The 60,948-nt window shown below is 46.9% G+C and overlaps 1 protein-coding gene across 3 annotated transcripts; it reads left to right on the forward strand.

The window, feature by feature from the left end:
* The first annotated feature begins 12,770 nt into the window (after window positions 1-12,770).
* On the forward strand, window positions 12,771-55,380 carry NOX5 (NADPH oxidase 5). Of its 3 annotated transcripts, XM_055536832.1 has the most exons (17): window positions 12,771-12,900; window positions 17,852-17,975; window positions 19,661-19,811; window positions 24,316-24,526; window positions 28,043-28,277; window positions 29,604-29,757; window positions 29,935-30,113; window positions 31,288-31,470; window positions 33,089-33,221; window positions 36,760-36,902; window positions 39,774-39,971; window positions 41,850-41,894; window positions 42,307-42,431; window positions 42,720-42,804; window positions 43,599-43,698; window positions 51,578-51,744; window positions 52,708-55,380. In XM_055536832.1, exons 1-17 carry the CDS (start codon window positions 12,851-12,853, stop codon window positions 52,837-52,839), a joined length of 2,415 nt encoding a protein of 804 aa, XP_055392807.1. In that variant the 5' UTR covers window positions 12,771-12,850; the 3' UTR covers window positions 52,840-55,380. The 3 variants fall into 3 exon arrangements, with proteins under 3 accessions (XP_055392807.1, XP_055392805.1, XP_055392806.1); XM_055536830.1 differs by lacking the exons at window positions 51,578-51,744; window positions 52,708-55,380 and adding an exon at window positions 49,570-50,421; XM_055536831.1 differs by lacking the exons at window positions 51,578-51,744; window positions 52,708-55,380 and adding an exon at window positions 49,570-50,421 and having other exon boundaries at window positions 39,777-39,971.
* Window positions 55,381-60,948: the final 5,568 nt, after the last annotated feature.

Below are 60,948 nucleotides of genomic sequence, written 5' to 3' on the forward strand. Positions count from 1 at the left end.
GGGTCCCAGATGTTTAAAGGATGTCGCCATCAACACTAGCGTGGGAATGAGTCAGCTGTGTCATTTCAGGCAGACATTGTGAGATCTGTGCTGTGTGGTGTACTCTTTCTAAAGACAAATGCTCTTCACCTAAAAACACATTTACCTCTGTCTTAGAGCACCAGACCCGTTCTCCTCCCCTCCAGGGTAATCTGGTTTAACCGCCTCCAGCTAAACTTAAGAGTCCTGTCTAGACGTTGTAGAAGGGCAGCCCATTCTCACACCAGGGTTCCCTCCAAGCACACTCAACTTCCTCTCAGAGCCAGAAACAGGAAGAATTGTTTATTGCTTCTTAAGGGACTGGAGAATGCTTACTGACCATAGGAAGAAAACTGAGTTGACTTCCAGTGGGTGGGCTGCTTCAAGATAGTTATTGTTCTTTCCCAGTAAGTCAGTAAGAGCAATAGATGACGTAAGTTAATTTGTTAATAAATTATTGTGGTATATTAAATTCCCATGAAATTCTTCTCCTTCAATAACAGAAAGGTCTCGCTTTTCATAGGTGATACCGTTAGTGGTATTTGTTTGTGTATGTACACATGACATCTGATTACAGAGCTCTCTCTCTCACACACACACACACCAGAATGTACCATTCAACATTGTGTGTTGACAGAACAAAAGTAAAGTTCAATGAGAACTGGAGGAGAGAACTAAGTAAGCTCTTCTCTTGGGGAGGAGTGGGCTGGGGAGGGAACATTTGTGGTGGCCCTTGAGGTGGGCTAGGAATTCACCAGGTGGAGATACAAGGAGGAGAGCTATCACATCCATGTTGCTAAAACCAGGGTCCTGAGTCTGTCCAGAGATTTTCCCAACTATGTCATGCTGCCATGGCCCTGAGCCCTCTTCAAGTCAAGGATCAAAGGCGTAGGTTCGGGTGAACACAAAGCCTGGAGAGAGGCAATGCCTTCTTGTCAACTGACCAGGATATGTTCTGTCCAGATGGAGCCTTCACTACGCCGATGTGTCCTGAATTGCCAGAGACTCCACGTCTTCTCTAGTGGAACCAGTGTCCTGGGGACAGGCTGGGGCTGCTGCCCTAAAGTAAGGCCTTGTCATTCATGCTGTGATTTCTGTGGGTGCAAACTAGATAAGGTTAAAGGAAGGAGAGGGAGGGAAGAAAAGAAAGGCAAGGCAAGGTGGAGAAAGCAGGGAAGGCCAGGCAAGTCTACTCTGTGGAAGGTCTCAAGCCACGACTCACAGTGGGAACCAGAGACAGACATCCTTCAAGGCCTGATGTTTGAGGCCCACATTTCCTCCCTCTGGGATTCCCAAAGCCTAATGGTTCTTGGCGCCTCTCAAAAACAACAGGCAAAAATTATGTTTTAACTTCTTCCAATAAAAGTTTGAGTTATAAATACTGATCTTGTTCCAAGAACCAATTCTTAGGAAATGGGATTAAGACATAAATTTACCAAGTTCCTGGATCAGCCTGGATTCTTTTCCACTGAGGCCACATGTGCTCCACCCTGCCTTCTTCCTGCCTGTGTCTGAGATACAGAGGCCAGCCTCAGGGTTTGTAATCACCCCCTTAGCGTGGAGCCTTGTGGGAAGAGTCTGCGTTAGGGGACTAGGACTCTAGTTCCATCTCCACCAACTCCTGAGTGACTGTCAAGAGGCCACATCCACTCCAAGGACTCTGTTTCCCCATCTAGAAAAGAAAGGTTGGTACTTCCTTGGTGGTCTAGTGGTTGAGAATGTGCCTTGCAATGCAGGGCACATGGGTTTGATCCCTGCTCAGGGAATTAAGACTCCACATGCCATAGAGCAACTAAGCCCATGTGCCACAACTAGAGAATCTGTGCACCACAGCGGAGATCCCACGTGCTGCAACTAAGCTCCGACGCAGCCAGATAAAGAAATGAACAACTTTTAAACGAAAGAAAGGGTACACTAGATCTTTCATAGGAAAAAATCTGCATACACAATTTTAGGGAGGTGAGTCGGTTAAAATTTTACCCAAGTAAGTAAAAATTAATTTTAAGTGTTCTGAAGTCATGGAACAAATCAACTTCAAGCCTATGTGCTGTGCCGTGTTTAGTCGCTCAGTTGTGTCCGACTCTTTGCAACTCCATGGGCTGTAGCCCACCAGGCTCCTCTGTCCGTGGGGATTCTCCAGGCAAGAATACTGGAATGGGTTGTCATGCCGTCCTCCAGGGGCTCTTCCCAACCAGACCAGGGATCGAACCCTGGTCTCCCGCATTGCAGGTGGATTCTTTACCATCTGAGTCATCAGGGAAGGCCAAGAATACTGGAGTGGGTATCCCTTCAGTTCTCCAGGGGAACTTCTCAATCCAGGAATCAAACTGTGGTCTCCAGCATTGCCAGACAGATTCTTTACCATTCTTTACCTGAGCTACCAGGGAAACCCCTTCAAGGCTATATCCAGATCTAAGTTCTTTATGTCTTTAGACTTCTCCACACTCAAAAGTGGAAGCAGAGTGGGGAGAAGGGAGGTGGCTTGTCTTCTACAGCCAGGTCCCCCACAGCAACCCTTCTACCATTGCCCACTTTTATAACAGGAGAGTGTCTCACACATGTCTTCTGTCTCTTGGGCTGGAATGGTGGTGGTAGCAGCAGCTGGCCCTCGTTGCGTGTAGTTTCTGATGGCTGGAGCAGTGAAGGCATTTCCTGTGCTAAGGGTGTAGACAGGGGTGGGAAGAGAGTGGGGTAGCCGAGGACAAGAGGTTCTCACCCAGTCTCTAGGTCCTTCCCCACCCTCTCTGAAGAACAGCCCCCTCCAGAAAGGAGAAGGAAGGGAATCAGGAGCATGTATCCAGTGGGACCCACTGGAATGTGTACTTGCAGGGTCTCAGTGGAGCCACATAACGTCACAGGAGTGAGTCCGGTGTTAGTCCAAGCTCGTCCTGCTTACTGCACAACAGGCCAATCAATAGAGATGAGTTGTTAGGCCCAAGAATAGGAGTTTTATTCAGAAAGACAGCAGACAAGAAGATGGTGGACTAGGGTCACAAAGAACCATCTTGCCCAGGTTTGAACGCTAGTTTGTTTGCTGTTTGTTTTTTCCTTAAATAGAACAAAGGGGGAGGTAAGGAGGTAAAGTAAAAAGAAGGTGGTAAGTTGCATGTATTTCCTGCTTCTGGCCAGACTCCCGAGGGAATGTGTTGTCGCTTCTTGCCTGCAGCCATTCACAGGTGGGTCTGGTCAGGGGGTTTCCTGTGAGCTAAGCAAAGGTATTTTAGCTTAACGCTCAGGTATTCCTTGGCAGAGTTCCTTGTTGTTGTTTACTGGCTAAGTCGTGTCTGACTCTGACCCCATGGACTCTAGCCTGCCAAGATCCTCTCTCTATGGGATTTCCCAGGCAGGAACATTGGAGTGGATAGCCATTTCCTTCTCCAATGGGATCTTCTCTATTCAGGGATTGAACCTGTGTCTCCTGCATTAGCAGGTAGATTTTTTTTTTTTTAACCACTGAGCCACTAAGGAAGCCCACAGGGTTCCTAGAGATGGGCAGTTATGTATACTTTAAGCTACAGGCAACATCCCTTTAGTAGCAAAAGCAATACAACACAAAGGTTAAAGTGAAAGAGACATCCAATGTGGAGTCAGATTTGTTTTTCCCTGTTTAATGAGCAGTCCCTTTCTACAGGTAAGAAAAGTGAGGAATGTGGAAAGGAAGCATCAAGCGCTGAGCCCCAAATACCCATGCTGAGGGTGATTGGATGAGCAGGAGCATCAGGACCATGACCCCTAGAGGAGGCAGTTGGGGCCACATGCACTCACCGATTCCTGCTTCAGAAAGACTAGCCAGGATGCTTTTTCTGGGATTTGGGAAACAAAGGAGGTGGTTGGGAATAATGAAAACAGCCTTCTGAACGAGTGAAAATAAACTGAGTGTCTATTCCGGGACAGGTGCTTCCTCATATGATGCTTCATTTAGTCCTCAACCATGTGATCTGGTAGGCAGGGCAGACACACCTCCACCCACCCTACACAGAACCCTCAGAGAAGGTCAGAGGGCTTCCAGGGAGGGCAGAACTCCAGTCAAGCTCAGCCCCTCTCACTCACAGGTCTCGCTCCTATCAAGGGGCCCACTGGCCACACCTGCCAAACAGCTGATCGTCCTGTATGATTTCCCGGAGTACAGTCAGCCCAACCCCCATCCCATGCCCAGTGCTGGGTATGGAGAAGATGCTCAGAATCAGAGCACAAGTGTTTTCCAGCCTATTTAAAAGTAATGGAAGCCACTGTTGTGAATTGGTCTCCCCACACCTCTTTCCACCTGCCAGAGTGTGCCAAAGTGACTTCCAATAGCTAGGTGGGAAAATAAATCTTTCCCTTTTGCAGGAAATTATACCTCAGGGGGTCCTAGGAAAAGAGCACTGTGCTGGGAGTCCTGCACTGGATCAGCCTCAAGCCTGCCGGGTGCCTCATTTTCCCCATCTGGGCCACGAGAGTGGCTTTGGTGTGCCTAAAGGCCTCTTCAGAACCCACAAACTCTGACTCTTTTGGGGTTGGAGCTTCCAGTCTCTGCCAGAAGGAATTCCCTTCTAGGCTTGCCATCCAGAGGCAGCCCTGCTCAGGCCCCATCTCTGTGGTCCTTCCTGCTTTTCTACTTAAAAATAGTCTTCACTAGGCTATGACCAGATAAAAGAGACACACGCAGCTGGAACTTGCTGGCCAGAGACTGTCACTATTAACTCCTGCCTGCTGGTTACAGATGAATTATAGCAGGTCCCACGGGGAATCATAGCAGGGACATAAAGAATAAATGGGCTTCTCTGGTAGCTCAGATGGTAAAGAATCTGCCTGCAATGCAGGAGACTTGGGTTCAAACCGTGGGTTGGGAAGATTGCCTGGAGTAGGAAATGGCAGCCTGCTCCCGTATTCTTGCCTGGAGAATTCCACGGACGGACCATGGGATCACAAAGAGTCAGACGCAACTGAGTGACTAACGCTATCACTATCAAAGAATAAATAAGGAATATGTGTTTTGTGAGGGCAGCAATCATGGATCATCTATTTATTGCAAGGATGACATAGAATATTTCTTAAAGGAAAAACTTGAGTGAAATAGTGAATGAGCGGAGGTGTTTCCTACCTAGAGCTGATAGGCATGTTGGGGAGAGAAGACATATATACACGAAAAGTTAAATAATGACCTAAGGACCAAATCCTTCCCTCCTGCCCACCTGCCCCCCCCACCCGCCCCCCGCCACCACCCATACAAAGCAATGGTATGAGATGTTGCAAGACAGCATGTGTTCAGCCAAATCTATGGGCAGGAACACAGTGTAACTAACTCTGGGCTGGGGACAGCAGGAAGAGCCTCCAGAAGAAGGTGGACTTTGGGCCGGCTCTTGAGGGATGAGCCCAGTTTGAGGGGTGTGGTGCCTCCAGATGCTTGCCTGGAAGACCAGGCAGTTCCTGCAAAGGTTCTGTGTTGAAAATGAGCAAAACATGCTCAAGTTTTCCAACAGAGGCTGTGTCTCTGCTTCGAGAGATGGGATAGTGGGCAGGACTGATGGAGCTCAGAGTATTCTGTTCCAGACTCTGCCCCTTAGTTTGTCTGATAGATGGAGCTCAGAATATCTGCCCCACTGGGATCTTGTTGGGATTTCCTGGGATGTATTTGCACAAGGATTTTGCTCTGGGAAATGTTTAATAAACACCCATTGTAACCCCAAGGGGAAACCTATTGCTTGAGGCAGGCACAGTGTTGGCTCTCCCCACATTTCCCTCAGGCTGAGGGCAGCTACTCAAGGTCCCATATGCTGACCAAATCGGTAACCAGCTCGCGGAGCCCCACGGTTGTATACAAGAGGAAGAAAACAGGTCCCAGCCTTCCAGAGCTTAAAGAGGAGATAAGAAGACCTGGTGAAAACTTAATATCCTCTGAGATTTTGTTTATCAGTTTAAAAGGATGATAGAACTTGCTGGAATGCTATTAGGTCAACTTAACTGCCCTATTTTCTGTGAGGTCATTTCAATCCCAGAGGGGTGAGACTAGGGTGAGGTGATAGGCCATATTCAATCTCATTAAAAAGAGACCTAGTGACATCAGCAGGAAGACAGAGCCTCTGATTACTTTCCTTGGCCCCAGGAACAGCACCCTGTAGGCCTCTCTCCCAAACACAAAGTGCACAATGTGGATGAAGTGGAGTGTCAGTCACTCAGTCGTGTCCAGCTCTTTGTGACTCCAGGGACTGTGGCCTGCCAGGCTCCTCTGTCCATGCGATTCTCTAGGAAAGAATACTAGAGTGGGTTGGCATTTCCTCCTCCAGGGGATCTTCCTGACCCAGCAATTGAACCTGGGTCTTCTGCATTGCAGGTGGATTTTTTACCATCTGAGTCACCGGGGAAGACCAATGTGCATAGGTCAATTTTAATGGCTTTAAATGTGTATATCCCTGGGACTGCTCTTACAGTGTGTTTCAAGGCAGGGAGAACAGGAGAACATCTCCACTGAGCAGATGAGGGACTGGATCTGGAACAGGGGATGTGACTTTCTTAGGCCAGAAAGTGAGTTAAGCTGGCCATGGAAGCCCCTTCTCCTGATTAATGCCTAGAGCTGGTTCGATTCCTGCTGGCCCTGGTTAGAACTGAGTTGGGTGTTGGGAATTGTTGACTGAAGTCGGGGGGTTCCTCTGTGGGATGCTGATGTGGCTAGCCCACTAAGCTGCATGCTCACTCAGTCATGTCCAAATCTTTCCGACCCCATGGACTGTAGCCTGCCAGGCTCCTCTGTCTGTGAGGCTCTCCAGGCAAGAATCCTGGAGTTGGTAGCCATTCCCTTCTCCAGGGGATCTTCTTGACCCAGGAATCAACCCCAAGTCTCCTGCATTGCAGGCAGATTCTTTACTGCTTGAGCCATTGGGGAAGCTCAGGCCTGCTAAGTCACTCACTAAACGTGGACTGACTGTTACAGTCCAAGCGCTGCTCTAGTGTTGAGATTCGTTCAGAATGAAACAGACACAAGTCCCTACCCTCATGGAGCTTACATTCCAGCGTGGGGGAGGCAGACAAGAAACAGTAAGAAAGCCCTTTATATAGCACACTGGAAGATGATATATGTCACGGAAAGAAGAGGGTAGATCAGGGTAATGGGAACCAGTAGTTTGGGGTGGGTGAGATTCAACTTTAATACAGGATGCTCAGGGTAGACTTCATTAAGCAGATGTGAGATGAGTAAAGGCTTGAAGGAGGTGCATGAGTTAGCCAGGTAGATCTCTGGAAGAAGAATGTTCTGGGCAGAGGGAATGTTCAGTGCAACGGCCCTGGGGCAGAAGTGTGCCTGGTATGTTCAAGAGATACTGAGGAGGCCAGTGTGGCTGGAGCTGAGTGAGCAAGGGGAGAGCCTGAGATGAGGACACATGGGTCATGGGGTCAGGTCATGGTGGGGGTTATGGAGGGCTTTGTGGTTATTCTAAGTGGGATAAGAGCAGGGGAGTACTCATCTAACTTGCATTTGAACAGGATCCCCAGGGCAGCCAAATAGAGAACAGACTCTAAGGCAATGATGGTGGAACAGAGGGTGAGTTGGGAGGCTGTCAGCATGGTCCAGGCGAGCAGTGATGGGGCCTCTGGCTAGGCTGGGCCTCTGGAGGGGCAGTGAGATTCTGCATCTATTTCTAATGCGGAAGTATAAGCTACAAGGCTGGCTTGTGGGTTACATGTCAGACATGTAGGAAAGAAAGGAATAGATGCGTACTCCACAGTGCTGAGGGGAATGGAGGAGGGGTCATTTACTGAGATGGGAATACCAGCGGGCTTGGGGTTAGGAACTGTAAATCCAGTTTTTGGGTGTGTTAAATTTTAGATGCAGATTGACATCCAAGTGGAGATAGTAACTGGCAGTTGGAATTACCAGACCACAGTTCAGGGCCAAAGTTGGGGATGGAGACATGCACTTGTAGATGAGCTAGTTAACTTAACAAGGAAGTTATTAGTTTAGATAGAAAAGATAGGCTAAACACAACTTACCAAGGCCACATAAAACAGCAGAATCTAGGGATTTCCCTTGTGGTCCAGTGGTTAAGATACCATACTGCCAATGCAGGGGGCCTGGGTTTGATCCTTAGTCAGGGAACTAGATCCCACATGCTGCAACCAAAGATCTCACATGCCACAGCTAAGACCAGGCAGAGCCAAATAAATATATATATTTTTGAAAAGAGCAAGGTATATCAATAAGTTAGGATACTGAAAAGGAGACAGTGAGTTAGAAACCAGAAGAGGGTGGGATTCAGGAAGTCAAGAGAGGACAGAGGTTCAAGAAAGGAACTCACCTTCATCACATGCTGCTGTGACCCCTGGGCTTGGAGGGCTAGAAATCTGATTGGGATGGGTTCCAAAAAATGGGGGGAAATGAGACTGAATATAAGCAACTCTTTCAAGAAGCTTTGGTATTAAGGAGAAACTGGGCACTAGCTGGAGAAAGAACGATCCAGCCGAGAAGGGGAAAATGCTGCAGAAAGCATGGGGTCACCGTCCTTGAATGGGCGAGGGGATGCAGGCTCCAGGGCCCAGGGGGCCACGGGGAGGAGCACAGGCAGGTGACCTATTGCCTTCCGCACGGCTTGTCAGCGTGTCAGCTGCTTTTCCTGACTCATCCAGGCAGAGGAAGGTGGCCGTAGCAGTGTTCCCACTCTACAGCAAGCAGAGAAAATCCAGGCGCTACAGACTCAGAACTTAACATCAGCCCCAAGAATTAAATCATCTGTTATAGTGCTGGAGTGAAGACATCATGCCTTTGACAAAAAAATGTAGAAGGAAAATGCTTTTTGGCAAAAAGCAACCAGTTGGGAGCATGGCGTGTAATGAAGTGCTGTGTCCCCTCTACCGGAAATTATGTCCTACTTCACTGAGAAAAATGAGGGAAAGAAGTTTTCATATTTTTCCTTCCATTATGGTGTTTCACTTTGTTACTAATCAGACTAAGGTGAATAAAAATTGAAAGCAGTATTTTTTTGCCAAATGGACAAATATTTTAAAGAATAATTCTTAGTATTCAAAAGTGTTTGGTAAAATAGACATTTTCTTCAAACATGGGTGGGACTGAAAAATTGGTTTAAGATATTTGAGAAGCAATTTGGCTATTGGCTGTAACCAAAAGACTTAGACAGTTTCATACTTCAGTAATTCCTCTTTTGGGAATGCGATCTAGAGAAGTGATTGGAAATTTGGACAAAGATTTAATAACAAGATTTCTCACAAATTTGTTTATAGTAATGGAATCAATATAAGAAAGTTAACTGTCCAAACACGGAAAACTAGTTTACAACATTTTGACATGGTCATATTTAATAGTATGGAGAAATGTAAATGCTGGTAAGTGAAAAGAAGTTACAAAATTATTCCAAGTGAATTATTCAATACTATCTTAGGAATTGTACATTTACTCTTCAATTATGTGTAGACTAAAAATTATCTTATTTATTGAATTATTTAAATGTTTAATAACCATATTCTTCTCCATATTTCTAGTTGTGTTTTCTTCATACCAACGGGGCTGGTTTAATTTCTGCCCATTTTTATTTAAGTTCTTATTCTTTTTTTTTAAATGGATGTTTTTCTTTCCTTTCTTTGAGGATTCTAGATATGCTTGACGTCTATTATTTTCACTTCTTATAGAATAAAATCCTCCTACTGTTGGTTTGATTGGCTGTCTTTTTAGTACAGTGCTCTGCCAAAAGACTTACTTTTGGTTTTAGGTTAAGAGGATTCATCAGCAAAACACCACTCTGCACTTAAGTAAACAAGAAATAAGTATTTATTATACTGATAGCCAGAGATCCTGGAATGTGAAGTTAAGTGGGCCTTAGGAAGCATCACTACGAACAAAGCTAGTGGAGGTGATGGAATTCCAGTTGAGCTATTTCAAATCCTGAAAGATGATTCTGTGAAAGTGCTGCACTCAATATGCCAGCAAATCTGAAAAACTCAGCAGTGGCCACAGGACTGGAAAAGGTCAGTTTTCATTCCAATCCCAAAGAAGGGCAATGCCAAAGAATGTTCAAACTACTGCACAATGGGACTCATTTACCATGATGACAAAGTAATGTTCAAAATCCTTCAAGCCTTCAATCCAGGCTTCAACAGTATGTGAACCAAGAACTTGCAGATGTTCGAGCTGGATTTAGAAAAGGTAGAGGAACCAGAGATAAATTTGTCAACATCCATTGCATCATAGAAAAAGCTAGAGAATTCTAGAAAAACATCTACTTCTGCTTTATTGACTATGCTAAAGCCTTCAACTTTGTAGATTACAACAAACTGTGGAATTCTGAAAGAGATGGGAATAACAAACCATCTTACCTGCCTCCTGCGAAATCTGTATGCAAGTCAAGAAGCAACAGTTAGAACTGGACATGGAACAACAGACTGGTTCCAAATTGGAAAGGGAGTACATCAAGGCTGTATATTGTCACCCTGCTTATTTAACCTACATGCAGAGTACATGATGTGAAATGTACTGGGCTGGAAGAAGCACAAGCTGGAATCAAGATTGCCAAGAGAAATATTAGTAACCTCAGATATGCAGATGACACCACCCTTATGGCAGAAAGTGAGGAGCTTCTTGATGAAGGTGAAAGAGGAGAGTGAAAAAGTTGGCTTAAAACTCAACATTCAAAAAATGAAGATCATGGCATCCAGTCCCATCACTTCATGGCAAATAGATGGGGAAACAATGGAAACAGTGACAGATTTTAAGGGCTCCAAAATTACTGCAGATGGTGACTGCAGCCTTAAAATTAAAAGATGCTTGAAACTTGGAAGAAAAGGAATGAGAAACCTAGACAGAATATTAAAAAGCAGAGACACTACTTTGCCAACAAAGGTCTATATAGTCAAAGCTATGGTTTTTCCAGTGGTCATATATGGGTGTGAGAGTTGGGCCATAACGAAGGCTGAGCACTGAAGAATTGATGCTTTTGAACTGTGGTGTTGGAGAAGACTCTTGAGAGTCCCTTGGACAGCAGGGAGATCAAGCCAGTCAATCCTAAAAGAAATCAATCCTGAATATTCATTGGAAGGACTGATTCTGAAGCTGAAGCTCCAATACTTTGGCCACCTGATGTGAAGAGCCAACTCACTGGAAAAGACCCTGATGCTGGGAAAGATTGAAGGCAGGAGAAGGGGATGACAGAGACGAGATAGTTGGATGGCATCACCAACTCAATGGACATGAGTTTGAGCAAACTCTGGGAGATGGTGAGGGACAAGGAAGCCTGGCGTGCTGCAGGCCACAGGGTCACAACTGAGCAACTGAATAACAAAAAAGCTCAACTATTTCAGTAAAACTTACTTTTAAAAATCGAGTGAACTCTATGACCCTGAAGTCTCTCCAGTCCTGAGTTTAAGAAAAGCAGATCAAATCTAATAAACTAAAACCAAAAGACTGAACTCCTAGGTTGTTGTCATCACATCATAAAACCTGGACAGTTCCCCCTGAAGGAAAAACAGATGCTCTTTATCATTTCTTATTCTCTGTGTTAAACAATTTGGACCCAATAGATTTGATCTCTTGTCACATTGGAAGGGAAGCACTTGCCAAGGTCACCAGATAAGTTCCACAGAACTCGTCTTCCCTTGGGACTTAGTCAAACGAGAACTGCTGAGCCTGTGAGCAGAGGAGCATGTGGGCGACAGCAGAGGGATTTGAGGGAGCATTTCAGGTTCAGGGGCTACCTTGACTGTCACTCAAGGAGCCCTTTAAATATCCTGCTGCTGCTGCTGCTAAGTCGCTTCAGTCGTGTCCGACTCTGTGCGACCCCATAGACGGCAGCCAACCAGGCTTCCCATCCCTGGGATTTTCCAGGCAAGAACACTGGAGTGGGTTGCCATTTCCTTCTCCAATGCATGAAAGTGAAAAGTGAAAGTGAAGTCGCTCAGTTGTGTCCGACTCTTAGCGACCCCATGAACTGCAGCCTACCAGGTTCCTCCATCCATGGGATTTTCCAAGCCAGGGGCCAAACAATTGGAGAAACTTCTTTAAAACAAAGCAATAATTACTTCCCTCATTTTGGAAATGAACCAGGAATATCTAAAATAACCAATAGGAAGTCCTAATGCGCAACAGATGTCTAGGAGTATCAGCCTGAGCTGACATCTTACCAGACAGGAGAAAAAGTGAAAAGCACTTGGAATTTTAATTGCAGGGTGGCCTTATCTAAATGACTGCACAATTTCTTTTTGTGTTTGCAGACCACCAATTTCCCCCAGACCCCTTGGACAGAAACCCCTTCCAGATGACTGTTCCAACTTATGTTTACACAGGACACTGGGTCCGAGTTGCACTCCCCACATGGTTCAATGCAATCTCCAGATTGAATTCTTGCTGAGCCTCCTGGACATGTTACTTCACTTCTCTGAGCTTCACTTTCCACATGAGCAGAGTGATGATGCTAACACCCCTAAGCAGGGCTGAGTTACATATTCAATCAGGCACCATGTGTGAAGTCCTCAGCATTTTTGTTGGTAACCGATGGGACTGTGGGCCATGAAGTCTCATGGAACACTTTTTTTCATGGTGCATTTTGAGATCTCCTACCTGCCCAGTCTCCTTGAGGGAGGGAAGGTGGAAGGTACTGGACTGGATGGAACATAGCCCACATCATTCCCAGGAAAAGGCTTGCCCTACTCTGTACCAGGCTTCCTTCATAAAATTTCTCTGAAACAACCTGGCCACCAGCCTGCACATGACTCAGTGAGCGGCTGTGGGTGTGAGCAGCTTTTTAGGAAAGGCAGGAAGAGTAGCTGGGAGAGATAAACTGTGGGCTTCAGAACGCAGGCTGCTATACGGACAGCAGCCTTTCCGGGACCTGTGGTCTAAAAGACAGCGAAGAAGATGAGCGCACCAGGAGACACAGCCTGGACAGACTCTGAAGGCTTCAGAGGGTGAGTGGCTCATTTGTCTCACTTTCCATGCCAGGGACAAGGGAAAGGCAGGAGTGCTTATTCTTTTGGGGGTCCACAAAGGGTAGACTACCTGTGGCAGAAGTAAGGAGACCTGAGCATGCTTTTGTCTGGTTGCTAGCAAGCAGTACAATCTTGAGCAAGTCACCTGCCCTCTTCTGGGCTTGTTTTCTCACCTGTAAAATAAGCAATTGGCCAAATCTAATAACCAGACTAATAACCATACCTAACATTTGCGCAGTGTTCACCAGTTTCACTTTTGAAATAGAATCTCATTGGGTCCCCGTGGCAACCCTTGGTTGAAGGATTGACTGTCACATTTACAGGTGAAGAGGGCTTCCCAGGTGGCACTGCTGCTGCCGCCGCCGCTGCTAAGTCGCTTCAGTCGTGTCCAACCCTGTGCGACCCCATAGACGGCAGCCCACCAGGCTCCCCCGTCCCTGGGATTCTCCAGGCAAGAACACTGGAGTGGGTTGCCATTTCCTTCTCCAGTGCATGAAAGTGAAAAGTGAAAGCGAAGTCGCTCAGTCATGTCCGATTCTGTGCGACCCATGGACTATAGCCCACCAGGCTCCTCCATCCATGGGATTTTCCAGGCAAGAGTACTGGTGATTAAAAAAACACAAACCCCACCTGCCAATGCAGAAGATGTAAGAGACATGGGTTCAATTCCTGGGGTGGGAAGATCCCCAGGAGAAGGAAATGGCAACCCACTCCAGTGTTCTTGCCTGGAGAATCCCAGGGACGGGGGAGCCTGGTGGGCTGCCATCTATGGGGTCGCACAGAGTCAGACACGACTGAAGCAACTAAGCAGCAGCAGCAGAGGGATAATTGATGTACTTTTATTAAAATGAACAATTTGATGAGTATTGACATATGCATAATATTATAATGCATATAATCCCTTATGATTATACAGTGGAAGTGAGAAATAGATTTAAGGGACTAGATCTGATAGATAGAGTGCCTGATGAACTATGGACGGAGGTTCGTGACATTGTACAGGAGACAGGGATCAATACCATCCCCATGGAAAAGAAATGCAAAAAAGCAAAATGGCTGTCTGGGATGGCCTTACAAATAGCTGTGAAAAGAAGAGAAGTGAAAAGCAAAAGAGGAAAGGAAAGATATAAGCATCTGAATGCAGAGTTCCAAAGAATAGTAAGAAGAGAAAAGAAAGCCTTCTTCAGTGATTAATGCAAAGAAATAGAGGAAAACAACAGAATGGGAAAGACTAGAGATCTCTTCAAGAAAATTAGAGATACCAAGGGAACATTTCATGCAAAGATGGGCTCGATAAATGACAGAAATGGTATAGACCTAACAGAAGCAGAAGATATTATGAAGAGGTGGCAAGAATACACAGAAGAACTGTACAAAAAAGATCTCCACGACCCAGATAATCACGATGGTGTGATCACTGACCTAGAGCCAGACATCCTGGAATGTGAAGTCAAGTGGGCCTTAGAAAGCATCACTACGAACAAAGCTAGTGGAGGTGATCAATTCCAGTTGAGCTCTTTCAAATCCTGAAAGATGATGCTGTGAAAGTGCTGCACTCAATATGCCAGCAAATTTGGAAAACTCAGCAGTGGCCACAGGACTGGAAAAGGTCAGTTTTCATTCCAATCCCAAAGAAAGGCAATGCCAAAGAATACTCAAACTACCGCACAATTGCACTCATCTCACATGCTAGTAAAATTCTCCATGCCAGGCTTCAGCAATACATGAACCGTGAACTTCCAGATGTTCAAGCTGGTTTTAGAAAAGGCACAGGAACCAGAGATCAAATTGCCAACATCCGCTGGATCATGGAAAAATCGAGTTCCAGAAAAACATCTATTTCTGCTTTATTGACTATGCCAAAGCCTTTGACTGTGTAGATCACAATAAACTGTGGACAATTCTGAAAGAGATGGGAATACCAGACCACCTGACCTGCCTCTTGAGAAACCTATATGCAAATCAGAAAGCAACAGTTAGAACTGGACATGGAACAACAGACTGGTTCCAAATAGGAAAAGGAGTACGTCAAGGCTGTATATTGTCACCCTGTTTATTTAACTTATATGCAGAGTACATCATGAGAAACGCTGGGCTGGAAGAAGCACAAGCCGGAATCAAGATTGCCGGGAGAAATATCAATCACCTCAGATATGCAGATGATACCACCCTTATGGCAGAAAGTGAAGAGGAACTAAAAAGCCTCTTGATGAAAGTGAAAGAGGAGAGTGAAAAAGTTGGCCTAAAGCTCAACATTCAGAAAACAAAGATCATGGCATCTGGTCCCATCACTTCATGGGAAATAGATGGGGAAACAGTGGAAACAGTGTCAGACTTTATTTTTGGGGGGGTTCCAAAATCACTGTAGATGGTGACTGCAACCATGAAATTAAAAGACACTTACTCCTTGGAAGCAAAGTTATGACCAACCTAGATAGCATATTGAAAAGCAGAGACATTACTTTGCCAACAAAGGTCCGTCTAGTCAAGGCTATGGTTTTTCCTGTGGTCATGTATGGATGTGAGAGTTGGACTGTGAAGAAGGCTGAGCACAGAAGAATTGATGCTTTTGAACTGTGGTGTTGGAGAAGACTCTTGAGAGTCCCTTGGACTGCAAGGAGATCCAGCCAGTCCATTCTGAAGGAGATCAGCCCTGGGATTTCTTTGGAAGGAATGATGCTAAAGCTGAAACTTCAGTACTTTGGCCACCTCATGCGAAGAGTTGACTCATTGGAAAAGACTCTGATCCTGGGAGGGATTGGGAGCAGGAGGAGAAGGGGACGACAGAGGATGAGATGGCTGGATGGCATCACCGACTTGATGGACGTGAGTTTCAGTGAACTCCGGGAGTTGGTGATGGACAGGGAGGCCTGGCGTGCTGCAATTCATGGAGTCGCAGAGTCGGACACGACTGAGCGACTGAACTGAACTGAACTGAACTGACATATGCATGCATCTGTAAAACCATTGCTGTAACCAAAATCAGTTTACCATCTTGACCTTTTGTTTTTTTTCCATTTTCTAGTTTCTTAATTTTAGATTTTATACTTGAGTCTATCCTTCTATTCATGTGTGTGTGTGTTTTATTCTTTTTCTAGTGTCTTAAGTGAAAGTTAGCCCATTTATTTCATTTTTCTAAAGGTTATACTCCATTTATAGTTAAAAATATTGGCTACATTCCCTGTGCTGTACACTATATCCTTGTAGCTTATTTTATACATAGTAGTTTGTACCTCTTAACCCCTTACCTCTGTCTTTCCTCTCCACCTGTCCTCTCCCTATGGGTAAACACTAGTTTGTTCTCTATATCTGTGGATCTGTCTCTTTTCCATTATGTTCATAGTATGTTTTAGTTTTTACATTCCACATATAAGTGATATCATAAAACATTGGTCTTTCTCTGACTCATTTCACTTTAACTCATTTATTTTTAATCTTATTTATATATACGATTAATTCTCATTTTTTGTGGTAGTTGTAGTCTGTAAAGTCACATTTCCTGAATGAGGAAATTCTGTACCTTTACTCCTAGGGGAAATAAATACAGGATTTGATTCCTCGCAGCTGATGAGCACAAAGTTTTCATATAATGATCAATACATAGTTTTGTTTTATGTGTGTTTCTGGTTAAAGATTCCTTTAAAAGCAGAAATTGTTGATTCGTTAACATAGACCTTATGGTCCACAGCACTAGAACTCGTGTCTGAACAAAGCGTATCTAACAGTGTAACTTCTGCATAAGGCAGACCACAGCCTTTTGTGCTGAGGTCTTTGTATTACTCCTAGGGCCACTTTAAAGAGCGAAATCAACAATGAAGAGTGCAAAACTGTGAAACACACAGCACTGAATAGATTGTGGGAAAGCCGTTTGTTTGTAGTCTGAGCGCTGAGACAAGCAGGCGGACTGCCGCTTGTGTTGACCTCAACAGGAAACACGCACATCAAGCGACTCAAATGCATTCCCACTTCACCCATGTCCACGGTGACCTCAGAAATGCTGCAAGTATCGATTTGGAGTTACAAATAAATTTCCCCAAGTAGGCTTATTTCCATATACGGAATCTGCAGATAACGAAGATTGATTTAAAGTTATATTAAACCCATGGGATATAGACAAAAGCCATTCTCACAAAGGAAGTTTAGAGAATAAGAGGACATAAATTCTCACTCATTGACTCAAGTTTGGATTGCTGGGTTCTGATGCCACAGAAAGTGTTAATTTCTGTTCTCATCACAGTATAGTTAGCCCATCTGTGAGGGTTTAAGATGGCTGGTGCCCTTGTGACATTGCTGATACATCCTGGACCTGGAGAGTCAAGCTCTTGGTCTCAGCCCTCGCATGGCTTATACTTGAAATGTTCAGGCAGAGGGTGGAGGTTCTTGGGTTTGATGGGAAAAGCACTGGCCTTGGAGTTGACCTGCTAAATAAATTCTGCTAAATAACTGAAGTGTTCTGAGCCTGTTTCCTTCCTGTAAAATGTCTTAGGGAGGAAGGAAGCTCAGAGCAGTCGAGTATTTTACATTCGGTAACAAGGACCCAAGCAAAGAGTGAGAGGGAAGGATTCGGAACACAGCACAGAGCCAGGTAAATGTGAGGTGGGATGTCGCTGTCACCATGTTAATAACACCCACGGAGCGAGCCATTCTCTGAACTTAAGCCCATAGTCTGCGGCCCAGTTCACCGGGGCCCTGTCATCCCAGAACCTAAAGAGACTTAAGCCTGGGTCAGCCAATGCCCTAGATGGAAGGAAGAGACTTAAAGACATCAAGAAGCAGCTGTGGGGAAGCACTGCTCCCACCCTGAAGCTAGTTCAACCACATGGGGAGCCCGAGACCCCAGCTGGAGGAAGACAGAGGTCCTGGGGCCACCGTGAGGCCTCTGAGCCCTTGGACACCCCAAACCCATACACCTGTCTTCTTTGTCTCCCAGCACCATGAATGCCGAGGAGGACGCCAAGTGGCTTCAGTGGGTGACGCACCAGTTTAAGACCATTGCGGGAGAAGATGGGGAAATCAACCTGCAAGACTTCAAAAAAGCCCTGAAGGTGAAAGAGGCAAGTGTCTGCTCCAGAAGTGGGGACCCTGTGCTCATATTTTGTAGAGGAGGAGCAATCTGGTTTGCAGGACACAGTACCTCACAAGGAAGGAAAAGTTGGTACTCAGATTCCTCTGGGCTTGAGGCTCTACTCCTTAGCAGGGCCAGAGGATATTTCTGTCTCTGTTACTGGGGTCCTTCCATCCATGGTGGTAGCCATGGCCTCATGGGATCTTCCAAACAACACATGAAGTTGGAAATCAGTAGCTTGTCAAATCTTAAGAAATATTATTGACCTTACATTTACTAGCAGCCTCATGGGCAGAGGTGATGCCAAGACTTAAGTTTCCTGCCAATAAAACAAATTTTTCCACGGTTTGTATCCATTAAAGTCCTGTTTGCACTGCCACACCATCCCCAGTCCTCTCTCTCGGTGTCATGGATCCTCTGCCCAACCCCATAACAGCCTGCATGCCTGACAAAAAGTGGAGACATTAGCAGAGAGGAGGGTGGCGTGAGCCTGCAAATACCAGCCTCTCCACAGGTGTCCTCTGGGCTGGCCTGTATCCTTGATGGGAGTGAGACAAGGAGCATTTGAATGCCGCTGTTTGGATGGGAGGGCCCCTCACTTGCTGGTACCAGGGGCACTGCTTAGGACTCTAAACACTGTCTCCTTTCATAGTCAATGTGGGGAAGGGAAAAAAGGTCTTCTGCCTAATAGGGGCTGTAAGATATCTTACGATGAAGGCCATTCAGGATGGTAGAATGATATCGGGGGAATGATAAAGGCATTACTAAGGGGACCCAGGTGAAAAAGAGTGAAGCCAAGGCAGGGTAGACTGCCCACAGTGGACCTCATGCTTGTGAACTTAGATCAGACACGAAAGCCCTCAGGCTCCTCTCCCTGCCTCGAGCGGACCTCGGCCTGGCATATCTGTGACACTGACCCAGCCTGTCTTCTTAATTTCTGTGTTTTCAGTGCCTAACACAAGGCCTGCCTGGCAAGCAGGGGCATCTGTAGATACGATTCTTGAATGAATGGATGGTTGAATGATGAATGGAGTGAGTGCACCAGCAACTGAGAACAAGTGCTGTTAAGAACAACTCTACATTAAGAACATTAAATTGTAGACTATAGGCAGCCCAAACAACAAGGCAAAGACACAGGTATTCAAGTGGCACTTTCTTTATAAATCCTTCCTGGCTTCACTGTCCCTCGGGGTCACCTTAAGGGGAAAAAGACAGGACCTGGGAGGAGCCTACAGGGGGACACTCAATCTGACCTTTTCCCCATGTTGAGTAAGGGACCACCAGAGGTCTGGACTGCAAGGCTGATGAGAGCGGTGGGTTATGGAGACAGAGAGCCTATGCAAATTACCAGGCCCGAGAGCCAGAAGGGAGCCCAGGACCCAGATACAAGCCTATCCTCACTGAACAGGGATCTGAACAATTCTCCTACCAGAGCCCAAAGTTGTTCTCAGCTGGCAGGATGGGCCATGGACACTGTCCCCTAGTGTGGCTTCATTGGGCAGATCACAGGCTATTTTCAGTCACTTGAGTCCTCCCTGAATCCTACCACCCTACGGCATGTGTACATGCACACACAGACACACACACACACACACACACACACAGAGTGAATGAATTCCAAGCCCAGGCTCCATGGCCAATTTGTACCCATCTCCCGTCCTCCTCCGGCCACAGTCTTTCTTTGCTGAGAGATTCTTTGTCCTGTTTGACGCGGATGGAAGTGGTACCATCACACTTCAGGAGCTGCAGAAGGCACTGACCCTGCTCATCCACGGCAGCCCCATGGACAAACTCAGATTCCTCTTCCAGGTGTATGACGTCGACGGTAAGCATCCTTTGTGGGATGGGAGGAGGACTCAGAGGGAGGGACAAAGGGAACGGCCCATCTCAGTGACTACCCAGCACTGGGCCAATGTCTCGAGGTGAGGCTGACAGCTTCCTCTCTCTCTCTCTCTGTGGGTTCCCTGCCCGGTCTCTGGTCCTCATCTCCCCTTTGTTGGGGAAGAGGGTGGGACACTGGCAGGCAGACAAATGCCCTTGATTCAACTCACGAGAAGCCAGAACTTTCCTTTGTTATTTTCCATGTTTGAAAAAAGAAATTGGTTTGTTGCTTTTTAATAATAGTAATACCCCACTATGAACATTTTAGGCAATATAGAATGGTTTAAAAAAGAAAGCAAAAATCACCCATTGCACTTTTCTATACTGCCTTATAACTGATCGCATATACACATTCATCACACATTTTTTAAAAACAAAATGGGATTATAATACTATATACACTGCCTTTTTTCACTCAACAATATAAACAATTGTTCATATAAGACTGTATTGCTTTATAATATCATTTTTATTATAGTAAAATAGTCATAATATTAAATTTACAACTTTAATCATTTTTAAGTGTACAGTTCAGAAGCATTAAGTAAATTCACATTGTTCTGCAACTATCGCCACCATCTATCTGTCTGTAGAACTTACTTGTTCATTTTTCCAGACCGACACTGTACCAACTAAACAATAACTCCTTACTCCCCCCTTCTCCAAGAATTTGACTATTCTAGCTACCTTATCGGAGAAGGCAATGGCACCCCACTCCAGTACTCTTGCCTGGAAAATCCCATGGATGGAGGAGCCTGGTGGGCTGCAGTCCATGAGGTGGCTAAGAGTCGGACACGACTGAGCGACTTCACTTTCACTTTTCACTTTCAGGCACTGGAGAAGGAAATGGCAACCCACTCCAGTGTTCTTGCCTGGAGAATCCCAGGGACGGGGGAGCCTGGTGGGCTGCCGTCTATGGGGTCGCACAGAGTCGGACACAACTGAAGCGACTTGGCAGCAGCAGCAGCCACCTTATATAAGTGAAATTGTATAATAGCTGTCCTTTTGTAACTGCTTATTTAACTTAGCATAATGTTCTCAAGGTTCACCCATGTTGCACCATGTGACAGGCTTTCATTATTTTTTTAAGACTGAATATGATCTGTTGTATGTATATACTACATGTTGTTTATCCATTCATTTGTCAATGGACACTTAGGTTGCTTCTACCTTTTGGCTATTGTGAATAATGCTGCTATAAATATGGGAGTACAAATATCTCTTCAAGACCCTGCTTTCGGTTCTTTTGGGCATGTACCCAAAAGTGGAATCACTGGATCACAGGACAATTTTTTTTTTTTTTTTTGAGGAACTACCTTATTCTTTTCCACAGTGGTTGCACCATTTTACATTCACACCAGCAATGCATAAAGGTTCCAATTTCTCCAATACTTATACTTTTATGTTGTTTTTTTCTTTCTTTCTGATAACAGCTATCTAACAGGTGTGAAGGGGAAACTGAATGGAGTTATAGCATCATTTGTAGTGACTGTGTTATATGCCACTGTGTGACTTTGATCCTATGATTCCTTGAAGCACAGCCTAGTAGTTAAGATCTCTGACTCTGAGACCAAGTTGCTGCTGCTGCTGCTGCTAAGTCGCCTCAGTCGTGTCCGACTCTGTGCGACCCCATAGATGGCAGCCCACCAGGCTCCCCCGTCCCTGGGATTCTCCAGGCAAGAACACTGGAGTGGGTTGCCATTTCCTTCTCCAATGCATGAAAGTGAAAAGCGAAAATGAAGTCGCTTAGTTGTGTCCAACTCCCACCGACCCCATGGACTGCAGCCTACCAGGCTCCTCCGTCCATGGGATTTTCCAGGCAAAAGTACTGGAGTGGGGTGCCATTGCCTTCTCTGAAACCAAGTTACCCAGGTTCAAATCTCAGCTCTACCAGTTGTTGACCCTGGACAAACTGCTTAACTTTTCCATGCTTTAATTTCCCCATGTATCACATGAAAATAATGATCATCCTAATAGTACATACGTGTGAGGTTGATAGGATTAAATTAGTTATTTAAACTCAAAACAACGCCTAGCTCAGGACACACCTTTACAGGGGTCAGCTGTTGCTTATTTACTCCAACACCAGTTCCAAAATGGAGACTTCCATTGTTCTCCCTCCTTATTTTGGCATCATAAATGACACTGCAATAATTATCCTGGTTCTTACATCATTGGCAACTTTGTGGCTTAAAGAGTCTCTGAAAGTCCAGAATCATCAAAGGAAGGGAGTCTGAGTGGGAAAAGGCACCCAGTGACACTGGGGTGGTTGGTGAAGCCAGACTGGGCAGGCCCCAGAGGTCCTGGTTTGGAGTCTCAGTACAATGAGTAAGCGGGGAGCCATTGACGAGCACTGAGTCACAGGGCTGGATTTGCATCTGGGAAAGCTCAGCGCAGCTGCTGTTGTGCTCCTGGGCATGGTCCTCTGGCCTATGGGGTTTCTCTAGCTCCTGTATGATTTCGGCTATGAAAACGGGCCTGTTATCACTTTGGAAGGACTTTGGAAGTCCAAATCAAGGAATTGTTTCTTTTAAAAGAGACATATAGACATCCATAGCCTTTTTGGATCAGATAGGGAAGGCTTCAACCCATTCTGTGTAATAGTTGGTCTTGGGGTTTGGCAGGGGGGCTCCCTCTTTCCAGGTTTTAAGAACCTGGTCCCTGGATTTATCTGTGAAGGAACGGCTCCTCCTTTTGTATTTTTAGTGGGAGCGTGCAGTGCCTTTTGGGCATAGTCATGGATCGCCTTCTGAATGTGTCCAAGATTAATAATATCTGGACACACCCTGGTTCACACCCTCATCCCTTAGAATTCGGCAGTAGTAAGCAAAGGCCTCCATAGGTCATTTCAAACGGGCTAAATCTCAGACTACTCCTGGGGGCTACATGGACCCTGAGAAGTGCGATAGGAAACAAGTTGGTCCAGGGTTCACGAGTTTCTTGGCAGAGCTTTGCTAAGATTTTCTTTAAAGTATGGTCCATGATGGCTCTTACCCTGGGCTCTTGCCTAAGCTGAAGGACAGGAGGTGTGACTGCAGAGTGGTGTGCTAGACTCTGCATCATACTGTGATTACAGGCCTTGACTTTGGCCCAGCTATTGATCACAGTACCAATAAGACTTTCATTTATGTGTAGCTGCTTTCTTCCAAATACTGCATTGTTGTTGTTATTCAGTCACCCAGTTGTGTCTAACTCTTTGTGACCTCATGGACTGCAACATGCCAGGCCTCCCTGTCCCTCACCATCTCGTGAAGTTTGCTAAGTTCATGTCCATTGCATTGGAGATGCCATCCAGCCACCTCATGCTCTGACCCCCTCTTCTCCTCAGTCTTTCCCAGCATCAGGGACTTTACCAATGAGTTGGCTGTTCGCATCAGATGACCAAAATACCAGAGCTTCAGTTTCAGCATCAGTCCTTTCTGCTTTATAATTATCTATTATCCTTGAACCAATACTGAAAGGGAGGAATAATTAGCCCCATTTTAGAGATGAGCAAAGTCACAAGACTCTAAAGGACTTATAGCCCACCATCACACAGTAAGGGGCAGAAGCATATTGCTTCCTCATGTGTGTCTATATCCAAAACAAGTCAAGAAACTTCTAATCAAGTGTCCTACTACTTATGAAGAATGAAAATATATACAGAAAAAAAAATGCCTCAGATCCCATCTCAGTGGATACAGTTGTTTCGCAAGTTAATTCCAGGATCTCTGTGGATACCCAAACCCATGGATGCTCAGGTCCTTTATATAAAATGTAGACATACAGTCGACCCTTGATAACCTGTGGGTTCATGCATCCACAGATTCAACCAACTGTGATCAAATTTGCAGATGAGGAACCCGTCTGTGCTGAGGGTCAACTGTACTTTTGGCTTCCTTTCCATATCACTCTAGCCACTCATGTTCACATAAGGTCACAACACTGGACTTGAGGGACCAGCTGTGGCCTCTCAGGACAACATGGATGGATGAGCAGAATCTGCTACAAGTTGGGGAACAAAGGGAAACCTCTTCACCACCACCTCATATATAATTCGCCTCTGAATAACTGGGGCTCTGGGCACATAGCTCCTTATAGATTAAGTAAGCAAGTGTATCTTCTGGGCAGATGGTCTTGGAAGTTGAGTGGTACTTAGAGAGGAGGCTGCAGATTCTAGAGGAAGGCATGCACTGAGGCAAAAGATTCTCCATGCTTGGGAAGGTGTTTGCCTCTGTTGAGCCCAGCAGTAGGGAGCCATGGACGGTATGTGAGCTGGAGGTGGCATATATCCTTTGATTGCTTGGTCTTTACTCCTAAAGACATCAGGTTGGCAGAAACCTGAAAGAAGCGGAAGTTAACCCCACGATGCAATGGTTGTGCAAGGCAGGGCGCAGTTTGCAAGTACAGAGTGAGGCAGGAGGGGTTGGGTGCGGGTCCCCAGTAGGCTTCGTCTTCACCTGAAACAGGCAGCGGCTCCATCGACGCCGACGAGCTGCGCACCGTGCTGCAGTCGTGCCTGTACGAGAGCGCCATCTCGCTGCCCGAGGAGAAGCTAGACCAGCTGACGCTGGCGCTCTTCGAGTCGGCCGACAAGGACTGCAGCGGCACCATCACCTTCGAGGAGCTCCGAGACGAGTTGCAGCGCTTCCCCGGGGTCATGGAGAACCTGACCATCAGGTACCGCCCTGTCTGGTGCAGGGACACAGCCCGTGCCGGGATTAGACCCCAGGTGCTAAGTGTGGCCCGAGCACAAGGACGATCCCTCGGCCTGGCTCGGCCCGCCCTGGTCGGCCCTGCCCAGACCCGCCCCTTGGGTTCCCTCCCTGCCCCAGCTTAGCTCCTCTGCCCGCTTTCTCTTGCGGCCAAAGGTCTGTCCTGCCCTCTGCAGGGCAGCTGTTGTCATGCGTGCATTTTCTACAGGATTCCTTAAGAATCAATTCAATATTAAGCACCAACTATGTGCTGGGCATTTTTACAAGTGTATCATTGCATAGCATGGAAAAGGAAATTGAAGTCACACAAAGAATGAAGTAACAAAAAGACATTAAAGTTATTTCACCTGAAGTAACACACCTCAGTTCAGTTCAGTTCAGTTCAGTCGCTCGGTCGTGTCCGACTCTTTGCGACCCCATGAATCACAGCACGCCAGGCCTCCCTGTCCATCACCAACTCCCGGAGTTCACTCAGACTCACGTCCATCGAGTCGGTGATGCCATCCAGCCATCTCATCCTCTGTCGTCCCCTTCTCCTCCTGCCCCCAATCCCTCCCAGCATCAGAGTCTTTTCCAATGAGTCAACTCTTTGCATGAGGTGGCCAAAGTACTGGAGTTTCAGCTTTAGCATCATTCCTTCCAAAGAAATCCCAGGGCTGATCTCCTTCAGAATGGACTGGTTGGATCTCCTTGCAGTCCAAGGGACTCTCAAGAGTCTTCTCCAACACCACAGTTCAAAAGCATCAATTCTTCTGCGCTCAGCCTTCTTCACAGTCCAACTCTCACATCCATACATGACCACAGGAAAAACCATAGCCTTGACTAGACGAACCTTTGTTGGCAAAGTAATGTCTCTGCTTTTGAATATGCTATCTAGATTGGTCATAACTTTCCTTCCAAGGAGTAAGCGTCTTTTAATTTCATGGCTGCAGTCACCATCTGCAGTGATTTTGGAGCCCAGAAAAATAAAGTCTGACACTGTTTGCACTGTTTCCTCATCTATTTGCCATGAAGTGATGGGACCAGATGCCACGATCTTCGTTTTCTGAATGTTGAGCTTTAAGCCAACTTTTTCACTCTCCTCTTTCACTTTCATCAAGAGGCTTTTTAGTTCCTCTTCACTTTCTGCCATAAGGGTGGTGTCATCTGCATATCTGAGGTTATTGACATTTCTCCCGGCAATCTTGATTCCAGCTTGTGTTTCTTCCAGTCCAGCGTTTCTCATAATGTACTCTGCATATAAGTTAAATAAGCAGGGTGACAATATACAGCCTTGACGTACTCCTTTTCTTATTTGGAACCAGTCTGTTGTTCCATGTCCAGTTCTAACTGTTGCTTCCTGACCTGCATACAGATTTCTCAAGAGGCAGGTCAGGTGGTCTGGTATTCCCATCTCTTTCAGAATTGTCCACAGTTTATTGTGATCTACACAGTCAAAGGCTTTGGCATAGTCAATAAAGCAGAAATAGATGTTTTTCTGGAACTCTCTTGCTTTTTCCATGATCCAGCGGATGTTGGCAATTTGATCTCTGGTTCCTCTGCCTTTTCGAAAACCAGCTTGAACATCTGGAAGTTCACAGTTCACATATTGCTGAAGCCTGGCTTGGAGAATTTTGAGCATTACTTTACTAGTGTGTGAGATGAGTGCAATTGGGCGGTAGTTTGAGCATTCTTTGGCATTGCCTTTCTTTGGGATTGGAATGAAAACTGACCTTTTCCAGTCCTGTGGCCACTGTTGAGTTTTCCAAATTTGCTGGCATATTGAGTGCAGCACTTTCACAGCATCATCTTTCAGGATTTGAAAGAGCTCAACTGGAATTGATCACCTCCACTAGCTTTGTTCGTAGTGATGCTTTCTAAGGCCCACTTGACTTCACATTCCAGGATGTCTGGCTCTAGGTCAGTGATCACACCATTGTGATTATCTGGGTCGTGAAGATCTTTTTTGTACAGTTCTTCTGTGTATTCTTGCCACCTCTTCTTGATATCTTCTGCTTCTGTTAGGTCCATACCATTTCTGTCCTTTATCGAGCCCATCTTTGCATGAAATGTTCCCTTGGTATCTCTAATTTTCTTGAAGAGATCTCTAGTCTTTCCCATTCTGTTGTTTTCCTCTATTTCTTTGCATTGATTGCTGAGGAAGGCTTTCTTATCTCTTCTTGCTATTCTTTGGAAGTCTGCATTCAGATGCTTATATCTTTCCTTTTCTCCTTTGCTTTTCACTTCTCTTCTTTTCACAGCTATTTGTAAGGCCTTCCCAGACAGCCACTTTGCTTTTTTGCATTTCTTTTCCATGGGGATGGTCTTGATCCCTGTCTCCTGTACAATGTCACAAACCTCATTCCATAGTTCATCAAGCACTCTATCTATCAGGTCTAGGCCCTTAAATCTATTTCTCACTTCCACTGTATAATCATAAGGGATTTGATTTAGGTCATACCTGAATGGTCTAGTGGTTTTCCCTACTTTCTTCAATTTAAGTCTGAATTTGGCAATAAGGAGTTCATGATCTGAGCCACAGTCAGCTCCTGGTCTTGTTTTTGCTGACTGTATAGAGCTTCTCCATCTTTGGCTGCAAAGAATATAATCAATCTGATTTCGGTGTTGGCCATCCGGTGATGTCCATGTGTAGAGTCTTCTCTTGTGTTGTTGGAAGAGGGTGTTTGCCATGACCAGTGCATTTTCTTGGCAAAACTCTATTAGTCTTTGCCCTGCTTCATTCCGTATTCCAAGGGCAAATTTGCCTGTTACTCCAGGTGTTTCTTGACTTCCTACTTTTGCATTCCAGTCCCCTATAATGAAAAGGACATCTTTTTTGGGTGTTAGTTCTAAAAGGTCTTGTAGGTCTTCATAGAACTGTTCAACTTCAGCTTCTTCAGTGTTACTCGTTGGGGCATAGACTTGGAGCACACAAATAATTAGCAAAGACAGTTATTTATTCAACTTGTTCGAGCAGCTACTCTGTACCAAACCTTGTTCTCAGTAATGGCAGAGCTCTGCTTGGGCTGCATTCCAGGCTGAGACAGGTAATTTATACCAATAAACAAGTATATAAACTAGACAAGTACAAATTCGATAGGCACTGTGGAGAAAATAATATAAAAAGGGTGTAACAACAGGCCTAAGTTTGTCTGACTCCAAGTTCTGAATAGTGCCACTTTTGTACTTCATTCTTTTTGTGTATTAACTTCAAAAATTTCTCAGACTCTTCCATCCATTATGATTGTCTCCCCACTTGAGGTAGTAAAAAAAAAAAAGTCGTGGATGTGGTATCAGACAGACAGGAGATTGATCCCAGTTCTACCTCGCTGTGTGACTGTAAGCAAGTCACTTGACCTCCCTTTCCTGATGTAAAAGGAAGCCGGCCTGTTTGCCCCGAGGCTCCCAAGAGTTAGTGGTTGCAGAGGGAGTGCGTCTCCAGGTTCCCACTCCTGTGGTCCCCGCTTCACCGCGTCCCTCTGAGTGGAGTCCTCTCTTACAGTGCTGCTCACTGGCTAACGCCTCCAGCTCCCCAGCGACACCGGCGCCAACCTCGCCCGCTGACCTCTGCCTTCTGGCACAACCACCGCAGCCATGCGCTCTGCCTGGCCGTCTTCGTGGGCCTCCACGTGCTGCTGTTTGCCCTGGCAGCTAGTGCCTACCGGGCCTTCGGAGCCAGCGTCATGGTGGCCAAGGGCTGTGGCCAGTGCCTCAACTTTGACTGCAGCTTCATCGCGGTAGGGCTCTGTGGGCACAACGCAGGGAAGCAGGCAGGGGGACTGATGTAGGCTCCTCTCAGACTAAATGGCCCACGCATGGACACCTGCATTGGCAGCACAGGATGGCACCTTAGAAATCCACTGGGCCAGCACTCAGTGGTGGGGACTAAGGCTCAGGGAGGGGCAGTGAGTTGTCTGTTGTCACATAGCAGGTAAATAATACAGCTGGCGTTTTTGTGTGTTTGCTATGTACCAGTCACAGTGCTAGGCACTTTCCATAGGGTTATTGACCCTCACGATAACCCTATGGTGGACCCAGAGGAGGTCAGGCTAGCTCCTGTGCAGGGCTCCAGCCAGAAAGAGAAAACTTCAAGAGGCCTTGAATGCCAGAACGTGATCCTCTGGACCAGAGCCTGAGGTCTCCACGTGTATTTGATAACACACTTCTAAAACTGGAATGAAATAAAACCCAACAAAAATAAACAAAAAACAAAAACCTCTCCCAATTACCCAGTATATGCTCACTTATAATTGTATGCATGCCCTGTTATTCTTAGCCAATAGGTTTAGGCACAATATAACTATAAGGCAAGGTTCATCTTTAATGATCAGAGATGTACATCTCTAGTTCAAATACTCCTTTTGACACTATCATCTTCTTACTAGAGTGGGTTTTATTTTTAACCTCATAACTAGCTACAAAGAATTCACACCAGGAGTGGGAGATACATGACTCATTTTTGTGGTCACTTGCTCTTGCCTTATTAACACTATTTTCAATCTGCATTTTCTCTGTAGGGAATCTTTTTAAGCTACTTGTCTTTTCTGAGGGGTAGTTAGCTTACTTAAGTTAAAAGCAGTTAATGTAATCTGCAAATTCACACAATAGGACAGGCATAAATTAAAGCAAATGAGTAAGGGAGAGGGTCCTCGCCATAAGCCCCTTGAAAAGTGCCGTCTCCCCTCAGGACATGTCAAGAACTACATGGGACATGGTGCCTGTCTGACCTACGACTAAATGAGGACTCCATGTCTACACAGAGCCTAAATATTAGTAAAAGCTTATGTGCTTCCCACATGTTGAGATAAAAGGAATACGAACAGACATTCTATAAGGTTTTCTTCTTTCCTGCCCAGTTCTGGAGGTCCTACTTTGGGACCCCAGCTATGAATCTAGGGCAGCAATGGAAGACTTGAGGGCAGGGGAGGTGGTGATGTCCTCTAGCCCCGCCCATCAGTAAGCACAGCCATCTCAGGGGGAGGCAGGGAGACACCTGCTGCGAAGGGGAAGGCCTCAGGTTAGAGAGCGAGCCAGATGGGCTCTCTACCTCTTTGCTCGGCCAGGTGCTGATGCTCAGGCACTGCCTCACGTGGCTGCGGGCCACATGGCTGGCCCAAGTCCTGCCCCTGGACCACAACATCCAGTTCCACCAGCTTATGGGCTACGTGGTGGTTGGGCTCTCCCTCGTGCACACCGTGGCCCACGTGGTGAACTTCGGTGAGTAGCCTGGGGATGGGGTAGGGTAGGGATCTGGGCTTTCCACAAACCATTAATTTATGCCCCCCATGTGTCCCAATGGGCAGAGAAGCGTGTCCTGGATAAGCTGGATGGGGAGAAGTGGGAACCCCAACAGGAAGGTGCAGTGGGCGGAGCTTGTCTTGTGCTCCTCTCCAGCGCTCCAGGCTCAGTCTGAGACCAGCCCCTTCCGGTTTTGGGAACTCCTGCTCACCACAAGGCCTGGCATCGGCTGGGTCCACGGCTCGGCCTCCCCAACTGGTGTGGCTCTGCTCCTGCTGCTGCTTCTCATGTTCGCCTGCTCCAGCTCCTGTGTCCGCAGGAGTGGCCACTTTGAGGTGCCTCAGCCTTTCCCCTTTGCCTGGCCTATCTTGGGCTCCTACCTTCATTTCTTCCTTTAAAAAAAAAAAAATTTATTGGAGTATAGTTGGTTTGTATGGTTCAGCAAAGTGAGTCACCCACCTTCGTTTCATGCTGTGCCCCCTCCAACTTACTCCAGAGCCTAGGAAGTTCCAGGTGGTTTGCATACTATGGACATGTGACTTGGGTTCTGCCACTGAACTGTGATTTATTTATGTCTGGCGAGTGAAAATGTTCTGCTCTAGAAGATTCTACCTTTTTTGCTGGCTTATCCTCTTGCCCTAATTGGATTATAGGCTCAAGATGGAACAGAGAGGGCAAGAAACAAGCTCTTGAGAGTTCTAATTCCCACCCCCCTCCTTGTTGGTCATTCCACTGCCCTCATCTGTAAAGCGGAGCTGTGATTCTCTACCTTTGGAGTTATTTTAGAAATTAAATGAGATAATACAGGTGAAGTCAATAACTATACACACCTGGCATGTGGGCGCTCTACAGGTGTTAGGTCTAGCCTTGCTTCCCTCTCTCTAGCCTCCTGGAGATATAAAAGGTCCCAAAGGATCTACTTTGGAGATTGTGTCCCCTGGACTGACTTGGTCATAGCAGAAATAGACACACACATATATATATACAATCAGCTACTCTGAGCCAGCAATGATCCATTGAAGTCATAATTGGCATCCTCACTTGACCCACGAGGAATCTGGCTCATAGAAGTAACTTACCAGGCCGAGGCCACACAGCTAGTAGCAGAGCAGGTATTAAAACTCAGGGCTTTGCTCTTTCTTCTCTACTGCCAGAACATCATTGCTCTCTTTCCTTCCTTCCCCCTGAGAAAGGGTCAGTGGGTCGGGACACTGGTGCTGATGAGCCCATCAGAGGGGGTAGTCCTCCCTGCCCAGAACACACCCAGGCAGATGTTCCAGGTGTTTGTCACTGGCACCAAGAATCTTCACTTACAGACTCTCTAAGCCAGGCCCTCAGAACAAAGAGGCAACAAAGCTTCCCACCTCCAATCTCCTACCCAAGCCTGTTCCCAGGAGAGGGTGTGTATGGCCAAGGCTCTGGGCACAGTCCTACCTTTGAGGGTGACCGTGAACCTTGGCTCTGTCCCACTCCCATGCCTTGACACCTTTACTCCCCCCTCCCCCACAGGTGTTCTACTGGACCCACCTGTCCTACCTCCCCATGTGGCTCCTGCTCATCCTGCATGGGCCCAACTTCTGGAAGTGGCTGCTGGTCCCTGGCACGTTGTTCTTCCTGGAGAAAACCATCAGCCTGGCAGCATCCCGCATGGCGGCCCTGCACATCGTGGAAGTCAATCTCCTCCCTTCCAAGGTACAAAGGGGGCCCAAGGAGCCAAGAGGTGTCCCAGGTGGTGGGGTGCAGCAGCTGAGTGCTCTGTTAGACCTCCACCCCCAGGAAATAGGGAGCACAGTGGAGGAGACAAGCAAGTGCAAGACTTGGTCCTGCCCTGCAAGAGTGACACTTCTGGAAGGGGAATGTTGGGTAGGCAGGGCACTCCTAAAGGCCAGGTGTGCATAGAACACCTTCAGTAAGTATAGATTACATGTCTGCAAAGGGGCAGGCCCTGCGCTTGGTGACAGAGGTGCAGAGAAAATGGAGGCACTCTTCTAGTCTTCATAGACACACAGGATAATAGGAGAGTCAGCCCTTTCATCAGTGCAGGGCTGTGTTGGCAAGAGAAGAAAATCTCAGGGGGCATTAAACTCTTTGAGAGATCAGAGAAGCTTCAGAATGAGAGGGGAGCTGTCATATCAGGGTTTTGAGAGATGAACAGAAGTTTGTTGGATAGACAAGACAGGGAAGGGTATTGCTGGGAGAAGAAACAGCGTGGCAAAGGCAGAGAGTAATGAAAGAGCATACTCTACTGAAGGACTACAAGTAATTTGGAGCCAAGGTGCCAGGGAGAAGCTGGAGGGGTGGGCAGGGCCTAATGGTGAGTGGCCTCACTCTGCAGACGGCAGGAACCCCTGAGCAGGGTGGGGAAAGGATGGTGGTATTGAGCTGGTGTATACTCCAGCTGGATTTCTTCAGTTGCTCTGTGGAAGATGGCTTAGAGAGGACCACTGGGGAGGCTGTTGCACATATGCAGATGAGAGCTCATGAGAGCCTTGACCCTGACCAGGGTGGGGAGGGGGCATATCACAGAAAGACTCGAGAGGTAGCTGGCTGCATTTGGGGTGGGGGTGTGGGGGGAGGAGTCTAAGCTGTCTTGCAGGTGTCTGAGTAATTGGGGCCATTTTTGGAGAAAGGGCAGGCAGTTTTGGAGGGCTTGACTCTGGACAACTTGAAAGTGAGGACACAAAAGCTGGATAAGAAACTGAGGTTTGTGTCTAGGCCCTGGCATCAGACAGAGTGGTTAGATTCAGATCCCATGGTTTCTTAGCTGGTGCTCTTGAGCAAGTCATTTAACCTCTCTAACTCAGCCTCTCCTCCGTAGAGTGGAGAAAGATGGACATTCGTCTCAGGGAGTTGTCGTAAGGACTAGCGGCAGCACTTAAAGAGCTCCACACAGCTCTGGCACCTGTAAGTGCTCAGTAAACCAAAGTTACTCTCCAGGAGACTGTTGTATCCTGGGGGAAATGCCTGCTCCTGGTTGGAATGCCAGCCAAATGCCACAGCAGTTCCAGAAAAGGGGCTGGAGCAGTCAGGGGGCTTCACAGAGGAGGAGGGCCACTCGGAAGCAGTATTTACACCAGAAGATGTGGGATCACACCATGAGCCCCGCTTCAGACACAGCCTGCATCCCCTTCTCCGATTGCCACCTACCACCCATGTGCTGTATGTAGGGTGAGCCCCCGCTCAGGGACACAAAAGGTCTCATGTCAGGCTGGCCTGGGTGATGGTGGAAGAAGATGGCCCAGACTATGGTCCTGGGGCCCCTGGCAGCTCTGGGTCTGCATGGATGACCCTGGTCTCTTTCTCTCCCCAGGTCACTCATCTCCTCATCAAGAGGCCTCCTCTTTTCCACTACAGACCTGGTGACTACTTGTATCTGAACATCCCCAGCATTGCACGCTACGAGTGGCACCCCTTCACCATCAGCAGTGCTCCTGAGCAGAAAGGTAGGTCTGCACCAACTCCACCAGTCCCTCAGTGGGTATTACTGCATCCTTGCCATGTGCCAAGCAAGGCTGTGAACCAGGAACACAGAGGCAAACAAGACCCGAGACACAAATTCGGCCTCCCGGACCTCCCTCTGGAACACGGGGGCAGATGTGCAGATGCTGACTAAATGGGGTGATCGGAGCTATACTGGCCTCTGTGAGGGTCACCGGGGAGGGCCTGATCTGGTGGGGGAAGTGGGCAGGGTGGCACTTCAGCTGAACCTTGAAGGGTTTGTAGGAGTTTACTAGGTAGGGAAGGGCATCAGGGTGGAGGCAGAAGGGAAGCATGAAACCTACAAACATGGAAGGGTCTGATGTAGTTTGGGTTGAGGGTCAGGTGGAGTAGGGAGGAAGGAAGCAGAGGTGAGGGGAAGGAAGACAAGGTCAGAGAAAGGACCAAAGTGGCTGGCAAAATTGATAAGAGCTAGTGTGGGATCAGGAAGGTCTTCGAATGCAGAGTGAAAAGTGGAATGGTACAGGCAGTTGGGAGCCTGCAAGGGTCTTAAGCAAAGGAGTAGTGGCTCAGATGAAGGGGCACCAGGGCATTTCCAGAGGGCTGTGAGAGGAAGCCAGGCTTCCCCACTCCATGTGGTCCTGAGACCTGGGGAGCCCCAAGGCAACAGAATCCATCCCATCCTTCTCCCCCACCCCTGACCACTTCCATCCTCTGGGTGCCCAGCACCCACAGAACTACTCAGCCGACCCTCTCTTCACCCAGCTGTCCTCTGCCCCCTGCCCATGCATGTGCCTGCGTGCCTGCCTTCTGGTCCTGGGCTGTTGGTGGGGCCACAACCTGGACCTCTGACCTCCAGGCCAGGCCAGGGATTGGCCTTCCCATCTCAAGTGCTGCTTTTTTTTTTTTAATATTTATTTTTATTTATCTGTTTGGTTGTACTGGATCATAGTTGTGGGATGGGAACTCTTAGTTGTGGCACCTGGGATCTAGCTCCCTGACCAGGGACTGAACCCAGGTCCCTGCATTGGAAACACGGAATGCACTGGACCTCCGGGGAAGTCCCTCAAGAAGTGCTTCTGACAGAGGAGGCCTTGTATGGCCTATTGAAGCCAGACCCTTGCTTGGCTTCATGAGAGGTAAAGGTTTCTGGTTGCCAGGGTTCTCTGACCCTCCTCCATGAAAAGCTGTAGCTCCATTCAGGATGCCTCCCACCCCAGCCCAGGCCCCACCCCTGGCGCAGCTCCCACAGCTCAGGGCACAGACCCAAGGCCAGGGTTCCCCACAAGAAGCTGTACAACACCTGCCCTGGAATCACATGAGTGGTGGCCTGGATGTACAATGGGTTGGGGGTGAGGGTTAGAGGGGGTGGATTATTTTCTTCCTATTTTTATTTCCTTTTTTTTTTTTTTTTTTTGCTGTTTCATAAAGAACAGATATGCTCCCGGAAAATTCAGACAGTATAGAAATATGTGCCAAAGAAAATTAAAATCCGTCAAATAATTCTACCCAAGGAAAACTATTGTCAATCATTTGGTGAATAGCTTTCCAGATCTTGATGTATCTCCATGAATAATAAGATATAGAGATAATTCTACATATAAGGGATTATGGTTTTGCATATAAGGGATTACACTGTTTTGCTGTCCACTTTTTCTCCATGAATAATATGTCAGGAAGATCTTTGCATGTCAGTTCTTTTAAAAGAAGAACTTTTCCTTTTCGTGGCTGCATGCTATTCCAGTGTATTAATAGTAATATGATTATAATATAGATGTGTAATTTATTTGACCAGTTTTTTAAAGTGTTTATTTATTTATGTGGCTGCTCTGGGTCTTAGCTGTGGCATGTGGGATCTAGTTTCCTGACCAGGGGTCACATCTGGGCCCCCTGCATTGGGAGTCTTAGCCACTGGACCTCTCTTGGGAAGTCCCTATTTGACCAATTCTTGAAGGGTTTCTTTAGGGTCTCTGCTTGGAATCTCTTAGTCCTGAGTCTCCTGTAGTAAATGAGTCCACGTGGGGGCTGGTAAATCCTCTGATTTTGTAGAGCTTGTTTCCAGGATCAGGAGTGGGACTTAGGCTGGCAACTCTGGCTGACTGAATTCAACTGACATTTAAGAGGCCTCCCCCATATGAGTCACTATGTGCGGCAATTCAGGGTGCATCTGTGCAGACAGGGCACAGCGCAGCCCTCCTGCTGCTTTGCACTTTGAAGAGGGAGGAAGCACCAGGGAGGCTCCTGGGAGCAGGGGTCCCAGGACCCGACTTTTTCAGTCCCCTCCTCACAAAGCTGAGAGAGCGTGAAAGTGAAAGTCGCTCAGTCATGTCTGACTCTCTGAGACCCCATGGACTATACAGTCCATGAAATTCTCCAGGCCAGAATACTGGCGTGGGTAGCCTTTGCTTCCTCCAGGGGATCTTCCCAATCCAGGGATAGAACCCAGGTCTCCAGCATTGCAGGCGGATTCTTTACCAGCTGAGCCACAAGGGAAGCCCTATGAGAGCATGCCTCACCTCATTCAGGAATGCAGATGGGCAAAAAAAAATGGGACACCTTTGTTTTTACCAACCTCTGACTGAGCTTTAGCATTTTCTTCTGTTATAAATGCAGGTTACAAATCACAGTAGCATTACCAACAACCCCTGTGACTTTTTCGAAGTGAAAACCATGGATTCTTCATATCGTGTTATGGTTGTTGTCCATACTTTGACATGTCATTCATGCTCATTGCTAATTCACATCTCCAGTGACCACACAATTCCTGCTGCATCTCGTTATTTCATGTGTTAACAAAAAAGCACATGTATTTTAAAATCAAAATTTTTTTAAAATTTATTTTGGTAACTGTCTTATTATAATTGGTTTCATTCATAATTTCTACATATATTATTCAAAGTATTTAAAAACCTTATTCCGAGAAGGAGTTTATCCTTGCCTTCACAGGACTGCCAAAAGAGTTCATGATTTAAAATAAAAGAAAAAGGATGAGAACTCCAGACCAGGAAATCTCTTAGGGGCCTCCTTGCTCTAATGTGTGTTCTTTCTGGTACCCCTCAACACCCTTCTACCAGCCATCCACTTAATAGGGAACCTAAGCAAACACCCCCTGTATCCCAGACACTGAGGGCAGTGAAAGCTATTGGTCCCACAATTGACTGAGCACCTAATGTGTGCAGAACCATTGACAGGCATCTCATAGAATGTGGGAGAGAGATGGTCCCCAACCTTGGTGAGGCCCTGGCTTGATGGAGGAGGCAAGGCCCCCACTTCTGGAGCCCCCAGTGTGCTCAGGGCCACTCTGACCCCTGCCTTGGCAGAGGAAACTGAGCCCTTAGGTTGACTTCACTGAGAAAGACTGCAAGGTCTGTACCAGAGAGGCCAGCTCTCCCAGTCTCATGGCTGTGGCTGCTAGTTTTGACCTGAGGAAGGGCATTCAGAGGAGAGCGTAAGGGGTTGATGCCCAGTCCCTCCAGTGAGACAGGCCTGTCCCTGCTGGAGGCCAGCACTGACCCCTTTCCTCCTGCCCTGTCTCTTGCTCAGACACCATCTGGCTACACATCCGGTCCCAGGGCCAGTGGACCAACAGGTTGTTTGAGTCCTTCAAGAAATCAGAGCCAGTGTTCTGTGGTTCCAAGAGGCTCTCGAGGAGGTTGGAGATGAAGAGGAGTCAGAGGAAGCCCCAGGTAAGTGACTGAAGGGGAGAAAGGGTCCACCATGTGACAAACCCATGGGGACCAAGTTGCCTTCTTAGCTGGCAACTCCTGAGCAGTTGTGAACACTGGCTGGGACTGCACAGAAGGTAGGTCAATTCAGAATGTGTGGTCCAAGAGCCTCCTTGAAGCCGGACCTTACCTGATCCTTCCTGGTCCTGTATGCTCCATTAGAAGGCAGGGGACAAGGCAAAGAGGGGGAAATTGAGATGAGAAAAATCCATCTCTACTTCTCTGCTCTAATACTTTCTAACTGTATGGACTTGGGTACACCTTTTAGCCTTACTAGCCTCAAGTTGTTCACCTATGAAATAGAGGTGGTTCCTGTCGTTCGCTCTCCTTTCTAACATGATTGTTTTAAGGACCCGTGGAATGTATGCAGGTAAAGTATTGCATGAACTGGGCAGCGTGGTCCAGGTGGACCATTCATCATCCCCATCAGCACCACCGACACCGTCATCATCACCACCATGAGTTTAACTATGTTTTGAGCCCTGATGAAACCCATACAGTTGACAAGCTGCCATTGAATACAGGCTCTGGGAGGTTTGGGAGGAATGCAGAGAGATCAGAGCAGCACTTGAAGAAGCAGGAATCAATGTAGAAGGCTGTGCCACCAGGCTTGGAATCAGGTTAATATGTGGAAACCCTGCTGAAGGTCAAAGGGAGAGATTCCCCCATGCTTGACCCAGCCCTGCCTTGCCCTTGTGGAATATAAAGTCCAGAGAAGAAAACCACGTGGAATCCTGCCTGGCTAGACTGGAGGGCCCTTCTAGAACAGTGCCAAGAGCAGAACTTTGGGAAATGGAGAAGTAGGTAGAAACAGACAGGGTGTTCTTTCCTGTTAATCAGGGGAAATCTCCTGAAGGAGGAAGCTGATTTTCAAAATCAGGTGAGTCCTGGCACACTGAGAATTGGTGGGTAGATATACTAAAAGCTGTGTTTCCTTGGGGTCTTAGGCACCACTGTCAAAGAGTAAATTGGCACAGACTCTCTGGTGGACAGTCTGGCTGTATGTGTCTGCATTTTAAATATCTATACACAGTTCTAATGAGGTGGATGAAACTGGAGCCTATTATACAGAGTGAAGTAAGCCAGAAAGAAAAACACCAATACAGTATACTAACGCATATATATGGAATTTAGAAAGATGGTAACAATAACCCTGTGTACGAGACAGCAAAAGAGACACTGATGTATAGAACAGTCTTATGGACTCTGTGGGAGAGGGAGAGGGTGGGAAGATTTGGGAGAATGGCATTGAAACATGTAAAATATCATGTATGAAATGAGTTGCCAGTCCAGGTTCGATGCACGATACTGGATGCTTGGGGCTGGTGCACTGGGACGACCCAGAGGGATGGAATGGGGAGGGAGGAGGGAGGAGGGTTCAGGATGGGGAACACATGTATACCTGTGGCGGATTCATTTTGATATTTGGCAAAACTAATACAGTTATGTTAAGTTTAAAAATAAAATAAAATTTAAAATAAATAAATAAATAAATATCTATACACAGTGGCTTAAAAGTGAAAGTGTTGGTTGCTCAATCGGGTCTGACTCCTTGTGACCCCATGTACTGCAGCCCACCAGGCTCCTCTGTCCTTGGGATTCTCCAGGCAAGAATACTAGAGTGGGTAGACATTCACTTCGCCAGGGGATCTTCCCCACCCAGGGATGGAACTTGGGTCTCCCGCATTGCCGGCAGATTCTTTACCATCTGAGCTACCAGGGAAGCCTTCCTACCCAATGGCTTAGCAATACCATTTTTAGGAGTTTAATCCTAAAAAGCTATTTGGCCGTGTATGCAAGCTCCTCAACCACTTCATTCCTTCATTCACTTAGAAAATATTTAGGGCTTCCCTGGTAGCTCAACTGGTGAAGAATCCACCTACAATGCAGGAGACCTCAGTTTGATCCCTGGATTGGGAAGTTCTCCTAGAGAAGGGAAAGGCTACCCACTCCAGTATTCTGGCCTGTAGAATGCCATGGACTCCATAGAGTTGCAAAGAGTCAGACACGACTGAGCAACTTTCACTTTCACTTATTGAGCTCTACTGTTTTCCAAGTACTATTCTAAATGCTGGAGATTCATCAATAAGCAAGATACCCATTGTCAATGCTTCCAGTCCGGAGAGGGTGGTGGACAGTACATACACAATAGACACATAATGTGTCACGTGGTGATAAAGGCCATGAAGAAAATAAGTCAGAGTAAAGGGAAAGAGCTGTTTTATACACCATGGTTGTTAGCAGTAATGAGAAAATGAGTATAATCAAAATGCCCAACAATAGGGAAGCAGTTTAAAAAATTACCAATCACCCTTCTAATGGAAGAGTAAGTTGCCTAAAAAAGATTATGTAAATGTACATGCATTAGTATGTAAAGCTAGCCAAGATGTAGTAAGTGGAAAAGCCGAGTTACAAAGCAGTATGTTCTGTTTATGTGAAACTGTGTGTTTGTAAGTCTGGAAGGACAGAGAAAATGGTTAGAGAAGTTGTGTTTTCTGATTCAGGGTGCTTTGTTACTTTATCCTTTAAAATTCTGTAGTTTCTGAATTTTTTAAAAAAAATTGTATTGATTTATGATTTAAATAGACTTCCTTGTAGCTCAAACGATAAAGAATCTACCTGCCATGCAGGAGACCAGGGTTTGATTCCTGAGTTGGGAAGTTCCTCTGGAGAAGGGAATGGCAATCCACTCCAGTATTCTTGCCTGGAGAATTCCATGGACAGAGAAGCCTGGTGGGCTACAGTCCATGGGGTCGCAAAGAGTCGGACATGACTGAGCGACCAACACACACATGATTTAAATAATAAAGCAATATTTGTTTTGAAACCAAGCAGGGCTTGCAGCCCCAGCCCATCGATTTCGGAGCCTCAGCACAGGGTGCAGTAGCCTCCAACAAGGAGGTGATTGTGGAGCTGACATCCTACAGGCCGGAGGGAGCTCCGTGGCAGGGACACGGAGGCCTGGTGAACACGGGGACAAAGGATTGGACTCGGGCACAGAGGGAAGCTGCAGCCGAGGACCCGGCCCTGGTAAGGCTGAAGAAGCTGGGGCTGGAGGTTGGAGAGCCAAAGATTTTTCTCCCAGGAATGGTGGGTGGGTCCTTGGAACTTGGAAGAGAGGGCCACAGTCAGGAAGGACCCCACGCCACACGGGGTTTCTGCAGCCTCTCACCTGTATGGCAGGCACCTTTGTCACTTTTACCATATTTACTTCCCATAGGCAATATTTCCCACTGAATATTTCTCCTTACATCCCAACATTACTTTAAACTTAACTGTATTTTAAAAGGACTCTTTAGATTAGCATGTTTAATGGCAAATAAGTATCATGTGCCATAAAAAAGATAAGTCGAAAAGCAAAAACAATGGTATTAAATTCTTGCCAGATGTTTCTGCCTGTTAAATGAGGCTTTGAGCCTGAAGCTGCTCTCTTCGGCTTGTTCCTTCTCTGTCTCTGTCATGCTCTCCATTTCTTTCTTTCTCACTTTGTTAAAAGGGGAAAAAAAAAAGAAGAGGGAATAGTAAGTGTTAGAAGTTAAGGGGATATAATAAGCATGATGTAAGGCTTCTCCTTGCAATAAGAAGGGTTTTTTTTTTTTTTTTTAAACTGTTAGAGGAGTAGCCCTCTCACAGTGCACCTCCTAAAATAACCATCACAAGTGGTTCAAGGCCAGCACTGTGCAGGACACAAAATTCAGTTGCCCCTGGACAAAGGAGCGACGTGGTGTGACGTGGTGAGCGCAGGACAGGCAGACAGAGACCCAGGCTCCAGCCCAGCTCTGTGGGAACTTGAGCGAGTCTTCGTCACACTCCCAGATTCAGCTTCTCTTCTGTGAAAGGAGGGATTTGCTTGGATGGCTGTGAAGGTCACTCCTAACCAGAGAGAAGCTATCACAGGCCTCTGGAGCCCTTTTGTGGGTCTGTTTCCTTCACCTTCAGGAAGGAAGCGCATGAACCTCAAGGACTCTGGTCTGCCTGTGCTCAGGGCTGGAGGAGTCAGGCAGAGTAGACGGAGGAGGCTGCTCCCTACCCTCAGGTGGCTCCCCATCAGTGATCCCAGAGCAGGGTCCCTGGGGCAGGGGTGAGCTGTGAGCCAGGCCAGCACCTGGTTTTTCTGCCCGGAGCTGCTGGGCAAAGACTCTAGGAAGGTGGCCACTCTAAGCAAGGTGCACACTGAGGGATGCACAGGAATGTGCCAGCTGGGGAAAAGGACAGTGTGGTGTGCTCTAGGCACAGGGAAAGCATGTTCAAGGCCAGGGTTGTGTCGAGAAACATGAAAGCAAGCGGATGTAGCTGAGCCCACGAGGCAGGCTGGGCTGAGTGTTCTCCTGTCACACCTGAAGCTGACCTGTATTGGACCAAAAAAGCGATTGTTAAATTTTCGGGAATTTTGAGAGCCTATTTTTTTTTTTTTTTATTGTTGTTATTATTTATTTTTTATTGTTGGGTCTTCATTGCTTTGCTTGGGCTTTCTCTACTTGCGCTGCCGGGACTTCTCGTTGCAGTGGCGTCTCTTGTTGTGGAGCACGGGCTTACGGGCTCAGTAGTTCCAGTGTGCCAGCTCAGTAATTGGGGCTCAAGGGCTCTAGAGCATGAGGTGGGTGAGGGGGAGCCAGTTATTAAAACCAGTCACTGGTGGGAGCCATGATGGCAGTGTTTACATCAGAAATCTCGACACTAACAATCAGGACTTTGTTTCTGGTGGTCCTTTCTTCTTCTGAGGAGTCCAGTTTACCAGCACATCACTGATGTTTTCCCTCAAAAGTGCCCCATGCTCCTTGGAATGGTTTGGGTAGAAAAGGCAATCCCCTTTTTGTAAGGTTGCTCAGACTCAAGACTGTAAACCTCTGAGAAATGCCTGGCCCACCCGCTCCCAAAGACCCACTTTCTCTGCTCTATGCTCTGCAGGTCTCCGAGATGTCCTCTGAGAACCACCAGTTCTGTAACATCAAGGTGAGAGGTTCCGGGGGTGGCTGTGACCAAAACTGCTGCCCCAAGTGGAGGAAGCAAAGCCTCTGCCCACGGGGAGGGCTTGCTGGGGCGCTCAGTTCCTGGCCTCTTCAGTCCCCACAGCCTGACTCCCAGGTCCCCAGATAATGAGAATCGGACACCTGCCCACCCTCACAGGGCACGGCTGTGCTGGTTGGACCCTGCTCTTATCAGATCTGCACGTGGGAGTTCTAGGGTGCTCCCAGACTCGAGCTCAGAGCGCAGTGTGTGAGCAGTGCTCTGAGCAGGAGCCACTTACTCCCGGGTTCCAGCCCAGGAGACAAGTGCCTACATATACAGGGGGTCTGATGTGTTGGGGTTCACTTCTCACCCACCCACCCATCCCTCTCTTTCCTCTAACCCCTCCTGTATGCAGTGCTACATCGATGGCCCTTATGGGACCCCCACTCGCAGGATCTTTGCCTCCGAGCATGCTGTGCTCATTGGTGCAGGCATTGGCATCACGCCCTTTGCCTCCATCCTGCAGAGCATCTTATACAGGTGGGTGGGCAGGCTGTGGTCCTACCTGTATCCTGGGGCAGAATCCTGAGAGATGCCCACCCCTCCCTGCTCCCTTCTGTCACCTGTCTCCGTCTCCCCTTTCACCTATTTCCTCTTCTGTTCCTCCTCCTTCTCTTTTCTGGGGTCTCATCCCTCCCCCTCCTCATGGGCTCATCCCTCCCCCTGCCATCCTACCCTCCCTCCCTGTCCCCTGTACTGTTCTCTGGGGTCCTGAGAAATCTCATACTCACCCCAAATTCAAAATCCCCTCCTCTCACCTGCCTTCAGACACCAGAAGAGAAAGCACATTTGCCCCAGTTGCCAGCAGTCCTGGATGGAGAGCGGTCAGGACGAGGACATGAAACTCCACAAGGTGAGTGAGCACTGCCTCCCACGGGCAGGACTCCAGAGCGTCTCCCAGACACCAGAGCCAGTTCTTCCCCCAGCTTGTCTCTCCCCTTGGAGAAACATTCTGGGCCCTGAAGGCAGGCACCTCATTAAAGAGCACAGAGCCTGAAAGTCAGGCAGCCAGGATGCAGTCATAGCCATGATGCTTGCTAGCCGTGACCTGATGGTGGTTTTAAAAATGAAAATGTTGCACAGATCGCCAGTCCAGGTTTGATGCATGAGACAGGATGCTCAGGGCTGGTGCATTGGGATGACCCAGAGCGATGGGATGGGGAGGGAGAGGGGAGGGGGATTCAGGGTGAGGAACACATGTAAACCCATGGCTGATTCATATCAATGTATGGCAAAAACCACTACAATATTGTAAAGTAATTAGCCTCCAACTAAAATAAATAAATTAAAAAAAATAAAATTAATTATTCTGTGTAAGCCACTTAAAAGAGTTTCTTTAAAAAAAAATGTTCTTCTGGCTTAATAAGCTTAAGAGCTCAGAACACTGCTTGCTGTGAGCAATAGACTATTAGAGAAAATCCTGACCTGGCAGTCTAGAACCCAAGTTCTGGTTGCATGCTGCCCTGTAGCCTCATTCTTTACCTCTGTGAGCCTCAGTTTGCACCTCCATCCCACTCCCCTCCCACTACCCCGGTTAAATGGGAGTGATAGTGTGTGCTGTGCTAACAGCAGGGTGGTCACATGAGGAGCACAGATAAGAGTGAATGAGGTAAACCCCCCAGCCCCGATCTGGGCCCTTCTCCCTAGGTGGACTTCATCTGGATTAACCGAGACCAGCAGTCTTTCGAGTGGTTTGTGAGCCTGCTGACCAAACTGGAGATGGACCAGGCCGAGGAGACACCGGAGGGTAGGAGAGGGGTGGGGCTGGAGGATGATGGAGGTGGGGGTTGGGGGGGGTGGGGGGGTGGCGAAGGGTCTCTAAGAAAGTGTTCATTCTCTTTCTATCAGAAATGTAGAGGAGAGGGAGCATCTTTTTTCCCCCGATAAAACATAATAATTGGTGAAACTTAAGAGAGGGGGAAAAAACCCATTCATAATCCCATCTAGCTACCCAGGCATTTTGAAGGATTTCCTTCTGATATTTTTTCTTATTCACATTTTATAAAAATGTATAGCCTGTTTCCCTGGTAGCTCAACTGATAAAGAATCCGCCTGCAATGCAGGAGACCTGGGTTCATTCCACGGGTTGGGAAGATCCCCTGGAGAAGGGAAAGGCTACCCACTCCAGTATTCTGGCCTGGAAAATTCCATGGGCTGTATGGTCCATGGGGTCGCAAAGAGCCAGACACAACTGAGCGACTTTCACTTTCACTTTCCACCCATTTCTTTTTTTTTTTTTAATGACATTTCTTTTTGTTCAAACTGAGCCCTTATTAAACAGTTAGACTCCCAGGCCTCATTCCAGACCTTCCAAATCAGATTCTCTGGAAATAAGGCTAGAGAAGTTACATTTTAACATGCTTCTCAGATGATTCCTATTCACACTTCTTTAAGAAATGTTTTGAGGGATAATTTATGTACAGTAAGATTCATCAATTCACGTGTCCAATAAATATAATGGCACTTTGACAAATGTGTCCAGTTGTATAACCTTAGAAGCACGGTGGTCACATGAGGGGGCCTAGGGAGCACCATCAAAACATGGACCATTTCTTTTACCCCCCAAAGCTCCCTTGTCTCACTTTGCATCAACACCCTCTCTCCACTTAACAGCCCTTGGCAACCAGTGATCTGCTTTCAGTCACTATAGTTCTGCCTTTTCTAGAATTTCATAACAATGGAATCATATAATATATATGTATTCTTTTTTAACTTCTTTCACTTAACATAAAACCTTTGAGATTTATCCATGCTGTTGCATCTTTCAGTAAGTAGTTAATACCTTTTTGTTGCTGAGAAGTGTTCCATTTTCTGGACATACCACAATCTGTTTTTCCATTCAGTTGTTGGTGGATATTAGAGTTATTTCCACTTTTTAGCCATTTTTGACTATGAAAGTCTTTGTGTGGACATATGATTTCCATTTCTCTTGGGTCGATACTTAGAATTGGGATTGCTGGGTAGTGCGGAATGTGCTCAGTTTTACTTTATAAGAAACTATCAAATTGTTTTTCCCAAGTGGCTGTACCATTTTGTATTTCCATCAGTAATGGAGTTCCAGTTGCTCTACAACCTCATCAACCACAGCCTCATTTGTTGTTGGCAGTCTTTTTAATTTTAGCTCATCTAGTGGGTGTATAGGGGTATCTCAATATGCTCATTTTTGTCTGTTTTGTTTTTAATTTTTTTAAATTGGAGGGTTAATTGCTTTCCAATGTTGTGTTGGTTTCTGCTGTACCATAATGTGAATGAGCCATAAATATACATATATCCCCTCTTTCTTGGGCCTCCCTTCCCTGCCCATCCCACCCCTGTAGGTTCAAAATACTTAAAATTTTTTTTAATTTATTTTTTATTTTAGGTTCAATATACTCTTAATTTGCATTTCTTTAATTACTAATAATGTTGAAGATATCTTCATGGTCTTGCTGTGTATGCCTTCTTTATAAATTGTTCAAATATTTTGTTTGCTCTTTAAATCCAATGTTTTTCTTCTTTTTATTAAGCTCTGGGAGTTATTCATATATTCTGGAAACAGGTCCATAACCAGGTGTACATTTTATAAATATATTCTCTCAGTCTGTGGTTTGTTTTTTCATTTTCTTAAACTCTCTTTTGAAGAACAAAATTTTGAAATTTTAATGATGTCCAATTTATCAGATTTTTTTTCTTGTAGAATTCATGCTTTTTGTGTCTTATCTAAAATCTTTGCCTTACGTGAGGTCACAAGTATTTTCTTTTATGTTTTCTCCCAGGAGTTTTTATAGTTTTAGCTCTTTATTTAGATTAGTTTTATAATGAATTCAACAAGGTCCAGGATATAAGGTCAACATGCTAAAGTCAATTCTATTTTTGTTTGTCGTTGTTGTTCAGTTCTCAGTCGTGTTCAACTCTGTGACCCCATGGACTGCTGCATGCCAGGCTTCCCAGTCCTTCACCATCTCCTGGAGTTTGCTCAAACTCATGTCCCTTGAGTCCAGGATACCATCCAACCATTTCATCCTCTGTCATCCCCTTCTCCTTCCTTCAATCTTTCCCAGCATCAGGATCTTTTCCAACAACAAATAATTAGTATTTGAAAATCTTTAAAATATTAAAAGCATGAAATGCTTAAGGATAAACTTAGCAAAATATGAGCAAGATCTGAACACTAAAAACTATAAACATTTTGGAGAAAATTTTTTTGGTATATATTTCTTGTATTTGGAGTTTATTGAACTTCTCAGCCATATGGACTTAGAGTTTTCATCAAATTTGGATACATTTCAGCCATTCTTTCTTTGCATATTTTTTTCTGTCTCCCCTGCCCCTTCCTGTCACTTCAATTACGTAGGTGTTATACTGATATCTCACAGGCTATTGGGAATCTGGTTGTTGGTTTTTTCCCGCTCAACCTATGCCACATTTTAGAAAGTTTCTATTGCTATGGTTTCAAGTACATCTTTTCTTCTGCAATATAGTACAGAACAGTGCAGTGCTCAGTCCTATCTGATGCTTTATGACCCCATGGACTGTAACCCTCCAGGCTCCTCTGTCCATGGGATTTTCCAGGCAAGGATACTTGAGTGGGTTGCCATTTCCTGCTCCAGGGGATCTTCTTGACCCAGGGATTGAACTGGATGTCTCTGGCATCTCCTGCATTGGCAGGCAGATTCTTTACCACTGAGCCACCTGAGATCCTTTCAATTCTAGTAAAAGTCCCAGCAGGTTTTTAAAAGTAGGTATCGAGAAGCTGATTCTAAAATTAATATGTAAAAACCCAAAGACCTAGAATAGCTATTAATCCTAGCCATTGTGTTTTTCATTTCTGTTATTGTGTTTTTCTTCCACAAAACTTGTATTTGGGTATCTTTTATGTCTTCTGCTTCTCTCCTCATCATGGCCCTTTGTCTTGTCTTTACATTCTCAAGCCTGTTTATAATATATGTTGTAATATCTTTGAGTCCATCATCTCTGACATTTCTGGATCTGTTTCTAATCACTAATTTTCTCCTGGTTATGAATTGTATTCTGTTTTTTTACATGCTTGATAATTTGTTACTGGATGTCACGCATTGTGAATCACATGTTGTCCTGTTCTGGATTTTGTGTATTTCTCTAAATAGTACTGTACTTTGTTCTGGTGCACAGTTACATTATTTAGGATGATTTGGATCCTTTCAAGCCTTGCTTTTAACTTCTGTTAGGGTGAGTCCAGAGCAGCCTTTACTGTGGGTCTAATTCAGCCCCAGAGCTAAGGTGCTACACCTCTGAGGACTCTTTCTACTGCCTTGGATATTACAAGCTCTCTGCATCCCTGATGGTGGAATGCAGATTATCCCCAGCTCTGTTTGAGCTCCAGGCACTGTGGCACCTGCTGTTTCCTGGTAGTTTTCTTTCATGTGTGTATAGACTAACACTGCTGAAGACTGAGGGGGAACTTGATGCAGCTGTCTAGAGTGGTGAGTCCCCGTCCTCTTCCTCTTTCTCTTCTTCCTTCTCTCTGTTTGTCTGCGGGTGCCTTTCTTCTAGTTTTGTGCCTGGCACATTCTACTTGTCTTGGCTTCTCTGAACTCCAGTATCTGCCTCCTCAACTCAGTGAGGCTGACACCAGTCGGTCGTAAGGCATACTTCATTATTTCCTCTCTCAGCAAAGACAGTTCTGCACAACTTGTTGATTAGTGTCTGGAAACCATTGTTTTATATATCTTGCTCATATTTCTGGTTGTTCAAGAAGAGAGAGTGTTATGATTCTTTTTACTCAAATATGGTTTTAAAAAAATATTTTATTTTATTAATTATGTATTTGACTGCACTGGGTCTTAGATGTGTGTGGGGTCTTTTCTCTAGTTGTGGTAGGCAGGCTTCTCTTGTTGTGGAGCCCGGGCTCTAGAGTGCACGGGCTCAGTAAACACGAGTGCGGGCTTAGTCGCCCCACAGAATGTAGGATCTTAGTTCCCTGACCAGGGATCAAAACCATGTCCTCTATACTGGAAGGCAGGTTTTTAACCACTGGACCACCAGGGAACTCCCTCCAATATTGATTTTTAATAGATGTAATCTGTAAGTAGAGATGAACGTATATATTTATTTGTGGTGTGTGCTCAATATTTTTCCTGATGATGTGGCAATCAAAAAATTCAGAAAGTGGTCTAGGATAAAGATTATATAGCTTGGCATGTACAAATTCTTTTGTGGACGGTCCTTTCTTTTATATGTTTGTTAAATTGGAATGTTTAAAGTCCTCCTCCAGCCCCCGCAGTCTCCCCTCCCCACCCAGCAAGTGTACATTTTTTACTGAGCACTGTATGATAACATCTTTCTCTGGGATACATAATAGTCCTCTTGGGACATTTTTGTGGAATACTGAGGTTTTGTACTGTACTTAATCTGTTAGTCATTATTTTTTTTGTTATGTGTTACTTGTGGAAAATCTTATAGGAACATTTTTAGATATGTTTCTAACTTCAAGAGAATTGGTGAGGTTTTTTATACTGTTGAGTTCACTGGAACTAGGTATTATTTGGCTGTTTAATTATCACAGGGTTGCCATGAGTAAATTCAAATTCCTATGATAAACATAGTTTATAAGCTCAAGTAATCAAACAGAGTTTTCTACAAAAACATTTCAACACATGTAGTTTACTATAACAAACATCCAAAGCCTTAAAGCACAAGTCAACAGTCTTTGGAAGATGACAATTAAACCCTAGATGTTGCAGTAAAGCTTCTTGCCCTTTCTTGTAAATAATAATTAAAGCAAATATTTATATAGCATTGACTTTGTTCCAAATGCTTAAGTATTTTAATTCATAAGAAACTTGCTTTTATGATGATAGCCTCGGGGGAAGTTTAGATTTAATTTAAATTTTCTGCTTGCTGGTATACAAATATTTACTGTTTGCTTCTTCCTAATCTATGTAAGCAAAGGGTTACAGTGAACCCACTGCTTTGCATTCGCAAAGTCACTTGAGTCAACAACTTTGCTACCTCGAAGTTCTTCCAAGGTTTCTCATTAATTGCAGCTGAAACACATGGCCTCTGATTTCAACTTTAATTATATACCAAGGCTTGAGTTAAAGAATCTGTGGCTCATAATTTTTAATGTCTATAGCTTAAGCTCCAGTCATTTTGTTTGACTTGAATCTTCTACTCTAACCCAAAATCACTCTAGAACCTTGAGCGCCCTGTTTTGCCTCTACTTCCTGATCTGAAAAATATGGATACTAATACCTACCTCATAGGATTGTCATGAGGACTGGATGAGAGAGCATCTGTATAGCACCTAGAACAGGATCTGGAACTTAATACCTGCTCAGTAAAGTTAGCGGTAGCAGAAATAGTACTAAGAGTAATAGTAGCAGTAGTAGTAACTGCTCAATAAATTTAATATTAGAAGTAATAATAGTAGTAGTGATTGTCCCATAAATTTAATAGTAGTAATAGTATCGGTACTAGTAGTATGTAATGACTTATCTAATGAATAATACAGTTAATGATTTGCCATAAATTTTCAACCACGCCCCTACTACGGGACATTTTGTTTATTCCTAATTCTTTATTATCACAAGTAAAGCTGTAATTAATATGCATGTGCTCATAGATTTTTTTTTCCCTTTCTTTGGATGATTTCCTTAAGGGAGCGTCCCAGAAATGGGAGGACTGTCTTGGACACAAGTGTCTTGGAGAGAGAGAAGACCTCCACAGCACCTCCGTCTCCCTCCCACCCTGGTGTCTCCTCATCTCTTTCACCCCCATGAGGCGGGTAGTGACTGTGCAGGAGGGGGAAGAAGGGCCAGGGTCCTTTCCGGTGGGCATCCCTTATGGTGCCTCGCTTTCCCTCCGTGCCGCCAGCACTGCTCAAGCTCAGTGACGTGTGAAATAAGATGTGGTGTCCCTCTTAGGGTCATTTGCATTAAAAAATTTTTTTTATTGGAGTATAGTTGCTTTACAATATTGTTAGTTTCTACTGTACAGCAAAGTAAGTCAGCTATATGTGTACGTATTTCCCATTATTTTTGGATTTCTTTCCCACTTAGGTCACCAGAGAGCACTGAGTAGAGCTCCCTGAGCTGCACAGTAGGTTCTCATCAGTTATCTATTTTATATGTAGTAGTGGATATATGTCAGAGAGCTTCCGAGGAGGCCCTAGTGGTAAAGAACCTGCCTGCCAATGCAGGAGACATAAGAGACACAGTTCGATCTCTGGGTCGGGAAGATTCCCTGGAGAAGGGAATGGTAACCCACTCCAGTATTCTCACCTGAAGAATCCCATGGACAGAGGAACCTCATTGGCTACAGTCCATGGGGGTTGCGCTGAGTCAGATACGACTGAAGCAGCTTATCACAAGTACACATATATATGTCAATCCCAATCTCCCAGTTCATCCCATCCTCCTTCCTCCCTTGGTGTCCATATGTTTATAGGGCCATTTGCATTTTAACAGTGGCTGAGATTTTAAGCCAAAGGAAAAGTGGGCTAATAAAACACTAGAGAACAAGCTGGAATGGCCTGAATCCTTGAGGGAGAGGCAGGGGTGTGGGGCGGTGCTCAGCAGTCTTCTCCCCACCCTGGCACACAGGGAAAGTGATTACATTTGTTTGCCACATCTGGGATCATAGAGCAAACTGCTTGAGTAAGGAGATGCCCCCTGGATGCACCAATTCCTAAAGCTGGCGGGATCAACATTTCACAAAGCTGTCCCATTGCAGACATAGAGCTGTGGACACTCACGCCTAATGGGTCTCTCTGATGCCAGGCTCTGCCCTGTCCCTTCAGTCCTCTGACCCCTCCCCAAAATGCTCTTTTCATCTAATCATGCCCTGCTCCAGTACCCTCTCCCTGCCCTCCTTCCCTAGCAGGGCATTCCAGATCCTTCACATTCTGGCCTCAATGTGTATTCAGTCCTATCCCCTGTCACCCCCACTCAAGGATGCTCTGTTCCAGCCTGGCAGTCACATCATGACCCACAAACACCAGTCTCCTGCCCTTGGCTTCTGCTGCTCCGTTCTGAGTGTACCTTCCTTTCACCTCCCCTCTGAGTCTCACCCGTCTGCCAAGACCTTACCCAATCCCCACCAGCCCAGGAAGCAGCTCTGTCTGCTCCGGCCTTCCCTGTATATCAATAGCATTTGCCCTCTGATCTACTCCCTGGTGGTTCAGATGGTAAAGAATCTGCCTGCAATGCAGGAGATGCAGGTTCAATCCCTGGGTTGGGAAGATCCCCTGGAGAAGGGAATGGCAACCCACTCCAGTATTCTTGCCTGGAGAATCCCATGGACAGAGGAGCCTGACAGGCTACAGTCCATAGGGTTGCAAAGAGTTGGACATGACTAAAGTGACTTAGTATGCACGCACACACTCAAATATGAGGTCTAGCTCCTGGGGTGGCTGTAAGGCTTACACTGGACACTGGCTATAAGGTAACTCGTGTATGCCGTGCATAGGGCCTGCCCAGCTCAAGCAGCCCAAGGTGGCCATCTTTCCCTTCTATGGTGTTGGTCAGATGGAGGTAATGGGTGAACGTGTTAGCCGATGGTGTTTGTATGAGTCCCCCTCCAAGCCCTGGGCAGAGTGGCTGGCGTCCTGCCCTGTCCCCATCACAGGTGCTGGCCCCTCAGCCCTGCCCTCTCCTCCCACCACGTAGGCCGTTTTCTGGAGCTGCACATGTACATGACCTCTGCGCTGAGCAAGAACGACATAAAGGCCATTGGTCTGCAGATGGCCCTCGACCTCCTGGCCAAGAAGGAGAAGAAGGATTCCATCACGGGCCTCCAGACACGCACCCAGCCTGGGCGGCCTGATTGGAACAAGGTAAAGGCCGCCTGGAGTCCTGAAGCCTGTGGGGACTAGTGGGGCTGAGAGCCTAAGGCACTGGCTAGGGAGATTTGGGCCAAGCAGCCAGAGTCCAGCTAGGGTCTCAGGGCTGGAATGGGAGGCAGGGTACCTACGTTCTGGCTCCATCACTGCCTCACTTTTGTTCCACCACTAGCCTCTGTTTCCCCATCTGATCACAGAGGAAGTTAGTCCATAGGACCTCCAAGGCCCCTCCCAGCCTGCAAACACCCTGCAGACTAGACTCCAAAGGCCCCAGTGGACAGAGTTCTGGGGAGATATCAGGCCTTATCCCAGTCTTTATATTTTATTCCTCAGATTGGTTTTATTATTATTATTTTTCCTCCCTGAGCACTTACCATTTGGGGTGTAGTGTTTGCCTGAAATGACCAGAAGGTATTGCTTTTCAAACTGCTGTAGGTGATCCATGTTTAGATGGTAAGAGCTGGTGAGGAAGGGGATGCCAGCAGGCCTTGAACACCAAGAAAACTTTAGGCAAGGCAATTCTTAAGCAGAACTTGGGGTGGAAAATGGTCCTCCCTCAGGGAGAAAGCCTGACTTCAGGACAGAGGCATGTTGATGCAGGCCTGTGAGCTGGCGTGAAGTTGGGACGTTGGAGCTCAGTGTGCCTGCTGGGCTCTGTCATCACCCCGAGCCCTGCAGCTGGTTAGTACGTCTCCCCCATGGATGCAGCTCCTCGAGTGGAGGGCCTGGGTCTTATCTGCTTCTGGTCCAGCCCTCCCTGGGGTCTGGGTCAGGTTATGCATTGAGCATATAGCCTCTAAACTAATGGCCGAAGCCAAGCAGCTGTGCCCTGGAGCTCCTCATGGGGAGGACAGCCACCCTGGCCCGTTATGCCCTCAGTCCCACTAGGTGAGTCACTGGGCAGGTCTGAAGTCCCCCTGTTCTCCCTGTGCTCTTCCCCAACTCTGTGGACTCTAGGTGTTCCAGAAGGTGGCCGCTGAGAAGAAAGGCAAGGTGCAGGTCTTCTTCTGTGGCTCCCCGGCTCTGGCCAAGATCCTCAAGGGCCACTGTGAGCAGTTCAGCTTCAAGTTTTTCCAAGAGAACTTCTAGCCCTGCCTCTCCCAGCTCTGCCCAAACCCACTGCCCGCCAGCCTGATCAGACTGCTGCTAGTGCCTTGCAGGGACCAGCCTCAGAGGAGCCAGCGAATCCAGCTTCACGTGCAGAACAGGAGGCCCTAGGAGGCAGACGGACTTCCTTGAGAGCCCAGGGAGAGGGCGGGGACTTGTGGGGTGCTGCTGTGAGTTTGGGAACTGCTGTGAGGCTGGGCAGACTTGGCCGGGGGGTAGAGGGGTGGAGGTGACATGGTTGGGGGGCACAGGGGGCCTTCCCAGGACAACGCCTCCTCCAGAAGTCCTCTGAGGACACCTTCCCTCCTCCTACAGTGGTCCCAGATCCACCTGATCATCAGGGTCATTCCGGAACTTACACACACACAGCATTTTATTATGAAAATTTTCAAACATACAGAAAATTTAAAGACTTGTCCAGGGAACAGTGTTACCCACTTTCTAGATTCCTCAGTTAACATTTTGCTGTGTTTGGCTTACTGCATATTTTCCATCTCCCCCTCCCTCTGTTCATCCATCAGGCTATCCTGTTTTGCTGATGTATTTCAAAGCACACCTTGCTACTCAGAGGAACTTTCTTTAAAGGTAGATTCCTGGGACCCATGCCCAGAAATTCTGATTCTGCAGATCTGGGGTTGAGACCTGGAATGTGTGTTTTATCCAGAATCCATGTCCATAGGGAGACATAAGCAGCTAATTTTCCCTTCTCTTTATGTTGTTGTCTTCCCATCTCTCTCTATATCTGTGTCCCTTTTCTTCTCCCTGCCTGTCTCCTTGTGTCTCTCCCCTGTGTGTGTCCCTTCCTTGCTCGGCACGATGCTTTTCCCTTCTCTCCACACACTGAGTCATTAGAGAAGTGGGATGGAGACAGAGTTTCTGTGTGTGTCTCTCCATGGGTGTCACGGAGAAGTCCTATGCCTGGGAATCTGGCAGGTTGTGACTTGTAGCTCAGTTCTGCTGTGCCCCAGTGGTGTGGCCCTGGAAACCTCCTCAAGCTTGTTTCTTCATCTGAAGGATGGGCCGGATGCCCCGCCTCTCTGATCACAGTTGCTGGGGGTGAAATGAGACCTCACCAGTAGTCGGGATGTTCATACTCTGTCTCTGGGTGGCTCTTTATTGCTCCAGCATCTGAGTCTCTGCATCTTCTCTCTACTTCATGAAAGTGAAAGTGAAAGTCGCTCAGTCGTGTCCAACTCTTTGCGACCGCATAGACTATGCAGTCCATGGAATTCTCCAGGCCAGAATACTGGAGTGGGTAGCCTTTCCCTTCTCCAGGGGATCTTCCCAACTCAGGGATGGAACCCAGGTCTACCACATTGCAGGCGGATTCTTTACCAGCTGAGCCACAAGGGAAGCCCAAGAATACTGGAGTGGGCAGCCTGTTCCTTCTCAAGGGGATCTTCCCCACCCAGAAATAGAACCAGAGTCTCCTGCACTGCAGGCAGATTCTTTACCAACTGAGCTATCAGGGAAGCCCATTCTCTACTTCATAGCTCCCTTTATTTCTGTGTTGGAGCCTCTTTTTGCATCTGTCACTGTCCAGACAGAAGTCAATGGCAAGGACAGCAAATACAGAAGCTCCCCTGGGAGACTCTGGGGAGGAGGTGTGCTGGGAGCCGGCGAGAGGCATCCCACTCGTGACAAAGGTCATGAGGAAGGAGGCTCGGCATACGCAAAGGCAGGATCGAGCCTCAGGAGTGCCCCCAGATATTCTCGAGCACCTACCCCCCAAAAACCAGAGTCTGCCTACTTCACTGCTTTGTGCTCTCACCTCTGACTTTACTGGGGGCTGTCCCCCACCACCTCTCTCTCTCTGTCAAAGAGTTAACTTACAGCTCCAATTAATAAAGTTCCTGGCAATTAGGAGTGTTTAAATCCAAACCCCTCAGATGGCTCTCTAACTCGCCTGACAAGTTTACTCGGACTCCTACAGCTATGCATATGATTGTTTACAGTCTCCCAGCCTCGAGAGGCACGGGAAGCTTAAGATATTCAAATAGCTTAGAGCCTCTCAGAGAGTTAGAAACTGTCAGAATAAAACTAGTAAAAGATTTCATTGATGAACCAATGCTTGTTGCCAAGTTTTCACATCCCCTGAATTGTATCCTTGAATGTGTATTAATTAATATAGTTGGTATGTAGAAAAAATAAGTAGTGGCCTTGGTGTTCGTAACTTTAGACCCTTAAGGTAATAAATTCTTTCCTTTGTTGTAAACCCATTACACATCCGCCCTATAGGAATGCAATTTTATCTTCGGAAGATGGTGCCAAACCTTAAAATAATTACTCTTAGAGAAAATAAGTCTTTGTTGATAAGTCTTTGTCAAGAGTCATAAAATGTTAATAGGCCTTCTGGCCAGAAGATGATGTAAATCACCTAAACCATTTGTATACGATAAATTTACAGGAAAGAAACCCTGGTTTTTGATAAGGATCAAAGACTGCTGACTTTGCATCCCCTATTATCCTCTATGTGTAACTTAGGGTATATAAGCCCCTGTTGAAAATAAAGCTACAGGCCTTGCTCAGCAACGCTTGGTCTCCCCATGTCATTCTTCCCCTCAATTTCCAGCTGAGTCTCCATCTGGAGTGCGGATATCCTCTGCGACCATTCATTTGCCTGGACTTCTAAGACCCACTCGAGAAGGTGTCTAAGGTGGAGTACCTTCCGCTATTTGAGAGGGCGCCTGCGGCCTCCATGGTCAGAGCTAACCTGGTGTCACAGGTTATCGTGATTTTCCGCGTAAACCAAGCTACTCAGCTTCTTCTCTCCACTGAATTTTCCTACTGACCTATCCTCATTCTATTACTCTTTATATCTTAAATAAATAAATAGGTCGCTGAAGCCTTCTCTCCTTCGAATACCCTGGATCAGCCGGGGCTGGACCCCGGCAGAGGTGTCCTGGGTGGTAGGCAGGGGCAGAAGGGCTGGCCTCACCCTCAGATCTGAGCTGGGTGTTTTCTCTCTGCCCCACACTGCAAGCCTCTGGGGACTTCACAGCTGCTGCCTGTCCTCTGCCTTGCAGCTGGTCTTGCTGGGTCCCATCTCTTCTGTGACAGTCTAAACTCTCCTCCCCAAAGCGGCTTTCAGGGGGTTGGAATCAGGCACTTTCCAGTGGGATTGTAGGATATACCTTTCTTTTCTGTGGGTTAGAAGTCCTGGGCACAGAACAGGTAACGGTGACAACCCTGACGGTAACACCTCTTATAAAGGGCTGGGCGTCAGAGAGGAGCCGGGGACACAGCAGGTGAGGGGAGTCAGAGGGCACTTGGAGGCAGCTTGCGGTGACACTGAATGACGTCGGCGAGAGAAGTTGTTTTCAAATAGCAGCAGCAAAGGGGACTTCCCTGGTGGCCCAGTGGCTAAGACTCTGTACTCCCAATGCCGGGGGTCCAGGTTTGATCCCTGACCAGGGAACTAAATCCCACATGCCACAATGAAAAGTTCCCATTCTGCAACTAAGATATCCCACATGCCGCTACTAAAGATCCGACATGCCACCACTAAAACCCAACACAACCAAATGTTTAAAAAAAACAAAAGCAGCAGCAAGAACACAGGGTTGGTGGATAAGGATGTTGAAGTGCAGCTTGGGGCAGAGGGCAGAGCACAGCATGAGGACTGGGACAGAGAAAAGATGGGACACAGGACGTCGCATTCCAGATGCAGGAGGAGCAGGAGGAAGAGTGCAAGAGGGAGAGTGGGGCCCAGCTGCCAGCCCGGAGGCAGAGGAGGCAGCCACGCAAGCCGCACGGAGGGCAGGAAGGAGGGGCACTAGGTTCACAGGGCCTCTCCTGGGGGTGGGCGTCAGCATATCTGAGAGGCCTGTGTTGGGGCCTCTGTGCATGATTGTGTTTAATTTCCAACAAGCCTGGGATAGATATCTAACTCCCACGGAGGAACTTGGACCAAGAACAGTTAACTTACCAGCCTGGGGCACACTCTTGCAGCCCATTTCCTCCTGTTGAGTCTGTGTTTGCGCCTTGTCGTCAGACGTGGGAAAGCTTGGGGGGAAAAGCAACTGTCGCTCAGTGGAGTGTAGATGTAAGCTAGGAGGGTGTCCTGATGGGGGGCTGGTAAAGAGAATATAGCAAAGTCATGTGGCAAGAGTTGGCAGAGCATTCTAGTGTGTGCTAAGAGGACTTCACACACACACACACACACACACACTCACATACAGTCACCATTATCTCACAGCTTGCCCAGTACAACTATTCATACTCCCCTGAAACACTGGTCCCCCAGTCCACAGTCCCTTGCTCTCTCATTACAGATTTCCACTGATCTGCCACTGTATACAAACAGCCAACTCTTCATATAGAATTTTATCTTCCAAAGGGTATTGGGAGCATGTGGAGAATCTTGCACCTAGATTCTAAAATCCTTGAAGGATCCACAGGCGTGACTTGTGACCATGTGTGTCCAAGGCTTTCTCTCCAGACATATTCTAGTTATCCACTGGAGGGCACTGCGGAACCAGCGATCTCAAGAGGGTTTGTTTTGCTGGGAGGGAGACTGGTTTCTGAATGGTAGTGAATCCGAAAGAGCCAGGAAAGAAAGCCCCACCCCAAAGCTCTCTGCTGGAGGCAACAGCTTCACGCCGAGACTCAGGCAGAACCATGAAGTCAAGAAACTTCATTTTCAAGATTAGAGTTTCTTGGGACTTCGTGGTGGTCCAGTGGTTAAGACTCTGCTTCAGAGTCTTAAGCACATTCACAGGGTGCACGGGTTCCATCCCTGGTCGGGAACTTCCTCATGTCGTGAGGCACGGCAAAGAAAGAAAAATCAATTTCTCTAGCTGCCAGCCTCTTACCCCAATACACAAATGCACACACAGCCCTCCACCTCCCCACCCTCTGCTACACACCCACACACCCCCCCACACCCCCCCCCCCCCACACACAGCCCTCCACCTCCCCACCCTTTGCTACACACACACACACACACACCACACCCCTCCCAACCCTGCACTCAGTGTACAAGTTCTGGGCTTCCCTCTTTTCTAGCTGCAAGGTCGGAGCAGGTCTGGGGCGGCGGGCTGGAGGGTGGGGGGAGTTCATTGGCCCAGGCTCTGCCACCTCACATCACCATAGGTGACAGGATCCAATATGTGGACGTACAGATTAGCCGGGCCGTCCATCTGGATGTTTCCTAGATGCTCAGATGGGGGCCAACCTGCCATTAACCAGAAACAAGCACATCCCCGCGACTGGCTGACTTTTCTCCTTCCACCTAGGTGTTGGCAGTCCTCTAGGCGAACAGAAAGGGACTGCAGGTGAGCGCAAGATCAGGGCGGGTTATTAGGGTGTGTACCGCCCACTCCATCAAGTTGGGAGCTTCCAGAGGTCAGGCCTGTGGCCCCAGGGCCTCCTGTAGACGGGAAGGGCCTCACGCGGTTATAGCTCCCCCCCAGGGGAGGGGCTTCTTAAACAGAATCCTCCTCGGGAAGCGTCCTCCGCTTATAACTGTCACGGTAATCTGGGGAACAAAAGCGAGAACACAGGCCCACTGAACGAATCGCTTTGTCAGGCTCCACGACGCTGCTCTGCTGTGACGCCAGCTCTGGAAGGGACAGCAGCATCAGAGCCACAAACCCTCTGACAGCCCCAGCACGTGCCGTCTGTTAATACACTGAGAGCCGGCGGTGCTCAGGAGTGTCGCGGCCTTGCAGACAATGTGGAGGTGGTGGTTGTTCAGTCGCTCAGTCGTGTCCGACTCTGCGACCCCACGGACTGCCGCACACCAGGCTTCCCTGACCTTCAGCATCTCCCCGAGCTGGCTCAAATTCATATCCACTGAGTCGGTGATGCCATCCAACCGTCTCGTCCTCTGTCCTCCTCTTCTCCTTCTGCTTTCAATCTTTCCCAGCATCAGGGTCTTTTCCAATGAGTCAGCTCTTTGCATCAGGTGGCCAAAGTATTGAAACTTGGAGAGATTAGGCACTCCAGTCGAGACCAGCTGCGTGCAAACTCCTGGGAACCGGCGGTGTGGAAAGGCTTTTGCCCTCTGAAATCCAGGAAGCGGCCTCTGCATTTGCTCTGTGACCTTGATCTGCCCCGCGGCCTCTCGGAGCCCTCCCTCCCTCAATGAACAGATGAACGATGTGCGCATTTAAACGCTTGTACGTGCATGGTCTTTACAAAAAGTTATACAGAGATGTGTTTTATCTGCTCTGAGTGAGTGGGAAGGACGGTGTTGGTTTTTGGGTTTTTTTTTTTACCATTTTATTTTCTACCCCTCTATCAATTTTGAAATTTTTATGACAAACATGTATTAGTTTTATAGCTGTATTAAAAAAATCCAAAATAGAAGGTTAATTAAAAATTCAAATGTCATGTTTTGATGTGTTTCCCTTCCATCTAACAAAAACCAAGCAGTGTCTGTGTATCATGCAGGTAAATGGAAACGTGTTGGAAGAGGGTAAGAAGGGTGCTCACCTAGCAGTGCCCAGTGGTCAACTGCAAGGAGGTCAAGGAGCACTTTGAGCCGTCCTCTCTGTTCTATTTCATGCATTTCTGTATCACCCATGGAATGTTTCACAGCATAGAATTTTTATACCATGCACTTCATATATTACTCGGTTTTTATCTGCGTCCTTTTTAAAAGAATAAAGCAGAATGGAGAGAGCATCTAAAGTGAAAGTCAATTGTGTCTGACTCTTTGCAACCCCATGGACTATATAATAATCCATGGCATTCTCCAGGCCAGAATACTGGAGTGGGTAGCCTTTCCCTTCTCCAGGGGATCTTCCCAACCCAGGGATCAAACCCAGGTCTCCTGCGTTGCAGGCGGATTCTTTACCAGCTAAGCCACCAGGGAAGCCTGATAGGAATAAAAGAAGCCCGAAAAGAATAACGCAGAATGGAGAGCGCATCTGAGGTGTCTTCTAAAGACCCGTCCTATTGATTAGTTCTCCAATAGGAGTGTTTGGGGCAGTGCTGGCCCTGGGAATGGGCCCCTTCCACTGGGGGCGCCCCCACCTCTTCTACAGAGCAAGGCTGCGCCAGTGCCCAGATTCAGAATGCAAAGCTGCCAGCCACATGTGCTCTACGTATTCACATTAAAGGCCCTTCCAGGCCCAGGGCTGGTCCAGAAAGACTGCCTCGGGGGCACTGACTCTGCTAAACAAATACTCACATTAACCAGCCTTCCTGACAGATTGATGCATCTTTTTATGATCTGTCTTTACAACACGATGACTCTCTCCTTTTAAAAATAAGATTAATTCAGACAAGACATTTATTTTACAGGGAAATCTATCCCAGGGGGGAAGAAGACTCCAGCAGAAAGGCAGAGATGGCTGGAGAAAGACCACTCTCAAGGAAGCTTCCTGCCTCCCAACGTTAGCTCTGTGATGTGGCCCCAAATTAGCTGCCCTAATCCTGCACCACCTGGAATCACCCCAGTTGCATGAGTGTTGCCTCCTGGAGAAAACAAAATAAATCAGGGAGTGGGTTTCAGTGTGTTGGGGACAGGGGCAGGGGGAAGTGAGGGAGGGAATGGGTGTATTATTTTTTTTGCTAAAAGAAAAAATTTCTAAGGTTCTCCCAAACTTGTTTGGACATATGTGTATACAGATTAAGCTCGTCTTTAAAGAATAGAGAAGTACATCCAAGGGAAATGAATTATTCGTCTCTGTCTCTGTGTCTGGAATAGCACTGCCCTCTAGCAGGTGCTTGGCAGTGGTTCGTGAAGGCTTCTGCGCTGTGATCCCTGTTTTCGGCTGGTGGCATCAGCAAGGTACCCTTGACTCCTCTGTCTCCCCATCTTCATCCCTCAGCCAGCCACCAAGCGCTGCCAACGTGTTTCTCACACATTCCCTCCTGCGCCGATCCTGCCTTGGTTCAGTCCTTCCATGGACTGTTGCCTGGACTATCACGTCTATCTCCCGGTTGGTCTTCCTTTCTGCAGCCTCTCCGGTCTCATCCGTCCTCCACACTGTTGCAGATCTGATCAGACCCTTCCTGCTGGAGAACTGTCCTGTCACAGTCATCAGACTCCCCAGACTGGCACACAGGCTGGCACACAGGCCTTCCTGTGCGAGCACTTGGTTCAGTTCCGCAGGCAGTATCATCACTGGCCCTTCTTCC

This window comes from Bubalus kerabau, chromosome 10 (assembly GCF_029407905.1).
Source record: "Bubalus kerabau isolate K-KA32 ecotype Philippines breed swamp buffalo chromosome 10, PCC_UOA_SB_1v2, whole genome shotgun sequence".
In the NCBI taxonomy this organism is placed as follows: Eukaryota; Metazoa; Chordata; class Mammalia; order Artiodactyla; family Bovidae; genus Bubalus; species Bubalus kerabau.

Excerpts from the sequence above, each read along its gene's own strand:
- NOX5 (XM_055536830.1), top strand. The coding sequence starts at position 12,851 with ATGAGCGCACCAGGAGACACAGCCTGGACAGACTCTGAAGGCTTCAGA. Across the intron at positions 39,972-41,849 it reads CAGCCGAGGACCCGGCCCTG|GTCTCCGAGATGTCCTCTGA; the intron begins GTAAGGCTGAAG and ends TATGCTCTGCAG. Across the intron at positions 42,805-43,598 it reads AGGACATGAAACTCCACAAG|GTGGACTTCATCTGGATTAA; the intron begins GTGAGTGAGCAC and ends CCTTCTCCCTAG.